Genomic DNA, 72,089 nt, shown 5'->3' on the forward strand with positions numbered 1-72,089 from the left:
TCATCTCCAGCAGCGCTTGGCAGTGGCGGGCCTTCACGCTGCTGGAGAGACGGGATCGCTTGGCGGTGGGAGCTGCTGCTTCTCCCCTGACCCCGCGCGGTGGCACCATGTAGTGGGCGACTGGTGCTGCTGTGCCCGAGGATGGACCTGCTGCTTCCTCGCTCGGGCTTTCCACCAGGCTGACCCAGTGGGCCGTAAAGGACAGATAGCGCTCTGTCCCAAACCGGCTGCTCCAGGAATCCATGGTTATGTGGATCCGCGCACTGACAGCGTGATCCAGCGCACGGCCCACATTCTCCATGGCAGAGCGGTGCAGTGCTGGGATCGCCCTGCGGGAAAAATAGTGGCGGCTGGGGACTTGCCACTCCGGGATCCCAACCTGCAGCAGCGCTCTGATGTCACTCCCCTCCTGCACAAAGGAATATGGCAGGAGCTGGGAGCACATGGCCCGGGCAAGCAACCCGTTCAGCAACCGGATGCGCCTGTGGGCGGGAGGCAGCACCTTGGTCACACCGGGGAATGCTTCGCTGAGCAGGGTCTGGCGGCGTTTGCCTGCACGGGAGGATGAGGAGGCCACTGTGGAGGGAGCTGATGAGGCCACTGAGGACTGGCTGCCTGGGGGGGGGGGGGAGTGAGTTGCTGCTGTGCTCCTGCTGCTGCTGAATGGGCAGGAGGGGCTGTTGCTGGATGGGCAGGAGGGGCTGTTGCTGGATGGGCAGGAGGGTCGGCTGCTGCTGCTGCTGAAATCTGTGCAGTGGCTGTCTGGCTCTGACCACTGCCTGCACCACTTTGCATAAGCTTCTCCAACTCCATTAAAGTCCTCAAAATGTCTGCTCTGTAAGTGGGTCTGCAGGCACGAGGTACTCAATTTGTGGATATCGCGACCTCTGCTGAGACTGAGATTGCAACTGTTGCAAATTGCACGGGTCGGGTCCACTGGGCACTTGGTGAAGTACCGCCAGACTGGGGACTTCAACCTGCTCTTTGCGCTTGAGGGCTGGGGTTTTTGGGTGCCCTTGGAGGATTGTGCCTTTTTGGTTGTAGTTAGAGGTTTGCTGCGAGTGGTGGTAGCGACTGAAGCAGTAGGCTGTGGCTCCTGCCTTCCACGCCCTGTGCTGGCCGCCTTGCTGCTGCCGCGCCTCTGCACCAGAGACGCCTCCTCCTCCGATGATGAGCTGCCTTCAACCAACTGTGCTGGTGATACTGGTGGCACATAGGAAGGATCTATCAAGTCATCATCATCAACCCCAAACAAATCCTGTGAGCTCAACTCAACCGACTCCTCTACCCCAACATCCCCTGCATCACGCCCCTCCTCCTCAGCACCAACAACAAACTTCTGCACCTGTAACTCCTCCTCCTCCTTGCATGGCCCCATCATCTCCAACTCATACTTCTCCAAAACATCCCTGTACATGGTCACAGTCTCAGGGGAGAAGAGCGTGCTCATTGAGGGCAGGCTGGTCCATGGGGTCACCGTGAACATGGCCTCAAGCGCTGGTGGAGGCCTGCTGCGGACAGGAGTGCTGGTGGCACTAGTCTCGCTGCTGCTGGAGGCCTGGCTGGAAAAGGTGGCTTCCTGCCCCGCCATCATTTCCACCACAGCCTGCACCTGACTCTCCCCAATGGGCCGTGGGCGACGACCTGTCTCAAAGATGGGCGCAACACGCTGCTGTTGCGCCTCTGCTCCCTCCTCCCTGTGGTCAGAGGCTGGCGGCGCACCAGTCCCAGACCTGCTGCTGCTGGCAGTGGCTCCGGCAATGGCGCTTCCTCTCCTGGTGGTGCCTCGCCCTCTACCTCTGCCAGTCATAGTGCACTATACAAATACAGTAAAAAAAAAAAAATAAGTAGAAGAGGGCGGGAAAGGGTGTAAACTTTAATAAAGTCTGTGTTGGTGGTGACTTGGTGGTGACTAGTAGTACAGTAGTAGACACTAGTAGTATGCACGCACGCAGGTAACTAAGAAACACCTAGCGTACTACGCTACAAGTATGTCGTGCGGCAGACAATCAGTGACAATTACAAACGGTCACACGCGGTCAGACGCAATCAATCAATAGGCTCGGGCAGGTGAGGTGACAGACAGTCACAGGTCACTCACAACGGATGCTGGTGTGGTGGCCTGTATGTGTTGTAACTCTTATTTATTACACACACTATGGATGATAATAAAATCACACAGTAAAATTGAAAAAAAAATTAGTGAACGGGTACTAGACTAGTAGACTAGTAGTATAGTAGTAGACAGTAGACACTAGTAGTATGCACGCAGGTAACTAAGAAACACCTAGCGTAATAGGTTACAAGTAAGTCGTGCGGCAGACAATCGGTGACAATTAAAAACGGTCACACGCGGTCAGACGCAATCAATCAATAGGCTCGGGCAGGTGAGGTGACAGACAGTCACAGGTCAGGTCACTCACAATGGATGCTGGTGGTGACCTGTCACTCACAGTCAGTAACTAACTAACACAGTACTGAAACTAATAAAGTAACAGACTACAGCATTAATAATTAACTAAACTAGTACTACTAGTACACAACTAACTAGAATCCCTAACCTACCTAAGCTAGTAGTAGGCTAAGGCTACCTAGGCTAGCAGGCCTAGCCTGCTCACAGACTAACACTAGCCTAGCACAGTATACACTATACACTAGCTGACTAAAAACAATCAAAATACTAGCTAACTATATAAGACAACAATAAATGTGTTTAGGAGGTGTTTAGGAAGCAAAACGCTAGGTTTAGCAGTGAAAAGCACTTGCTCAGACACAGCACAGCACTGGAGAATCTCTCAGTACCAGCAGCAGTCACACAAGTGCGTGGCTCCGCAACATGGCCGCCGCCTTATATAGAGGAGGGGAGGGCCAGGCTCCCCTCCTCTGATTGGTTGCTAGGGTTGCCAGCTCCTTGGCAGGAGGACTTCTGATTGGCACAATCACGTCATCCCCAAATCCCGAAGCCGAAACCGAACCCACAGCTCCATCCGGCCGAATTCCAGCACGCGCATTCGGCATGCTTCATATTCGGGTTCGGCTCGGAATCGCAGCATTCGGGTTCGGGTTCGCATGCGGCAAACCTAAAAAACACCCGAATTTTTCGGGGAAACTTCGCATTCGGGGTCCTGCTGAGCAACCCTGATCATCACGTCCAAACTCCCAATTACTCAATACTGATATAATTGAATCCCCAAAATATATATTCTTGCTACTAAAACCAAGCTCCAAACATATTCTTAACTTGCATCGCAAAACATCAAACCCTACCTACTCACCACTGGCATTATGAAAGGCCTAAGCCGTCTTGAATCCTGGGAGGTGTATAATAGACTGGAACACCATTGATAAAAATGAAGGTGTAAGAAGCTTCTTTAGCATATATCAGGAAAGAAAATAATGTTGGATCAGTATTGGATCAGCATATTTGGTTGAAGCCCTTGGAACAGGAAGGTTTTTAAAATCTTCATCTTATTCCTAGCAGTATAGTGGACAGACATACATTGATGGTTACTGATGCAAAGGTCTAACAACCCTTAATCTTCTTTAAAAACATTATAAAGGATTACTTTCCACATAATGCATTAATTATGTATTTAAAGAACATTTACAGAATATATACCACTTATAGGTTGAGACGTTACCATAAATAACCCTGATTGGTTTGACTTATCTGACACATTGGTTAAAGAGAACCCGAGGTGGATTTGAAGAATATTATCTGCATACAGAGGCTGGATCTGTCTATACAGCCCAGCCTCTGTTGCTATCCCAAACCCCCCTAAGGTCCCCCTGCACTCTGCAATCCCTGATAAATCACAGCCACGCTGCTGACAAACAGCTTGTCAGACCTGGCTGTGTTTATCTCTATAGTGTCAGTCTGCTGCTCTCCCCGCCTCCTGCAGAACTCCGGTCCCCGCCTGCATCCCTTCCCTCCCTGCTGATTGAAGGGAAGGGACGGGGGCAGGGACCGGAGCTATGCAGGAGGCGGGGGAGCAGCTGAGACTGACACTACAGATGTAAACACAGCCTCACAGCATGGCTTTGATTTATGAGGGATTGCAGAGTGCAGGGGGACCTTAGGGGGGTTTGGGGTAGCAACAGAGGCTGGGCTGTATAGGCAGATCCAGCCTCTGTATGCAGATAACATTCTTTAAACACACCTCGGGTTCTCTTTAATATTATGGTTGTGTTTTGCTTCTCAGTATCACAAGACACCTTGAAACTGTGAATTCATCCAGTTTTTGCTGCCTGCGCGGAGGGACAAATTGAAATATATAAACCCTGCTGACTGAGCAGGAACAAACCTCCCTAACCAGGAATAGCTAGATCTTAACTACTTGAGGACCACAGGAGTCTGGAAATACATAAAGGGGTAAAGAGGCAGCCAGAAGTAGATAAAAATAGGTTAAAAACACATCAAATAGAGATGGCTTAGTTCAATAATGACAAGTTCATACAAATGCGAATTTTAATAAGCACAGACGGCGCGTTTAGTGGGTCTACACAACCTTCGCCCACTTATACCCAAAGCTTTATCAAACCCAGGTACAGAAGGCCTCAGAGGTGCTTCTGGTCACCTCTTTACTCCTTTGTGCTTTTCATCCTGCTTGTTGGAGGGGTGTACATTGGTACCTAATGGCTTTGCCACTGATAGGGCTTTTGTTATTTTTCCAAGAGTGCAACCCCTTCCAGTTCAAGATGAATACCAGAGAAGAGTCTGGTTTTATAGATCTCCACCTGCCTTCAGTTGCTGGTTGCCCCTTTTGCAACCTTACTTTGTGAGTACGCTAAATTTATTCTGATATTCACTAATTTTCCATGATACACTGCACTATTGGGGCTCTCGTTTTCTCTGTGCTCTAGTTGTTTAGGGTATTTGGTCACCCCCATTTGCAGTTTTGGATTACATGCCTTCTTCTTGAAATTGGCTCCTTCAGCAGAGCATTGCAAAAATATAACTGACTAGTCATTTAGGCCAGCCGGAGGTGCATGCCCACATCGCCCCCATGCGTGACAATAGCCACGGATCGGGGCCTGCGCACTCGGGGCCTGACACAGACACAGCCCATGGATGCAGATTTCTAAGTTTTTATTAGGTAGGATTCTTACACTAGTCCTACAGTATTTAGTTCTCTTTTCAAGATAAACCATTGTCAACTTTCTATATACCTCAAAGTCAGCCAGCTTTTTACACCCATAACAAGTGTGTCCACTTAATTTATGGAGCGTGGTTTAGTTGGACCCCTCGCAGGTCTGGGCCCCACTGTGAGTTCTTCCCCTAGTAGTTACATCTCTAGTCAATGAAAGTCGGATGACAAACCATATCATAGGTGCTAACAGTCAGTCAGTATGACTGTTGTTACATAACCCACGTTTAGTCATGGCATACTACATTGGGGCTTCCTTTTCTGTATCTTTTGTATAGTGTTACCTATCGTGTACCCCCAACAGAGTACCTGCAAAAAAAGCACAGGGAAATTTGGGCACGGAGTGAAGCTGAATAGCAGCGTTCCCTGAACGTACTGTTCCCCTGCCTAATTTTTTATTTTTTTTTATCTATTTCCCCTACTGCTCAAATAGAGCAAAGTACTCTTCTTTTTCAGGTTATGTACAAATCTGAAATCTACTGTTGCACCATTGTATCGTAAATCCTTCCAGACAAAATGCTCAAAAACATCAATACAACCATGAGTAATAAAGATATCCATTTTATTTCTTAGTTTAAGTTAATTAATATTTACAGTGACATTTAAACAGTAATTCTGTCCTAAGTTTCATGCCACAGTTGTCACGTAAAGGACACCTAAAGTGAAAGGCTGTCCTGCTGATCCTCTACCTAATGCTTTTAGCCATAGACCCTGAACAAGCATGCAGCAGATCAGATGTTTCTGACCGAAGTTTGACTGCATTTGCTACATGCTTGTTTCAGGTGAGTTATTTAGACACTACTGATACTCAAAAGATCAACAGGATGCCAGATAACTGGTATTATTTAAAAGGAAATAAATGTGGCAGCCTCTATCACTTTCACTTCAGGTGTCCTGCTAGGTACACAACATACAATTTTTTGTTAGATTTTCTGTTGGAAAAAAATCTATCTGGCAGGTAAATCTAACATGTTTGAAAAAGTCTATCTGGCAGGTAAATCTAACAGAAAATATAACAAAAAAATTGTATGGTTTGTATAAATTAATCTGTGCATCAAATAGGATGCCTCTACATGCTGAGACTAGCCAACCCTAATTGCTGAAGCTTCTTGTTCTGATGAGTTCACAACAACCCTTCCTTTACTAGAAATTGTGTAATCACCCTGGCTTTATTACAAATGTCCACAATGAATTATTGCAATTGTCAGTAAATGTATCATGTCACATCAGAGCATGTGGCATGATGCCCTTGTGGTCAATTTCTGGAGATCATGGTGTCCCCACTTAAGTTCTATATGTAATACACCTCTGGCTCATTGTCTTGGAGAAGGGAAGAGTTGCCCTGAAGCTGGTCTATAGTGACATTACGGAGGATCTCCCACCCTCGGCTGGACCGCCTCTTCATATTGGCGTCTTGCGTTTCCTCTCCGCCCTTGGTGCTGCTGCTGGTGGAATTCTTCCGTGGAGGTTGTGTATTTTGTGCTGTAGAACTCAAAGTTGGCAGCACCACCAAATTCTGCTCTTCCTGCTCCTCATCCTTCACACTGTAAAAAAAAATACAACTTAAATTACAACTTAAAGTGTTCCTGTAGGGCAAAAAAAAGTTCTGCAAAGGGGTACTTGCCTCCTCCAGATACATTCCAGGTGGTCAGAGCTGAATGTATTGTGCTTTTCTCAACCGGAGTAAAAATCTCCTTTATTGTCACTTCTTTGGTGATAATTCTCTGCTTAATCACCAGTGACACACTCACTGTGCGTAAAACAAGTTCCTGTTCAAGCACAGGTTTTTATCATGCAGTTCAGCAAACACTATTTTAAATTAATTTGGCCTAAAAAAAAATTTGTTAGAAAAAAAGGTTTTAGGGCTCTTTCACATCAGAGCTTGCGTTGGAGAACGCTCAAAGCATACGTTTTGTTGTATGCCTTTTACTGCGTTTTGATATGCGTTGCACTGCAGTGAGTGTGCGTTTTTAATCCGTTTTCAATGCGTTACTGCACATAGAAAAACGCAGGTAATTTTTTTTTCTTTTAGTTGTCAACTTTCTACATTGTTCCTCTGTTGCATTCTGGGACTGATTGCCTGCGTTAACGGATTAAAAACGCACATAGTGTGCGTTTTACATTGACTAACATTGTAACGCATAAAGCTAGCGTTGGCCAAAAAACTGCGCCTGGGTGCAGTGGAACGCAACGCACAAAAAGGCTGCGTTATATGTGAAAGCTAAAATGAAAGTCTATGGACTTTCATTTCACCTTGGGTAACGCAAACTTTATCCTTTGCGTTGAAACGCAGAAAATCTGCCCTAATGTGAAAGAGCCCTTAGCTTTTGCAAGATCCATGGAATCTGAATGCGGTGAATTTTCCGCCTGTCAGCTGCTCGCATGCTAGCACTTAGCATGGGTGGTGGAAAGGTGCAACTCTTCAAGATGAGACTTTGCCACTGGGTAATGGCACCGCGTGTCAATTACGACATGAGCTGTGTAACCAAATGCTGCTATGTATTGCAGCCCTAAGGTACTTGTGACCGGTAGCTTAAGGGCTGAACTGCCCAACCAACGAGCAGTTCAGCCTCCCTGTGGAGAAGAAGCCTGAAAAGGAAACTACCTGTCACAACAATCCAGCGATTCTCATGGATTGATAACTGTGACAATCCAGCCCCGCGATCCCGTCTAATCTGCTCCTGTTAGCGTACGCAGGATGTACGGTGAGCAGACGGACAACAAAGACCGGTTGCTGGATTGTCAGGGGAAGAAGATTAATGTGACAGAGTGTGCCAATCCCGTCTAATCTGCTCCATAAGCAGGAAGTACGGTGCATACGCAGGAAGTTCGGTGAGTAGACTGACAATAGAGATTGGTCAGCTGCTGACAATATGTAATATCACATTATCGTTCAGTCTTGTGCCTGTTCTGGTCATCTGATTGTTGCTACAAAGAATCTGCCCTCTGAAGAGTCAGAGTCATACTACCGCATTGTTTTATTATTTGCTTCTAGATTGTCGTTTTGCTAGTTAGGTTGTAAATAACCGTTTTCTTCCTTTTAGGGATAGCTAGCGGGAGTCGCTTTCCTCCCTACAGAACGCGAGACAGTGGTGGCAGTGAATTTACCCGATTTCCAGTGCAAAATCAATATTTTTATTTTACCGATTGTACATGTATGACACCTCTGACCAATCTTAACCGTTTACAACGCACACAGTGAATTTGCCTCCAGAAGTCTCTAGTGCATGAGACCTGCATGGCAACAGTGGCCTAGTAATACAGGATTGGTGAGTGATTGTGACAATCACTCACCAATCTCATATTACTAGGCCACTGTTGCCATGCAGGTGTCATGCACTAGAGACTTCTGGAGGCAAATTCACTGTGTGCGTAGTAAACGGTTAATATTTTTCATCTACTTTTTGGTACTTTTCAATTGCACAGTACGAAAAAAGCATTTTAAATAGAAGAAAAATTATCTTGTAGGAGAAAATTTAGGAGAACGGGTGAATTGAATAAGGGCCCTGGGTTTTAAATTGACCCATTCATAATCCTATCTATGGTTTAATGAATAATACATTGAATACAAGAATATGGGTTTACCAAAAATACCAGCGGTTTCCAAGTCCATATTCCACTCCACAGATGCCGAGACGGGGAAGGAAGTACAGAGGAATTTTACTCTCCAGCATCACTGTTGTTGCGGCAAGCTGTATGTAAAGGAAGATAAGTGTATGGCTAGTAAAACATTGAGTGGTGATAAGATTTAAAAGACCAACTTCTGTTCTCTTTTCGGAGTCTTCAGTAAATTACCAGAAACCTTTTTCGAAAAGACCTTATAGTTTTCGAGAAAATCAATGTTAAAGTTGGCAGAAATTTCCACAAAAATTTCAGCGAAAATCCGCCTACCGCACTTGTATTAACGAATTCTGCATTCCGATGCGGAAATGCAATTTCCGATAGGAAATTGCATTTCCGCGGAATCCGAACTAGCATCCCTACTCCCTAGCCTATTATGGTTAGAGGAGGGGGGACAGCGGAGAGCAGATGACAAAGTGGATTCAGACAGGCAGTGTGAGTGGAAGAACAATGCATTCAGAAATCACTCGGCCGTTGGATGTCGGAAAACATCCAGCTTGCTGGATCTTTAAATGAAATTGTGAGGCTCCCATACATGTGCTAGATTCTCACATAAGGTGGTCTTTATAAGTTACCTTGGTTAATCTAGCATGTGTATGAATTTCCTGTAGAGACTCTCTATCAAGGGTGAGGGCGTTTTTACTTTTAATTCTTTTATGGTAGGTCAGTAAAGGGTCATAAATGGCCTATTTTACCGAATCAGCTGGGAAGGAACAGATATCTGAGGAACCCCCTTATGCTGGGCATACACCGTAAGTTTATGCGCCGGTATCGAGCCAGTGGCTCGATGCCGGCGCATCACCGCTCGTCCACGTGTGCGCCTGGATCGATTCCCGCTTGTCCCCGAGGGCATGCCTTATCAGCCGCTCGATTCCCCGCTATTGTCCGCCCGCGTGGATCGAGCGGGGAATCTATCCGGCGGGTCATCGGACCTGTCGGATATTATCAATCGAGCCATCAGCGGCTCGATTGATAAGGAAACAAACTGTCCGTGTATGCCCAGCAAGAGGTGAAATAAATTGGATCAGTTTGGGCTAGTGGCGTGCCATTGTCAATATACTGCTGAGGGTACACCTTGCACAGGAACATACACATCCTGCAAGGCAGGTAATTGCACTTGGTGCACAGAGACTCACATAGTTGTATCCCCTATCTCTGGTTTAATCCTGGTGGATATACTGTAACCTCCGTAGCGGTATTGACGATTATACACGTCCATACAAAACATGCTGTGAACAGTATTGACATGCATACACGTTAATACTCTCCTGCGCTGTATACTAAAAAACTTGCTTGAAACATTTTGGCAAGTTACAGGGAGAAAAAGGTTATGAAAATTAATAGGATGACTTTTTGCACAGAAATCCTGGGGAAATTGAATGCCAGGGAGGTTATGGTATGGGAATTGAACAATATGGTACTAATCGTTTTTGATCACTTGCCATGGGCACTTATACTGTGGTGTATTTTCTGGTGGTGGACTAAGTATTTTATTGATATGCATACTTCTGTGATGTTTATGGTTTTTTACAGGTGTTCATGTAATTCCTTGACAGTGCCTTGTCCAAAAGCGTTGGAATAAAAACACATAATTAATTCAAAAGAGAGTGCTTGCTAACATCTATACAGTACATTCTTCTTCAGAAAGTGAAACTACTCTGCACTAGAAATCCTCCATATTGCTATGAAATGTTTTATGTTATGTGAACTGACCTGTGCCCTCCATAACTCATCTCGCTCCTGAGCCACCCTCCAGTAGGTGTCGCCCATCATGGCAATTAGCAGGTTCATCATCAAGAGGTTGGAGATTAAGGTGAATGGAAAGTAGACGATACCGTACATGACCGGCAAGTCGACGGCATAATTGGCTGGCGAGTTGATGACATTGACGAACAGCTGATATGTGCTGTAGAGCGACATGGGAAAACTGAAGAACACTCCCATGTGTGAAGAATCCTCTGTCTGGAATACGACCCAGAGTGCTAGAATCAAAGTGGAGATAGGACAGAAAAATGTTTTACCTGGATATAGCACAGAAAAATTGTATGTCCCCGCTCATGGCTTAAAGGACACTCGAGGTGAAAGTAAACTAATGAAATAAATGATTGTATCTATCTTCCTTCTCCTAAAAATGACTTTTAAGATATTCCCAATTTTATTTTATGTTTAAATCTACTTTTTAAGTTTAACTATTTTATTATTTTTGCTCAATGACAGATTCATTGAAGTATGCCAGAGCTAAAATCTATGAACTGTTGACCCTTTTTATCTCTTTCCTGCTCTCAGGAGCCATTTTCTGCTGGGAAAGTGTTTTATAGTTGGAGTTTCTTATCAGTGAGGGTCACACTGTAGTCACTTCCTGTCAGTCAGGATTGAGTCAGCCACTTACATACCTGATGTTTAACTCTTTCAGGCAGAAAAAGGAAAAAGTAACACAGCATAGTTATGTGTGTGCTGGGCACTGTACATACCCATGTCTTTCTCCTTATGTCACATGTCACCTCGGGTATCCTTTAAGTTAGGTAAAAACTAGTGCTGCTTGGATACCCCTTTTCAAAATCCGGATCCGATTCAGATCTGGATACCCAGATATCCAATCCGGGTCAGATATCCGTTTTCAAAATTTTCCAATCCGAATCGGATATCCGACCTCAGTATCCGGCGGATTCAGATATCCGGATAGAAAACACTAATTGATGATGTGGGGACTTAAAATCCCCCCCCCCCCCTCCCAAAAAAAAATGGCTGTCAATAAACATCAGGCCTAGGTTCCAGGTAGCGGTCGTGCAGCCCACATTGTGTCCAAAGTCCAACCGCACAACTGGGACATGACAGTTTCCAAGACACCTCCAAAAAATTACGCAGCAATTGGGTTTTGTGTTAAATATAGGTGGTATCAGTGGCCTGTGGCACCCTGGCAGTGGGAGCTGCACAGACAGCAGGAGCAGGGCAATGCAGCAGCAGTGTAATGTGTGCCAGGAGCATGCCGGACGTGGAACGTGGCACTTGGCATGTGGCACTTGGCACATGGCACTTGTCACGTGGCACTTGGCACGTGGCATGTGCCAGGTGCCAATTGCCAGGTGCCAAGTGCCATGTGACACGTGCCAAGTGCCACCTGACACGTGCCGAGTGACAGTCAGACAGCAGAGGAGAAGACACTAGTGCACACTAACTGTCACACTGGCACTGCTCACAGCACCGCAGTTCTGTAGATAGCTAAGTAGTACTACTACTCTAACAACTACTAGCACTGACTGCAGTACTACAGTACTAACTACACAATAACACAGTAATCCTCCTATTCCCTAATCCCTAACCTAACCTAAACTATAGCTAGCTAAGGCTAATAGCTGGCCAGCAGGCAGCAGCTGGCCTGGTCTGTGCACAGCACACACACAGACAAATAGCAGCTCTGCAGCACAGCACACACTCTGACTGACACACAATGAAATCAAGCTAACTAACATTACAAAAATAGTGTAGTGATAGTGAAGGGGTTAATCACTGAACAGCTTTGGGTTTATCACTGTGTACAGCACTTGCTAGGCCAGCAGCCCTGCAGCATGTCTCTCAGTGACTGAGCAGTCACACAGGACAAGATTTCTCATCATGGCACCCCAGGGGGGCTGGCCAGGGTTCCCTTCTGTGATTGGGTGCCAGGGCTTAGGCTGGGAGGCCTCTTATTGGCTCAATGAGGTGAGGTGGGGCTGGCCAAGGTTCCCTTCTGTAATTAGTTGCTAGGGCTTCTGCTGGGAGCCCTATGATTGGCTCAATTATGTCATCTCCTTAGTTACAGTATTCGGATCCGGATATCCGCAATATCCGCGGATATCCGAGTTGTGCACCCAAATATCCGCAGATAGCCATCCGGGTTTGGGCTCAGGTATCTGGAATCCAAATCCAGTCGGATAGCTGAAAAAAGTTTGGATATCCGGGTTACCCGGATATCCAGAATCCTGATGAGCAGCACTGGTAAAAACACTCAAAATATCTATATTTTGTCAGTAATATTTCCAACATGCATAAGGGATTGTGGCATCAGATTAGGCAAAGAAGTCCAAGAGGCTTCTAGGGGACCAAAGCTTGGAGTTGTTATGTTAGGGGTGTGCAAGTAAGTTATCCACCCTTGGTGGAAGGATGATACACCCTCCTTTTCTTCTATCCACAGAGAGCGACATCTTAACCCTGAGTGGGGACAGGTCTAATCTCCCCACCTGCATCTTCAGTGGTTGCCTATGCGGTAACCATGGTTTGTAAGTATAATACTTACGTTTCATTTACTGTAATCTCCCCTCCTCTAATACATACTACACTATATTGGGCTCTCGGTTTTCTGCTTTCTATCTTCTACATGTGCTGCATTTTGAAGGGGGGGGGGGGGGGTTGAAGAAGAGACTCTTGCCTCTTTGGTCATTGGCTTGTCATACAAATTGCCTGGTGTCGCGATTCTGGATGTAATGCTGCAGTTTCCTGCAGAACACACCCAAGTCTCTATAGCCATGCATTGCATGGCTAAGAGGTTCGGACGCATACTTGCATCACTGCTCAGTGGAAATCAGCCCTAAATTACTTTAAGGGACAATGTAAGTGAGAGGTGTATGGAGGCTGCCATATTTATTTCCTTTCCAACAACACCAGTTGCCAGGTCTCCTGCTGCTCTTTCATGCATCAGTAGTGTCTGAATCACACACCTGAAACATGCATGTGGCACATGCAGTCACACTTAAAGAGGAACTCCAGTGAAAATAATGTAGTAAAAAAAGTGCTTCATTTTTACCATAATTATGTATAAATGATTTAGTCAGTGTTTGCTCATTGTAAAATGTTTCCTCTCCCCGATTTACATTCTGACATTTATTACATGGTGACATTTTTATTGTGGGCAGGTTATGTAGCTGAACCTAGCTGTTTTGGCTGTTACAGACAGCTGTAAACAGCTAATTCCTGTCTGTGAACATTGTTACATTGTGGCAGTTTGCCCAGAGTACCGCGGTACTCAGAGCTTCTTGTGGGAGGGGTTTCAGCACAAAATCAGTCATACAGAGCCCCCTGATGGTCTGTTTGTGAAAATCATTATATTTCTCATGTAAAAGGGGGTATCAGCTACTGATTGGGATAAAGTTCAATTCTAGGTTGGAGTTTCTCTTTAAGTCAAACACCTTATCTGCATGCTTGTTCAGGGTCTATGGCCAAAAGTATTAGAGGCAGGAAGTATTAGATCAGCAGGAAAGCCAGGCAATATGCATTGCTCCATATCCCTCTCACTTCAGTTGTTGTAATCGCGTTTATAAAACAGGAGTTTTAGCTGAAATCATCCAATTTAACACAGAATGTATCATTCGGTATATCGGATGGTGCATTTAGGTCAGTCTGTGTCTGGAGATGGACTTCATTATCAAAATCTGAAGTCCACATTTTTCTGATACCTGTGCCAAATGCAACAATGACTATCGCCATGAGCCAGAAGTAATGCAGGACAACCCCAAACATAATCTGCAATGAGAAAAACATGGTTATGTTAAAGAGAATCTGTATCATTAAAATCGCACAAAAGTAAACATACCAGTGCGTTAGGGGACATCTCCTATTACCCTCTGTCACAATTTCGCCGCTCCTCGCCGCATTAAAAGTGGTTAAAAACAGTTTAAAAAAGTTTGTTTATAAACAAACAAAATGGCCACCAAAACAGGAAGTAGGTTGATGTACAGTATGTCCACACATAGAAAATACATTCATACACAAGCAGGCTGTATACACCCTTCCTTTTGAATCTCAAGAGATCATTTGTGTGTTTCTTTCACCCTGCAGCTATCTTCCACTGAAGTGTCAGGCTGTTTCTTCCTGCAGAGTGCAGACAGCTCTGCCTGTATGTAATTCATTAGTATGTGAAAGCCCAGCCAGCTCAGAGGAGGATTTATCCAGCTTGTAAAAGATAAGAGAGAAGAGAGAAGCTGCCCTAATCTAAATAATACAAAGGCAGTGTGCAGAGAGGGGCCTGGAAGGGGGAGATGCATCACAGAACCACAACACTGAAGAACTTGGCAGCCTTCCAGACACAGGCTGACAAGTCTGACAAGAGAGAGATACGTTGATTTATTACAGAGATGGTGATAGGAGAATGTGCTGCAGTAAGCCAGAACACATTAGAATAGCTTTTGGAACTTGTAGGATGATAAAAAACAGGATGCAATTTTTGTTACGGAGTCTCTTTAAAGTGGTCCTTCAGGCAGAAATACTGTAACATATTTACAAAATTTGTTTCAGATGGCAGCTGATATATGTATCAAGTTGTCCTTGCTCCCTAGAATATCACGTCAATAAACCTCCTCCCATGATGCACTGCACTCACTAATACTGTACATTCAAATGATGCTGCCTCAATTTCCTCTGGCAGTCAGTCAGAGAAGGAGGGAAGGGGGACATGGAGTGGGAGCTGCTGGGTGGAGCTCGGCTAACTCTGGATTGTTGGGCTATTCCTAGAGGACAAGTACTTAAACAATATAAAGAGATCACAGAAGTACATAGAGATCTTATACAGATCACGCAAGCACAGCAAATTCACAGGGCCGGCGCTACCATTAAGGCAAAGGAGGCAGCTGCCCCAGGGCCCCCTAGCTTGTAGGGGCCCCCAGTGGCTACAAGAGGAAAAAAAACTTTGCAAATCGGCCTTATAGTTTTTGAGAAAATCGATTTTAAAGTTTTAAAGGAAAAAAACAAAACACATTTAAAAACCTGTCGACTTTAACGGTTAATAGCAAATCCACCTTAAATGCTAGAAACCCTAAATTTGCAGGATATGTTAAGGAGATCATTAGGAATAAGAGGAAAAAACAATTTTTCAAAAAGACCTTATAGTTTTTGAGAAAATCGATTTTAAAGTTTAGAAGGAAAAAAGTATACTTTTAAATGCGGTAAATGTCACTTTTAGTAGCAAACCTAACGGTAGTGTAATTTTACATGCATCAAACGAAAGCGCAGTAAATTTCCTGGCGGGGTTTCCAGGGGGTCTATACGCAACGGCAGCGCTTTGGCCAGGGATCGCTATACAGCCGCAATATGGCTGCATGAAGATCCCTGGCATTTTTTCCTATTTTCCCAATTTTTTTTTTATGTTTAGAGTGCGGGAATTTAAAAAAAAAATTATGTGGGGTCCCCCATCCTGAAACTTTTTAACCCCTTGTCCCCCATGCAGGCTGGGATAGCCAGAATGTGGAGCTCTGACCGATTGGGACTTCACACCATGACTATACCAGCTGCAAAAAAGGTCCCCTAATGCCGATTTTTGTTCCGGGGTATATGTTGGGGGGCCCCCCAGGTTTATTTTGCCCTGGGGCCCCATTGTTGCTTAAACCGGCCCTGCAAATTCATACAAGAGTACATACAGATCACTCAAGTGCACTGACAGATTACACATAAATGCACTTACAGGTCACACAAGCACACATATAAATCACACAACACATGCAGGCACACAGATCACATGAGCAGGGCCGGGCCGAGGCATAGGCTGGAGAGGCTCCAGCCTCAGGGCGCCGTGTAGGAGGGGGCGCAGAATTCATTCAGCTGTCATTCCTAATTGTGTTTGAAGCAGAAAAAAATAAGAAAAGGGGATACATGGCAGTGATTGCAAGCCAGATAACTAGATATTCAGCTGTTGGGGAGGTTGTGGGCCCTGTGGCGCCTCTTAGTCTAATTGCAATCAGTGTTTGATGGCTGGGGTGGCAGGGATGGAGGGGCGCACTTTGGTGTCTCAGCCTTGGGTGCTAGAGGACCTTGTCCCGCCTCTGCACATGAGCACTCATACGGGCTCATACAAATCCTGCAAGCACACACAGATCACACAAGCACTCATTCAGGCACACATAGATCACTCAGATAACACATTCAGATCACACAAGCTCTTTACATCTTGTCAGCCTGTGCTGATTCTCCCTACACTGTGAGGGAAAAAAATACACTGATACCAAATGGACTTAAAGATGATTTCTGTTTGAAATGTTTCCTGTAATTCATTGTGCTGTCTGTCTCTTTAATTAGGCCTGCTGATCACCTGAAATATAACTGCTAAACAGTTACCAGCACAACTTTCATCTTTGTGTTTACTATTTACCTGCATCAGTGTTTTACTTCAGCTAACATCACGAAGTACGCCAGAAGAAGGGGACTAGATCTAGATTTTTTTTACTCTGGTCTGCTGGGAGAGGCTCTTGGTCCCATAAGTAATTCAATAAGTAATGTCTACACACGATTCTGTCTTTTTCAGCATGGTCCAACAAAGTATGTTAAACCCCCCTTTAATGAAATCATGACCTACTTTGTACATGAAGTTTTGCACCTGAAAGAAGACATTCATAAATAACTGTCTATTGAAAGTAGTAGTTTTTTTGTGATTGTTCTGCATGTTTCTAATGTGCAACAACTAACTAGACCCTATTTTTTCTCTCTCATTATTGCAAGTCTAGGGTCAGCTTACCTCCTTTGCTGAGATAAGTCACAAATCCACCCCAAACTGTGACTGCGTGTGACTTGTATCAGCTTAGCTGGGCCAATGGGACAATGTGCCCAAAGGGGCTACAGATGCATAAGCCCACCTAATTTTTGAGGTCTATAGAAAGATCATGGAATCTGAAAGTATTTGAGAGCAGTATGGTCCTTGGGATGGACAGAGGTCGTCAGACTACTTACTCAGTTCCAAAGCAGAGCCCATTCCAACTGCTGTGCTTAAATGGGGTCATTATGGATAATAAAAGTTCACAGCATTACTGACCAAAGCCCACCTAAACCTAAGGCCTTGACTGCAAAGTTCTTATTTCATATAGATGCTGACCTTGTATATCATGACTGTGAAGGGGCCTAACATCTGGAACCCACGAGCAAAATACATAGCATAGCACCAGCCAGTCACCAGGGCCAAAGACATTGGAATTACTTCTCCATCCATGTTTGTTAGCCTCATTACGAGTGTCAGAAGCACAAAGCAACAGAAGGAAACTCTAAAATAACAAGATTAGAGAGGATACAGCATTACTAGTAATACAAATACAAGGAAGTCTACACTTAACAGTACAGTTCTAAATATCAAGTGTTTCATTTTTTTTTAATAGAGCAACAAAGAATGCTGAAACCCTTTCCCGTCATGGCCTTGATTTAATATTTTTTTTTTTTTACATTTTCTCAACTGAAAAAGTACCTAAATTATAATTAAATCACACATATTAATGTATTTCACGAATGGTCTTGAAAATCCATGCCCCTAGTATTTTCTAAAGATAGGTGCAAAGGATGCTGAGGGATTGATGTCATAACTCCACCCCCACCCCCCGATCCTGCTCCCAGCCAACAACCACTGTGAAAAAAGATGTAATTTGAACCAGGCAGGAAGAGGGCAGGGAGGACACCAGGCTGGAGGACACAATGCTGAGGGTGTACTTGCAAGGCATCAGCATGAGGAGAAAGATGGAGGTTCGTCAACAGATATAAATGTGATTCTATTCTAGACAGTATAATGTAAACTTTATATGTTCATCACCATGCATAGACTACATGTATGTATTGCCGTTCAAACTTTTTTGGGGGGACGGAGGTAGTCTTTAACCATAAAATACCTTTTTAGCATCTAGGAAGTGAAAAGTACTACAAAGTAGGTCAGAAAAGGAATGTCAAAGTTAGTTTAGATCCTTTTTATAGCTGATTTTTTTTCCTACTGGTGGCTGAAAATATATTTCATTGAAGAAGTAAATAAAAGTATCTCCTGGGAGAGAAGTTAGGAGAAAAAAATATGTTGAATTATGGCCCTTATTCAATCCACTTTTTCTCCTAGGTGATATTTTTTTTATCTTATGAATAAAATGCTTTTTAAAGAGGAACTTCATCCCAAACAAACATACTGTCATTAAGTTACATTAGTTATATTAATTAAAATAGATAATATAATCTCTTACCCACACTGTTTTAAAAGAACAGGCAAATGTTTGATTTCATGATGGCAGCCATCTTTTTGGTTGGAAGGAGGTGACAGGGAGCATGAGACGCAATTCCAACTGTCCTGTGTCCTGAGCACCTCTCCCAGTTGCTAGGCAACGTGAACAACAACATAGGAAATCCCATCATGCTCTGCACAGCATCAGGGGAAAAAAGCTGATGCTGTGAAACTGTTAAAGAAACACCAAGCCTTTTCAGTGCTGCTGAGTAGATTTTTAGTCAGGAGGTTCACTTTAAGCCACCAGCAAGCAGTAGAATACTCAGAATACATTTGACAGTACCTTTTCACCTAAATCTTGATGCTTTTTCAATTACAGAAAGATGAAAAAGTATCCCCTAGGAGAAAACTTGGGAGAAAAAGTTACCGTAATGTAACTTTCTAAAGTAACAAAAGCTTCCAAAATGTATAGAAACCTAATTTTTCAAGAAACCACGTTTACTGCAGGCTATCTGCCATGCTTGTGATACATGATTTGAGCTTGGAGAAACCAGGAAGAAAAAGCCTACTTTTCCATATGTTTTTTTTCTGAAATCTGCAGAACTCAAGCAGTCGTTGTTTGGGGCACTAATCAAATCTATTTATTTATTTTTTTCATTTATCTCACTTATGCTATATACAATTTACTATATGCAATGAGGGAGGGAAGCAGAGGTAGGACATTCTGGGTGCTTGTCCATTCAAGGAGCACTGTGTTGTGCTACTGGTGGGCCCCCAGTCCAGTGACTGCCTGGTCCAGCTATTAAAATGGCTGTAGGTCAGTCTTTGGAACTATAACAGGCAGCTGTTGCATATTAGTTATTTATATGTCAGACCTTATAGTAAAAATTGTGGAGACTTCTGAAATCTACTCACAGAATGATGTGAAATTGTCCTCCTGAAACTGTGTCTTGAAGTAATGGGACACTTCGAGGTCTTATCAGTACAGGAATCTGTGGAGTATCAACAATATTATCTTTCTATGAAAAATGTCATGGTTTCCTTTAGTGTTCAAAGTATGTTGTATCTCACACACTGGGCGTGACTGCAATTTGCAGTTCTTTCACTTCACTAGGCTGGAGGCAATCTCCTCCTGCCCGCCTCACAATGCGGCCATAACATTAAAGGGGCACTATGGCAGAAAATTGTAAAATTTAAAATATGTGCAAACATAGGCAAATAAGGTTTTGGACAGGTTTTGGACTAATCCATCTCTTCATGGAGGGATTCTCAGGGATTTATTTATTTTCAAAAGCACTTAGTAAAAGGCAGTTGCTCTGTCCTACTGCCAAAAAACTGCGTAGCGAGCAGGAAATCTGGCCATCATCATTGTTCAATTCCTTTATAGGGAATATTTTATAAAGAATAAAAGCCTTGCTGAGAATCCCCTATGAAGAAATGAACTAGTTCAAAACCTGTCGCTTCTGTGCGATTTCTACTACCTACTGTAAGTGACAGCAACATAGGAGAAAAGTCATTTATGGCTCATTTTACTCTGGAAAAAAACATACTTCTTATTTGTCTAGGTTTGCACATAATTTAAATTTTACAATTTTTTCGCCATAGTGCCCCCTTTAAGAACCAAGATTGTCGCCATTGAAATAAATATTGATTAGTGCACTTGGCTTTATTTTCCTATTCTTTAGTGGGCATCTTCACTCTTCAGCGGTCATATTCTTTAGTGGGCATCTTCACTCTTCAGCGGGCCACTTGCACTCCTAAACCAAATAAAAATGTGCAACTATGTCTAATGGGACTTTCTTGGAATCTCACAGCCTTATTTTTGTTTTAAAAGTCAAAATTAGGGATGAGAAAGAGTTTTGATTGGAATTCAGCATCCTAAATCAAAATTTCCAATGCAGAATTGTGTGTGGAATCCCGGGAAGTTCCAAATTTTGAATTTTCATTCTGAGTATTGGCCATCTAAGGCCAATTTCAAAATTACAATTCACTGAATTTCGCATATATATATATATACCGTCTTTCCCCTAAATGAAGACATCCCCGAAAATAAGACCTAGTTGCAACCCCTTTGCAATCCTCCATACCGACCAGCAGCAAAGGAGTTAAATTGATGGCATTCACACTGAGAGGTGTTAGTGTCTGCGGCAGGGGCAGGGAAAGGGGGAATATGTCTATATACTCTGGCTACATAATAGGGTTTTTTTGGGTATATACTGGGGGGTGTCTGGGTATATAGTAGGGGTTTCTGCCTATATACTGGGGGAGATGTAGCTAAATACTAAAGGGGGATCTTGCTACCACCACAAAATATAAGACCTCCCTGAAAATAAGCCCTAGCACACATTTTTAAGGAAAAATTAATAAAAGACAGTGTCTTATTTTCGGGGAAACACTGTAGTATTTTCACACTAACCATAGGATAAGCTATGGTTAGTGCAAATTTGTGAAAATATCTTCACAAATGGTCACAATTTCCACATTTTTGCATAGAATTTTTGCACAGAATTATCGTGGAGTATAAACGATAATTGACCGAACAGATCTGCTAGATTGGGTTGGTCCATGATGCTTTGTTGCTGTCTGTGGGATTCCAGGAAACATATACATATGATTGTTATCTCGTCACTTCAGGTTTGCTTTAAAACAGAAGGATATCCATCCTTTCCCCTTGTTGTCTGTTATTTGACACCTCTATGTACATTGTCTAAAGGTGTCCAATAATGTATAATTACCTCCAAGAGTAACATTGCCAGAGCCCCGATAACGGAAATCAGTTCCCCCACGAGCCGCAACTCATCCGCTGGAGTGAGATACGATTCCTGCAATTACATTTCAGTAAATCTCTGTGACAATATCTAACTGTAACATTTCAGTACAAAAGAGGAACAAAATAGGATCTGTCCAGGTACTACCAAGGAGACATTAGGTGTACGTATGTATGCATTGGCGGTGAGTTGGGCGCCAGGAGAGCCAAGGGATGGCTCCCCCTGCTGCCGCAAAACTCCCCTGCGGCGATAAATACTATTCTCCTTCTGAGTTCTCGCAACTTGGAGGGAGATGTAATTACCCTTACATGCCCCACGCAGCATTACATTGCTGCTATGGGGTGCATGGTTTCGGCACCCATAGCTGAGTGCCGTGCACCAAAACCACCTGCTTCTGACGCTAGTAGATCTATTAAAGCCTTAGGCAAGTTTCATGCTGGTATAGTCTTTAACAGAGAAAAAAGGGACCAGCACACAACACAGCCAAAACAACTGTTCATACAGATTTGCTTGGCAAAATGTATAGCTGTGCTATTGTCTGAAGCCAGAACACTTATGCTATGTAAAGAAAGCAGAGGATGGGCAAAGGCTAAAATACCAACTTGCATTCATTTTGTGACTAGATGCATGCAGAGGAGGCCCCTCCCTCCACCTTACAGCTGTTTTGTGAGTCATGCTCACTTCATCAGAGGTGCTATTTCGGGAGGTGCAGGGAGGCTGGTGACAATGCCATTCAGACTTACTAATTTCAATGCTTTCAGCATCTGATGTCACCAGGTTGTCCTACACAGCGTGCACAAAGCCTTTTCCCACACCTCAGCATCATCAAAATGCCAGTCTCTCACTAGTGCAATTCGCTGACCTATCAGCAGTGCATGGAACAGGTATAGGTGCACTAGTATAGGTAGCCAGGAATAGGTGCCCCAGTATAGGTAGCCAGGAATAGGTGCCCCAGTATAGGTAGCCAGGAATAGGTGCTCCCAGTATAGGTAGCTAGACATAGGTGCTCCAGTATAGATAGCTAGGAATAGGTGCCCCAGTATAGGTAGCCAGGAATAGGTGCACCCAGTATAGGTAGCCAGCTATAGGTGCCTCCATGGTAGGTAGCCAGGAATGGGTGCCCCAGTACAGGTAGCCAGGAATAGGTGCCGCCAGTATAGGTATCAAGGCATTGGTGCCCCCAGTAAAGGTAGCCAGCTATAGGTGGACCCAGTATAGGTAGCCAGGAATAGGTAGCCATGCAGAGGGGGATGCAGTGGCAGGAGCACCAACAGCGGCTAAGGAGGTAATCAGATACTCACATTGCCGTCATCCATCGTTGCATGTACTACTTACTTCTTCCTGTCCTGTGTTCCATTAACATCGCCCCCGGGGGGGGGGGGGGCGGAAAGATCTCTTAAATGTCTCTGAAGTGCTTCCTTGCACTTCATGTAAAGTCATACCTGAAGGTTCATCTGTTCCATGAGAGTAATGTGACGAGAGTTGCTTGAACGGTTCTGTATAGCCTTTAGGGGACGGTTGGCGCAGCACATGGACACACAGATCATGTACAAGATGTAGATGGCTGCCAGTAGCCAAAAGTATGGTCGCCCAAATGCAAGCCATTTCTCATGCAGCAACTCTTTAATGGGGGAGACAACCAGCATTTTCCGTGCCTGTGGGAAACACAAAGATTTTATAAGCAGCAATCCTACAGGAAACAACTAGTCAAATCACTCAAATCTGGCCAAAGATAAGGGTTATTATAGATCATATTTAAAGGTCCATTTTCTGCCTGCACTTCATAATTTATTTTGTGTATGGAATGAAACATGTCTCAGCAGTAGAGTTTAACTGGCATCTTGCTCATGGATCATAACTATAGCCATAAGGCTCAGGAAGGTGACATGGACATGTCATACAACATATATACGCTTGAGGTGCAGGTAAAGGCCTCATCTGGAAGTAGCAAGCATAGACTGTAAGAACAAATCTGAAACTCTCCAATGGTTCCAAGCAAAGCTCCATTTTTCGTTATTAACAACACAGGACAGACAAAATGGGTGACGCGTTTCAGACAACCATGTGTCCTTTCTCATAGCAATTGCTATGATTACCATGTGGTAATGCATGTGGAAGTAATTGTAGTGCTTTAACACAAGGCAGGCTTTACTGCAAAAATGGGCAGAATGGTGGCTAAGTGGTTGTCATTCTTGCCTTGCAGCATTTGAGCCCCAGATTTTAATTTTTATCAATACACTATCTGCATGAAGTTTACACTCTCTTCCCATTGTTCGTGTGAGTTTGTCTAGGTCAAAGGAATAACTTTTAGGATGGTCGACATTGCAGACACAGGAAAGCCTGGGTTCATGGGGTACCAAACGTATTACTTTCCTTCCTCCCTTTGATAAAGGAGCCCCCTCCAACACAGCTGTTATTGTGGACATACTTATGGGTGAGGGAGTCACCATGGCTGCATGGTGTATTGGACCCCAGGTAGAAGGCACCCCTTGCCATGAGATGAAACTACTTTAATGGGGGTGCCATAAAGGGTCTCCTGGGGGGGGGGGGGGTTTCTCCTAAATTTTTAGTTATGCCTCAGCCCTGGGCACTCTTTTCTTCTCACACCCCAAAAAGAATGCATCCAGACCTCAAGGGCCAAAGTCCTCACATATTTTTGTCACAGCTTAAATTAATTGATGGGACTGAATCAGTGAAGTTGTGGTTTATCAAGTAGAACACATTTCTCAAATTCTCAGTCCATCCTAAGTATTGGCGTAGATATGGCCCTCAAGGCCTGGAGTTCAAAACCTGAGCCTTGGTAGAGACATTCGACTATGGCTATGACAGGGACATTAGCTTGAAGGACAGTTACTGTACTCTGTAAAACAGAGCTAAACATATGTCAGAGCTTTATTGCCATTTTCAGCATAAGCACCAGCTATTTATATTTAATGCCTGATTCAGCTCTGATCAGCAAGCTTTCTTAAGCCCTTGACACACTGGGGGGATCTCTGTCACCGGGCAGGGATCAGTAAACACTCCCTTAGACAACAAAGCACTTCCGACGATGTACAGACATGTCATCAGCCTCCAGGTTAACGATGAGTTTATTGGCATGCGGGGTGGTGGAGGTAGAATGAGCAGTGTGTGACTGAGCAGATTCCGGCAGGAGGGGGAGGTGGAGAGCAATCAGGGATCGCCAAAGATCCAGGATGCTTTAGCAGACATCATGCTGTACACATGCTGGTCTGACTCCCAATTCTTGATCATCCGTTACAACAGAGTTAAAACCAGCCTGTGTACATAGCATTAGAGCCATGTACAGCTTCCAATCATGATATTAATGTAAATAAACAGAAAATATAATTCTCCTCCTTGACTACCCAGTAACTTGATGCAGGAAGAAGGTGTATACTACTCATTAGTGTTAAGCCATGTATGGTAGTACGGTATGGTTCAAGATATTTGGATATTTGGTATGGTTTACAGTCGGTCAGCAGTACAGTAAGGCCCGGTTCACACTTGCGTTCCAGGTCCGGTTTCCCGGACCCGGAACGCACCGTATACTGTACAAACGGACCCGGATGTGAATGGATACATTGTTATTCAATGTATCCATTCACACCCATCTGTCTGTCAGGATCCGGATCCGGTCTGCGGTCCGGGCTGCGTTCAGGATTTTTCCAACATGCAGCATTTTTCCGTAACGCAGGCTCCGGCTGCCGCACCTGACCCAGAACCTCACCATTTCCTCGCACCATAGGAAGTGATGAGAAACGGAAGTTTCTCATCACACTGGCAATAGGAACGGGTGCTTACGGCACCCGTCCTTTGCCACATGGGGGGTCCAGGCATGGACAGATAGGGGGGAAACGGCAGCGCTGACAGGACGACAGCCCAGGTATGTTTATTATTGTATCGTGGGCTGTTGTCCTGTACTGTGTGCGCTGTGTCCCCCCCCCCCCCCCCGACTCCCCCCATGCCTGTCTGTGCTGCCGCGCCTGTTTAAAAGTACAGTATCGGCATTCCGGAAGTGTTACTTTCCAGATGCCGAACCAATACCTTTTTGTCCACAACCTGACCGGATCCTGAGAGATCCGTAAGGCCCCAGTACGGGACCCGCAACCCCCTCCCCCCGGACCCGGACGTACGGCCCGGTTCCACACAAAACGCAAGTGTGAACCGGGCCTAGTAGTCAAGCACACTGGGCTTGGGTAACCTGCATGTATTGTTCTGAGGAGACAGGATGGGGAGCAGAACCAGGATGCTGCCCTCAGGGGCTGAGAACAAAGAAACCTCCGCAAAATCTTATTTTTTCAGTTCAGTGACACTTCTTAACATTAATTCCCTTTAACATTTCTTATCCTTGGTCTTTTTGTCATGCTTTCTTATACTGGTAATACACGGATCATTTCTGCCATGCATTTCTGCTCTCAATCATTTTTGCCGCTCAATTCAGCTCTCGATTCTTATCTTCCTCTTGTTTTTCTTATCTTTTTCCATTTACCTCTATCAGAAAACGAGCGACCAAATGTAACGCTTGGTGGTGTATTCTCCACAGTCAGCATGCAACGCATGAGCTGGCGTGGAGGAGGTACACACACTAGCACCAGGAAACAAGCTATCCCTAGTATAGTGGAGGGGAGGACTGACTCCAATAGGAGATTGTGGCGCACAGAGCCGGTGCAGATCTGACAGCCACAAACAATGCTTTCGTTATAACGTCTCAGCGCAAAGTAGCGCTGAGCGCATAAACCAGAACTGAGGAGATCAGGACAGGTAGACAGAATGAACGCTTGCTAGCTAGCGGCTACTTAGCGACAGCAAGCGTCCAAAACCAGACAGACTGGAATGAGGCAGCCAATGCGATGCGGCGATGGCGTGCCTCACAAAGACAGGACAGGATAGTCAGAAAATAGCAGGATTAAGATAGATGAACGTAACACAGATAAATATACAATAAGTATGATTTCCTAGCGTATTACAATTACAGCTATCAATGAAACTATTTGTAACGTCTGACTAACATATGTATATATCGGCAATGAACCGATATATGACATAAGCAGGAACGCTGACTAGGAATGGAGTAACACAGGGAACAGGACTCAGAAGGATTCGCTATCTCTTCGCAGAGATGAACGCAATCCACAAACGGTAACAGAACAGGATTCAGAAGGATTCGTTATCTCTTCGCAGAGATGAACGCAATCCACAAACAGTAACAGAACAGGATTCAGAAGGATTCGTTATCTCTTCGCAGAGATGAACGCAATCCACAAACAGAACCAGGAGCAGGGTAACTACCTCAGCACGGGTGGTCACGGTACGCGCAACCTACCAAAACGTGCTGGAAAGCTGACTAACTGCACACAGGATATAAACAGTTCGTGTACGTATACATCAGCGACACTGATGTATTAACGTAACACAAATACAAGGAAAATAATAAACGTGCTGGTATGCATATATATTGGCAATGAACCAATATATGATGCAAAGACCAGCAAAGTATCTTTATAACAAGAAACACGATCGGGGGCTAAAGCGACAGCAAGGCAGGCTTAAGCTGAAGCTATGAAAACCCAAGGAAACCCTGCAGGAAGCAGATCTTTATACTGAGGTCATCCAATGGGAGCAGACATGCAGATTCCCACACAGGTGAATGATAATCAGTCACAAGCTGACAGCAGGGAAAGACAGACAAAGCTATGCAACTTGCATGGAAATAGATCAGAACTGCCTGAGCTGCAGCACTAATACTTCCAGTAATAGCTGCTGCAGCAGCGATCATTACAGTACCCCCGCCTTTAAAAGCGGATTCCAGACGCTTTTCAAAACTGAAATTTCCAACAAAACAGTCTGACTGATAATTCATGATGACCGGGACAGCCCGGCAAGACCGAATTCCAGAATCAGTCCCCACAAGACTGGACCCATCAGAACCAGAACCTACAGAACCATGCCCATCAGTACTACAAGCCCCAGTGTGACACCCATCAGAACCATGATTTCCAGAAGAAAGCCCTCCGAAACTCCCTGAGCGATACCCACCGCCTTCCAGGAACCGTTCAGAAACGCCAAAGCCTTTGCAATGCCCACCGGTACTGTCTTTACCAACACAAAACCCACTGTTGAACCAGTCCAAGGCACCAGGACAAGTTTTCTCAGAGACCTCCCAGAACACCTTGAAGCTCCAAAGAGATCCCCATAGGTCAGAATGCCCTTTAGGCTCACATGGAGAACTATCAAGAACCCCTATGGAACCTAGGGCAATTCCCGAGTCAGGGCCACAAGGACAAACATCAATATCAGGGCTTTCAGGGACCAGAACCATCTCTGGGCATGCAGGCAGACTGGCAACATCAGAACATGTTCCCACTAAGGAAGCATCAGAGCACGCTAACACCTTAAACACACTTGGGCATTCTGGCACACAAAGAACATCTGGGCACACTGGCACAAGAGAAACCTCTGGGCATGTCAAGGAACTGTGAGCCTCAGGGTCAGCCAAGACAGGACCAAAACCAGGACTGGCCAAAAAAAAATCATCATGACTAGACTTCGCAACTACTGGATTTTTACACGAGAATGCAGGATCAGACTTAGATGTCGCTGATTCCAGCAAAGTCAGTAACAAATCAGATTCAGGGGCACTAACAAGACAGGACAAATCTTCTGATGTATGCACTGAACCAGATAGGGACTCCACAACTACCTCTGGACTGGACAGAGACTCATCTAATACACTGGATTGGAGCTCATGAGGCGCTGCAGAACAAGTCAGCATTGCAGCAGCCCCCACTGGACTAGGCAAAACTGAGGAATTCCCTGGACAGGTAGGGGACTCTGGAACCTCTGCCACAGCGGCCAGAGAACCAGAATCTTTCAGGATACAGGGCTGGGTTTCAGGAACACACATCAGACCGGACTGAAATTCTGAGATTTCTATTATTTTGACCAGAGAATCAGAATTATCCATGTTACAGGGCAAGACTTCTGAAACATTCAGAGGACAGGGCTGGAGTTCCTCGGCTGTTACAACACTGGAGAGGGACTCAACATTGGTTAAATCAGACTGTGTACAGGGCAAGGTATCTAACACAATTGCTGACAAGGACAATATTTCAATGGCTTCTGCTTTGCTGGGCAGAAATTCATCAAGTTTTATTAGAGCAGACTGTAATTCCAAAACAGCTGCTAGACAAGTGAATATTACTGCAACACCAACTGAGGTAAGCAGTGCTTCAGCCTCCTCTGCTAGAGGGTTTAAAGTATCCAAAGTACTGGGTGAAGCATAAGACTCTGCGACCACAGCTTCACTGGACAGGATCACTGAACAGTCCATATTGCAGGGCAAAACCATGGAAGCACCTGCTGGACAGCATAATGATTCTGTGACCTGAGTTTCATTGGAGAGATCTACTGCACAATTCATGGTACAGGGCAAATTTATTGGAAAATTTTCTGAACAAGGTAATACTTCTGCGATTTCAGGTTCACATAGCAGATGCTCTGAGCTATTCACGAAACTAGAGCGAGGTGTAGAAACAGGAAGATCAAGACACAATGTTTGCGCATCTGAATCACCATTCATTTGTAAAATTGGAAAATTCAGATGCTGGGGTTCTGAGTTTACTAGACAGGATTGCTGGGACTCGGAAACTGATGTAGTGCATCTATTGGCATCTGCTGGATCAGACAGGAGTTGAACTTTATTAACACAGGTAATTTCTGCAGAAGTGTTTGCAGAGACAGGCAAGATTTTTCTGGTGTCTGTTTCACTAAACAAAGAGTCATGAGTACTGGCTAGGCTGGACTCGGAAGTCAGCAGGACCTCTGGATTCTCTGCTGAGAAATTTGCGCAGGGCAAGGTTAAGAATGTATCAGTGGCTTCTGTTTTACTGGGAAGTAACACTGAGTTATCCATGGTACAGGGTGGAATTGCAGGAACTTCAATTTCACACAAAAAGAGCTCCGAATCACCTGCTGAATCAGCCAAAGGTGCTGAAGCAGGCGGGTCAGAACGCCAAATTTGCGAATTCGGAGTCACATAAAAATCATCCAAAATCAGTTCCCACACATCAATCAAGGGAGCCACACAGTCATACCTACACACACCAGCCTCTATTAGGTTATAGGCTGACTTAATGCATGCGTTCAATACCATTTCACTTTTTGCACTGTAAAATTGACAAAATGAACTTGAATCATTCTTCCATTCACAGACCAGGGCTTCCATCTCTCCCCTCTCGAATGGAGGATCCCATACATACTTAACAGCGAAACATTTAGGCTGATCACAGTCTGCAGATATGATTGTGGCAGGCACATGTATAGGGTTAATTAGCAGGTGATTGGCAGATTCCTTATTCTTAAGAATCTCCAATACCTGTAGCAAGTGTTGAACTGTAGTGTATGCAAACTTCCCTTGGTTCACAAATAAGTTGATTTGTTCAATACTCTGTAATATCTCATCATAATCATACTCAGATAATTCTTTTAAACAAAAATCTTTATTTTCCCTAGCCAGGGAGGAAAGTTCATTAGTAGTTTCATAAGTCCATTTAACTCCCCTGAAAGACAATTGCATTTCATTATCTGTTAATGGCAGAATCTCATTATAGGTCTCAGTCGCTAAGGATAACGATTCTGCAGATTGGACACGTTTCTTAGAACGTTTGCGTTTTGCCTTTGACCTTGCGGTTTTTGGTGATTTATTCAAAGCTGCAGGAAAATTATCAGTAACACTTTCTGCTTGCTGCTCATTCTTGCAAGCAATTGAAGGAGCAGCTGATTGGCCTGCTGCCAGGAGTTCATTAAGAGGAAAAGGCAATGGATCTATGCGCAACCAGTTATGGATCACAAACGCTAGAAATTCCAGAGGTCTATTTTTCAAATCGGAATGATTGAGAACATCAAATGCCCACTGGAATAATTCCCCTTTAAACAAAATATAACTTAGTTGGAGTGCCCAGGTTGAAACAGGAGTCGCTTGGAGATCAGGATTGGTCAGGAACCTGGCACATTCAGAGAAAAACTCATTTTCTGTTTCAGAGCTAAGTTCTTCAAATTTCTTAAAGGAACAGGAACCATAATTAACAGTGTCATACTTTCTGGGAATCCCCCCCACAATGGGGATTGGTAATGGGGTTTTCATAATGTAACGCTTGGTGGTGTATTCTCCACAGTCAGCATGCAACGCATGAGCTGGCGTGGAGGAGGTACACACACTAGCACCAGGAAACAGGCTATCCCTAGTATAGTGGAGGGGAGGACTGACTCTAATAGGAGATTGTGGCGCACAGAGCCGGTGCAGATCTGACAGCCACAAACAATGCTTTCGTTATAACGTCTCAGCGCAAAGTAGCGCTGAGCGCATAAACCAGAACTGAGGAGATCAGGACAGGTAGACAGAATGAACGCTTGCTAGCTAGCGGCTACTTAGCGACAGCAAGCGTCCAAAACCAGACAGACTGGAATGAGGCAGCCAATGCGATGCGGCGATGGCGTGCCTCACAAAGACAGGACAGGATAGTCAGAAAATAGCAGGATTAAGATAGATGAACGTAACACAGATAAATATACAATAAGCATGATTTCCTAGCGTATTACAATTACAGCTATCAATGAAACTATTTGTAACGTCTGACTAACATATGTATATATCGGCAATGAACCGATATATGACATAAGCAGGAACGCTGACTAGGAATGGAGTAACACAGGGAACAGGATTCAGAAGGATTCGCTATCTCTTCGCAGAGATGAACGCAATCCACAAACGGTAACAGAACAGGATTCAGAAGGATTCGTTATCTCTTCGCAGAGATGAACGCAATCCACAAACAGTAACAGAACAGGATTTAGAAGGATTCGTTATCTCTTCGCAGAGATGAACGCAATCCACAAACAGAACCAGGAGCAGGGTAACTACCTCAGCACGGGTGGTCACGGTACGCGCAACCTACCAAAACGTGCTGGAAAGCTGACTAACTGCACACAGGATATAAACAGTTCGTGTACGTATACATCAGCGACACTGATGTATTAACGTAACACAAATACAAGGAAAATAATAAACGTGCTGGTATGCATATATATTGGCAATGAACCAATATATGATGCAAAGACCAGCAAAGTATCTTTATAACAAGAAACACGATCGGGGGCTAAAGCGACAGCAAGGCAGGCTTAAGCTGAAGCTATGAAAACCCAAGGAAACCCTGCAGGAAGCAGATCTTTATACTGAGGTCATCCAATGGGAGCAGACATGCAGATTCCCACACAGGTGAATGATAATCAGTCACAAGCTGACAGCAGGGAAAGACAGACAAAGCTATGCAACTTGCATGGAAATAGATCAGAACTGCCTGAGCTGCAGCACTAATACTTCCAGTAATAGCTGCTGCAGCAGCGATCATTACACCAAAGAATCGAAAGCGAGATTGGACATGTCGAAAATGATCTATCGAACCATCTTATCATCTTAAAAATGAACGGTGTATTCCCAGCATTAGTGGCTCTTATGGTGGCCATACATGGTACAATTTTTCATTTTTTTTTTCGATTAGATAATTTAGTTCGATTATTCTGTTAGATCGTACATAAAGATTTTTCCATCATGTCCGACCAGATTTTTTGGGAAAAAAATGGATAATCATTCGAATTTCTTGATCGAAAAATATATATTTTCTACTTTCAGTAGATTCGGTCATTTAGATCGAAAAAACGGGAAAATCGAACATTTTTATTGTATCGTGTATGGGCACCATTACTTTCCCCATTGTGATTACCTCAGGCTTTTTAGAAGTCACCAGTAGATGAAGAACAGAGCAGGAGCATCCCCAGGAATCGATCTCAGTCATGTCATAGAGAGTGTACTTGGTTGGTCCCATCGTGTGAATGGTTCGTATTCGCTTCTTAAGGAGATGCTGAAACATCTGAAAAAGAAGAAGAAGCTAAATGGGGAGTCTGTTCTGGAAAAGGTATTTCACATGTTCATTAGAGTTACCCATGTGTAGTAGAAATTATGAATCAGAAGCTTTTGATTTATGGTTTATTAGGCTCTGATTTGCTGGTCCCAATCAGGTACCAATCACTGGTGTAACAATAGCCCCTGTGAGGCCTGCCATTGCAGGGGGGGCTTGGGGCTAAGGGGCCTGGCAGTGACAGCTCCATGTGTGCACCTTCGAGACCATGCAGAGCAGTGGTAGCTGCAACGGAGCATATAATTTACCGCTTCACTACTCCATGCAGCCTATTAGCTTCTGAGGCGCTTCTGAGCATACTTTATAGAATTAATGCTCCTCTGTTTGCAGGCGTTAGAGCATTTTAGTAGTTTTTTTTGTTGTTGTTCAAGGTTACCCACATTTTTTCAACTTCTGGTTCCAACAAAAATCTACTACTGCATGATTAGTTACATTTCTTATGATTTTTTTAGGTTCTCTTTCCTATTTTTGGGTAAGACAGTAAAGTACATTGGTAAAGGTGCTCACTGGGAGATTGCCTTCCACTGCAGCCATCTTAAATGGTGTTAGGCCATCGTTGTTCATTAGCTGGTCAAGTCGGAGTGAATTGTGCTCAATGTCCAAAGACAGGAGCAGGTCGTACATCTGACAGGAGAGAGTCTTATTGTGCTGCAGCATCAGGATGTGTAGAACGGTGTTCCCTGAAAGCACAAACCAAAATACGAGGATCAACTGGTATGAAAAAGGAACCTCATAATGCTGCAAAATGGATGCCCAAACTCCAGATAGAAAATAAATCAACACTAAGGATGCCTTCTCAGTAGAGCATGAATAAAAGAGGGAGGACTTTTGATGAATTTGTAGGTGGAAGAGATCAGTAAACAGGTGTCACCAGTATGCGTGTACAGTGGCTTGCAAAAGTATTCGGCCCCCTTGAAGTTTTCCACATTTTGTCACATTACTGCCACAAACATGCATCAATTGTATTGGAATTCCAAGTGAAAGACCAATACAAAGTGGTGTACACGTGAGAAGTGGAACGAAAATCATACATCATTCCAAAAATGTTTACAAATCAATAACTGCAAAGTGGGGTGTGCGTAATTATTCAGCCCCTGAGTCAATACTTTGTAGAACCACCTTTTGCTGCAATTACAGCTGCCAGTCTTTTAGGGTATGTCTCTACCAGCTTTGCACATCTAGAGACTGAAATCCTTGCCCATTCTTCTTTGCAAAACAGCTCCAGCTCAGTCAGATTCGATGGACAGCATTTGTGAACAGCAGTTTTCAGATCTTGCCACAGATTCTCGATTAGATTTAGATCTGAACTTTGACTGGGCCATTCTAACACATAGATATGTTTTGTTTTAAACCATTTCAGTGTTGCCCTGGCTTTATGTTTAGGGTCGTTGTCCTGCTGGAAGGTGAACCTCCGCCCCAGTCTCAAGTCTTTTGCAGTCTCCAAGAGGTTTTCTTCCAAGTTTGCCCTGTATTTGGCTCCATCCATCTTCCCATCAACTCTGACCAGCTTCCCTGTCCCTGCTGATAAGTTTCACCACCCGAGCATGATGCTGCCACCACCATATTTGACAGTGGGGATGGTGTGTTCAGAGTGATGTGCAGTGTTAGTTTTCCGTCACACATAGCGTTTTGCATTTTGGCCAAAAAGTTCCATTTTGGTCTCATCTGAGCAGAGCACCTACTTCCACAAGTTTGCTGTGTCCCCCACATGGCTTGTGGCAAACTGCAAACAGGATTTCCTATGCTTTTCTGTTCACAATGGCTTTCTTCTTGCCACCCTTCCATAAAGGCCAACTTTGTGCAGTGCATGACTAATAGTTGTCCTATGGACAGATTCCCCCACCTGAGCTGTAGATCTCTGCAGCTCCTCCAGAGTCACCATGGACCTCTTGACTGCATTTCTGATCAGCGCTCTTCTTGTTCGGCCTGTGAGTTTAGGTGGCCGGCCTTGTCTTGGTAGGTTTACAGTTGTGGCATACTCCTTCCATTTCTGAATGATCGCTTGAACAGTGCTCTGTGGGACGTTCAAGGCTTTGGAAATCTTTTTGTATCCTAAGCCTGCTTTAAATTTCTCAATAACTTTATCCCTGACCTGTCTGGTGTGTTCTTTGGACTTCATGGTGTTGTTGCTCCCAATATTCTCTTAGACAACCTCTGAGGCAGTCACAGAGCAGCTGTATTTGTACTGACATTAGATTACACACAGGTGTACTCTATTTAGTCATTAGCATTCATCAGGCAATGTCTGTGGGCAACTGACTGCACTCAGACCAAAGGGGGCTGAATAATTACGCACACCCCACTTTGCAGTTATTGATTTTTAAAAAATGTTTGGAATCATGTATGATTTTTGTTCCACTTCTCACGTGTACACCACTTTGTATTGGTCTTTCACGTGGAATTTCAATACAATTGATTCATGTTTGTGGCAGTAATATGACAAAATGTGGAAAACTTCAAAGGGGCCGAATACTTTTGCAAGCCACTGTATTTCCTAGTAGCCCAATCCAAATAGAAATGTGGAGGTGGAACCTTGGTTTTTGAAAATTGTTGCCACCCAGTTCTCAGGAACAGTGACCCTGGACCTTTCAGCGGCTGAGCTTAAAGTATACCCGAGGCAATATGTGACATGATGAGGTACACATGTGTATGTACATCACAAAACTATTACCAAGCTTTTTAACTTATTTTATTTTGCTGCCTGGAATAGTTCATTTCTAGGCATGGAAGTGACAGCTTCTGTCTTATCAGTACCTTGTTGGGAATATAGTAAACATACATCACTAATAATCAAATTACAGCCATATACATTTTACTGGCAGAATACAACATCTGAGGGTGGGAAGAGATAAAATTAATGAACTATTGACCTTTTTTCTAACTCTAGGACACTTAATATGCAGCATTCAACAACTTTGTAAATGTTTAAATATAAAATAAAACCCTGGGATACTTAAAAAAGTCATTTTTAGGAGTAGAAGGATAAATATAATTTTTTTATGTCATTAGTTTATTTTCACCTCAGGTTCACTTTAAACTGAAGATACCTGTCCACCAAGAAATCTGATCAACTCAATTTAAACTGCAGTTGACCTGCATTTAAAATAATGTTAAAATTACAGTTGAACCAAAAGTGAAGGTTTATTTACACCAACTGAGCTTTCACAAGAGTTTGTAATATTTTACATAATATTTAGGTGAGAAAATATGTGCATTTTTGTATGTATTACTAATAATCATCATCATTATCATTTAACTGGTTATCTGCTTGTCATGCATAATGATGTAAACTGAATCTGTAAATGTTGTATGTGAAGGTTTTAATTATCTAAATCAGGGTATTTACAAAGAAAAATTAGAATATTGCAACAGACACTGTGTTCCTGTTTTAGAAGACATTTTGGCCCATATCCTGTTAAATTTTTTCCTGAGTTTTCTCCAAGGAGATGTTTTCAAACCTCACCAACAAAATACCTTTTTTTTTTTTTTTTTTTTTTTTTATAACAATAATTTTTATGGTACTTTTCAAACAGACAGAAGTTATGCAGAAATTATGCAGAAAAAAATTCTGATGATGAATAACACAACCCAATACAATACAATGTAATGTAATATAATACAATACAGTACAATACAATAGGTATTGATCTGTGTTAGTGAAATATAAAGATTTAGCTGGTCTACCATCTCCTATCATATTTCAGGTTATTAAGGAGAATGGTTTGAAGAGACTAAAAGTGTCTAGGGGTGAACTCTAATGAACAATAGCCAGAGTATAGGAAATGTATGATATCAGTTGAAACTTTACTTGAGTACGTAATAATGTTGAGAAGAGATATATAACAAAGAAAACATATAAAACATATAGGTACAAAGAAGAAAAATTTGTCCTCGATATATGATAAATCTTTATGATTTACATTTACCCACATTGGCCTAGATCAAATGTTGCCTTAAAAATACCAAAACAAAAAGTGATCTTATACACATGGTTAATGGGATAAAACATAGTCTAATAACACTGGTTTAGAAGGGGGGGGGGGGAGAGAAAAGGAGAATAATGTGTGATTTATACATATATTGCAAGCTAGCTTTACTAGTTGATGAAAGATATTGAAGTTTGTTTAGGGAATAGGTGGCCATATTATTGGGGTACCATGGGATGTAACAGGTGGATTAGTTATAGGTTTGAGTTTGACTTCCATAATTAGATTAAATTCTACATTTTCAACAAAATACCTTTGAAGGCCCCAGGCAAATAAAGAAATTACTCAAAATAATTTTGAAATTACCTAATTTTTAGAATTTTTTTAATTGCTAGTTGCTGAAAGGTTATTTTAGATAAAATGACAAATTATCTCCTAGGAGAAAACTCAAAATGTTAATTGGATACAAACGTTTATTGGTATTACAAGCACCTTCTAAAGTTTAAATTAGGAACAACAACAATTCCTTGTACAATTTCTTGTACTTTGGGAATTGATTCTAAAAAGAAAATACCCCAAAATACTCTGTGCATATACACATGTGAAAAATGTCTTCCCCTCATTTGACATGATGACATTTCTGAAGTAGTATCTAAATGACTTCTAGGACATGTGAAGAAGTCCATTTAAACTAACATTTCTTTTCTGTTTCGACTTGTGTCCTACTAATAGTGATGAGCCAGAATTTAGCGATTTTTGTAATTACATCAAGAAATTTGCAAATATGACAAGAAATGTTACTCACAATTTCGTTATTTCTTGTAAAATGTAATAAGAACGATCCTGATCATGAAAAGAACGGGTATGATGGCAATTACGTTAAATTTTGGGTAATTTGCTGTGATCACAATTTTTTCATTATGATCCTATGAAATTATTACGTAATATTTTGTAAAATCGTAATTAGCACATTACGGTCATCACTACTTACTAGTGTTGTTGAATTTGGGACCACATGTTCTAAGCCTGAACAACCAGACAACAAGACGAGGTGCGCTTCACTTAACTCAATACTTCCTGAATCCAAGCAAGAAGGAGGAAGTATCAGAGCTAAATAGAATGCTCCCAATGCTGCTCAGTGCTGAAATGGTGCTGAACCTGGCTGTTTGGCTTCCGAACCATGTGGTCCCGAATTCAAGCAACAACACTACTGACTAACCCAACTTAAAGTTATTCTAACAAGCACTGTCCATTCTTGGTCAGTCGGCTAAGATGTAAATACCATCAGTCCTGAATCATGCTAGATTCATCCCTTCCTGGAGGTCAATCACTGTGATTGATAGCTTTATTGACCAGTTGTGAGGCCCAGAAAGGATAAGGTGGAGCCAAGGGCAACATGCCTGACAAAATCAGTATTTGCATCTCAGAACATCCTAAGATTGAGGATTGAAAGCATGGTGAAGACGTGTTGTTATGGGCCAGGGCCACACGTTTATCTTCAAATTTGGATTTTTAAAAGTCATTTTAAAGAAGGCAACCTGCAGCATTCACACTCACCGCAGCAGTCCTGAGCTTTCAGGTTTGCTCCATTAGCTACAAGCAGTTTGATGATATCAGCATTTCCCACACAAGCAGCAAAACTCAAAATATGTTCTCCTGTAGAGTAAAAGAAATGCTCAGTGCTGTTAATATTGTTTATTTGAACTTGTCATTCTTGGAATTGCACATGTGTAGCAAACATCATACACAACACAAGGGATTAGTTTGATCAAGGGATAGATCTGTGAGCCCCTGATTTGATGTGATCATCATTCCCTGCTTTTACACAAAAACAAATGTGACACATGACCAGCAAATCAGAACCTTAAAGGGAACCTTAACTGAAGGGGGGGGGGGGGGGGGGTAAAGAGTTTCACTTACCTGGGGCTATTACCAGCCCCCTGCAGCAGTCCTGTGCCCTCGGCGCCGCTCTGGAATCCTCCGGTCCCCCGCTGTCACTTAGTTTCGTTTTTGATGACTCACCAGTCGGCCGGCCACCATGCGTATTATTGGACGCATTCCCTACTGCAATTAGTGCTGTTGCGGACCACAACACGTACAAAAATATGCGTTGCCGCATTCCGCACGCATAGATATGTGACAGCGCGTATCTTTGTACGAATTGCAGTAGGGAATGCGTCTAATAATTTGCATGGTGGCCGGCCGATTGGTGAGTCATCAAAAACGAAACTAAGTGACAGCGGGGGAACAGAGGATTCCAGAGCGGCTCCGAGGGCACAGGACTGCTGCAGGGGGCTGGTAATAGCCCCAGGTAAGTGAAACTCTTTACCCCCAGTTCAGTTAAGGTTCCCTTTAAAAATCCATCACATGGTCTCTCATCAAATGCATTTCTATAAAAAGTTACCTACACACACAACCCTAGGCTCTGTATTTATTTATGTGAATGGTACAACATAAGAACTATGGAAAAATATTTGCCTCCCTACTAATTTGCTGTATTTTTGTTCATTCTTAATGCCCCTTTTACACTTGCATTGCAAATGTGTGTTGCGTTACCCTGTTTTATTGCAGGGCAACGCAACCTCAATGCAAGTCAATGGGGCCTTTTACACCTACTGCATTGCGTTGCGCTGGAAATGACTGTTCTTCCACCGCAATCACAGCAACCACTGCGCTTAATGCATGGTGCATGGGGTAATGGAATTCAATAGGCAAAGCAGTGGGTGAGAACAATTGACCACAGTGTTTCATGTCGCACATGCAACTGACAGGAGTCCAGGAGTCCTTTTCTATCAGGAAATAAGTCACAGAGCGGGAGTCGGCGATTAGAGATGGCCTGAATGGTTCGTCGGCGAACCTCAAACACATAGCGAGTTCGATTCGCCCCCCTATACCACATCATTGGGCTAAACTTTGACCCTCTACATCACAGTCAGCAGACACATGGCAACCAATCAGCAGCCTCCTGGACCCCCCCCCCCCCCCTTTTATAAAAGGCAGCAGCGTTGGCCATGTTCTCACTCTGTCTGCTGCCTGCTTAGTGAGAGAAGGGAGAGACATTGCTACAGAGATAGGGAAAGCGTTAGTTAGGTCTTGTTAGCTTGCTCCTTGCTGATATTTGTTGCTGAAAAGCACCACAAAAATGCTCTTTTGAGTGCTAATGTTCTTGTGATGTGTTTTTTGTGTGTGTGTGTGTGTGCGCCACTGACACTGCATATACAGCCCTGTCTGTTGCAGCTGACCCTTGCTATACTGTGCCAGACCAAGCACAGTCAGTGCATACCTTTCACTGCATTTGTGTGACTGCACGCTGTTTTATATACCAGTCAGTGCACATTGTATTATACCAGTCACTGGCACTGCATACCTTTTCACTGCATCTGTGTGACTGCACTCTGTATTATACCAGTCACTGCCTACCTTTCACTGCATCTCTGTACCTGCACACTGTTGTATATACCAGTCAGTGCATACATTTCACTGCATCTGTGTGACTGCACACTGGTTTATATACCAGTCAGTGCATACCTTTCACTGCATCTGTGTGACTGCACATTGTATTATACCAGTCAGTGCATACCTTTCAATGCATCTCTGTGACTGCACATTGTATTATACCAGTCAGTGCATACCTTTCATTGCATCTCTGTGACTGCACATTGTATTATACCAGTCACTGCATACCTTTCACTGCATCTGTGTGACTGCACACTGTATTATACCAGCAGTCACTGCATACCTTCCACTGCATCTGTGTGACTGCACACTGTTTTATATACCAGTCAGTGCATACCTTTCACTGCATCTGTGTTCCCCTTCGTGATTGATTGAAGGGGCTTGTGTATTACAATGAAGCAATGACTTATATGAATGTGTTGGGGGGCACACCCAAAATAATAAGTTTGTTGCTTCATTGTGGACAGACCAAAGTCAATCAGCTGGACAGTAACTGTTGTTCTTTCATTGTGCTACCACAGCCCTACCGTATGGGCTTGAAAACCTCCATCGCCTGCACTCTTACCATCGTGCGCACAAGTCCAGCTTGGCCATCACTACGCAAACACCTGTTTGCAGTGCGTTACACAGTGAGTTTGGTGTGTCAGTGTGAAGCAGCACACTACTTACACTACCTGCTGATCCACGTCTACACATGCAAGATGTTTTCAAGCACTTTAAGCCTCCAATTTAGGAATGCAATGTGATTCCTGCCCTTTAGGGATTATAACCCTGCTCTGCGTCAAATCCGTAATTTTCCCCGGGACTTTTGCCATGTATCCCACTCCGCCATGCCCTCCGCCAGGTCTTGGACCCCTTGAAACATTTTTTCTAGCACTTTTGTGGGCAGAAACAGTGCTTGTAGTATTTCAAGTTCGCCTGGCTATTGAAGTCTATTGCAGTTCGCCGAGTTCGTCGGTTCGCAAACTTTTGCCAAAATCTGAGGCTCGAGCCATCTCTGCCACAGAGTCATATGTTTGACACATTGTGCATTGCGGTGGAATATGGCAGGAGCATGGCATCGCACCGCAACACAAAAATCAGTTGTAAAACTTAGTCGTTTATAAACTTCAAATAAATGTATTTTATCACACGCAGCAATGCTTGTAAACATAACGCAATGTTTTTGAAATCTCATTTGATTAACTGAAAGAAAGACATTTGTTGAAACACCCATATCGCCTATGAGTAAAAGTAACTGTTCCCAATCATAATTCTTGGTTGTGCCACCTTTATTAACAACAGTTGCAATCAAAAGCTTGAAAAAACAGAACATTAGTCTTTGCCATTCCTGTTTAGAAATTTTAAAGCCTTCTTATCTATACACAGTATATATATATATATTTTTTAATCCAAGCACATTAGAAGGTCATTCAACCTTGAAAGGCCCATTCAAGGTCCAGCCACAATATTTTAATGGATTTCAAGGCAGTACTTTCACTAAAACCCTTAATTTGTGTGTGTTTTGGTCAATTAAATTTGAATTAATAACCCACTACAAAACCTATTTGCACTGGAGCTTCAGCACTTTCTTGTATAGAGCTAAATTCAAGCTTTCTTCTTTTATGGTAAGTCACCTAGGACCTAAAGCAACAAAGTGTCCCACACCATCACATTGCCCAAACTACTGGTGTAGTCATTAAATATACAATAGATCTGGATTGCCAAATTATCAAATTATTGAAGAGTTAAGACATCTTGCATGCTAGCTTTGTGGCAGAGACAGAAATACAAACTCGTGCCAGGAACACTGGCCATGACTATTATTTATTGTTATATGTTTGCTATTATTTCATACCAAAGTAAAAAAGACCGTTTGGCTTGTTGGTGAAGAAGCTGCCAGTGGCTCTTGGTGAAGATACATCAGCTCCTCTCTGAATCAGCATCTTCACCAGATTCATGTTCTGGTTGATGGTGGCAAAGTGCAGCGCTGTCTGCCCTGTGTGGAGATAAGGAAAGATCAGGTCCAACAAGTGCTAAAGACTAAAGGAACATGAAGCAAAGTGTTGGTGAAAATTAGTCTGCAGCTATCAACCTTTACAGTTAATTTACAGTGGATGTGAAAGAAGATAGCATTGGTTGACTTCTGGAAAGATGTAGCAATATGTGACTGTGATACGTGATTTCATCATGTTGAATACGGGGGTAAGTATAAGTTCTGAATGGTTGTTTGGAAAATGGTTTTAAAATGTACAGTTAGTTTTGTTTCATGTCTTGGAAATGGGCTGCTTTTTTCAACAATTTTAGTATTTGGCCTAATCCTAACCACATGTCCATGTTGTGGTGGTGGCTGGATGGTATAATGGTTAAGGGCTTTGCCTCTGGCACAGGAGACCTGGGTTGAATCTCGGCTCTGCCTGTACAGTAAGCCAGCACCTATTCAGTAGGAGACCTTAGGCAAGTCTCCTAATACTGCTACTGCCTATAGAGCGCACCCTAGTGGCTGAAGCTCTGGCGCTTTGAGTCTGCCAGGAGAAAAGCGTAATATAAATGTTATTTGTCTTGTCTTGTCATGTTATGATGCCAAATAAAAAAATACAGTGGCCCTTACTTAACTTGCTTTTACTCCTAAACTTTCTCCTTGGTGTCATTTACACACCTTATTAATCAAATGTCTTTTAAGCTATCAACAAGAAAGAAAATACTCAGAATAATTTTGATAGTTCTACCTACTTTTTGGTTCTTCTGGAATTGCAGGGTGCTAAAAAATTTTTTTGAAACAGAAGATAAAAAATTGTCTCCTAGGAGAAAAAGGCTCCTATTCAATTGACTTTTTCTCCTGTGTTTTCTCCATGGTGATATTTTCACACCTTATCAATAAAATGCTTTTTTAAAATGCTGGCAAGCAAGAAAATACTCAAAATTGTTTTTAATTTTCAATTTGCAAAGTGCTGAACAGCTATTTTAAATAGAAGTTGAAAAATGTATCTAGGAGAAAACAAGAGAGAAAGTTAATTGCGTATGGGCCAAAGTGACTTAAATAAGGGCCAGTGTATGTAGGCAGAGATAACCCAGACTTGGGCACCTAGGATGATACTAGGTGATTTAAGGCTGTGTTATTTAAAGATGATGAAAACACGATGACATGGCTATGTGAAAAGGACAAGAACTGGTACAGGCAAGGCATACACACTAGTAGCAAGTTGAGCAACCAAAAAAGAGTGAGTAAAAATAATAATAATAATACCTTTTTTTGTATAGCGCTTTTCTCCTGTCGGACTCAAAGCGCTTGCGAGGCAGCCACTAGGGCGCACTCAGTAGGCAGTGGCAGTGTTAGGGAGTCTTGCCCAAAGAACTCCTTACTGAATTACTGGCTTACTGAACAGGCAGAGCCGAGATTCGAACCCAAGTCTCCTGTGTCAGAGGCAGAGCCCTTAACCAGTACACCATCCAGCCACTATAGGCATTATGTTACTTACATACTTAAATACTTGAAATATTATACCAGATTGGGCTGCCATTTTAGCTGTGTTATATTTTTGTTTATTTATTTTTTTTGTTATGTGCTGCTCTTTACTACACTGGCACTAAAGTCCCAGGCCTGAATTCAGCTAGTATGAGACTGATGGGTATTAAGACTCAGATTGTGCAACCTACCTTGGTAAAGCTCAGATGTCATAGGAAGGTTGAGAAGGTAGGGAGCCTCTGTTAATAAGATCTCTGCTGCTTGCAAGTTGTCGTGCATAGCTGCCACATGAAGGGCAGTTTCTCCTAGTGCCCCTGATGGAGACATAGTGTAGTGCAGTGTGAGTATATAGGAAAACGATTGTCAAGAAAAATGGTACAGGCTTAATGACTATAAACAAATTAGCTTTTCTTATTGTCCCTCTGATGCTATTGCTAGATGTTTATATCCAACTTAGATCCTTGTGGAGAATTGTAAGACATTGGTGGCACCTGGGATTTAACACTCTTCGACAATCCCAGGACAACAAAAAATGGGGAGCATTGATCAGCAGATCCACTCAATCTGCTTTTCTCTGATATTGGAGTTTATGTTGTACTGTGCAACCAGTTGTGGCAACATTTAATAAGAAGTCCCAAAGCATTATAGATGGTCAGTGAGTTGCATAGATAGATAGATAGATAGATAGATAGATAGATAGATAGATAGATAGATAGATAGATAGATAGATAGATAGATAGATAGATAGATAGATTTAACGAGGAAGGTTTGGTTTGGCCAATTTTTGCTAAAGTGTTTTTAAATACTTATGTGTTTGCAAAGAACAATGTTATCTTTGTGGAATTAGGGTATATCTATATATCATTGGTCAACCTGAATGTGAGCTGAAGACAAATAGACTAACGTTTGTTAAACAGCAGTAAAGTTGATGCAAAACTGAAAATGCTGGATTAAAGCGGACAGCAAAAGCATAATCACCTTTACAGAAAAAAAAAACAATTCTTGTTACGGCTTATAGAGCTCCTTCAGAGATGCTGCAGTGCAGTTACTTACTGGGAGCACAGAAAGGGTTAAACTCCTATGTTTACATATTAGTTCACGGCTCGTCAGACTCAGCAGAGAGCTGGGAACTCTAAGCTTACACTAGCTCTGTACTTGCTAAAATGAGAGAAATAGACAGGCTGTTCTGTATAAACACACACAGGGTGTACACAGGGTGGATTTCTATGTGTTCTCCTTTTCTCCTGTGCAAGAGTTCAGATCTGCTTTAAGCTCATTTCAGGTTAACCTTAATGGAACACATCTAGCGTATGTACAAGAGCTCTCTGGAAATGCCTAAAGAATCCGACATGTCAAATTTTTAATGCCTGAAGCCCAAGTGACCTTGAGTGCATTGTTCTATTCATCCTGCCCACCAGACAGATTAGGTGCAACGCCCTAGGCTAGTGATGTGTCTGTACTGCACTCAGCTCCTACCTGTCATTCAAGGGACTGAATCCTGATCACTGCAGTTGGAAGTCCTTGCGCATATGTATGTGGCTTTAATGTTAAATCCTATTTATAGAGTGCAGCCATGATTCTCAGTTTGCAAAGCATGCTGGGATTTGTAATAAGTACGATATGACTGTAAAGATTTCTCAGAGTGTGGAGGAAATATGGGAGTTATTACATAGCTGATGGATTCTTTGGTCACAGCCCAGTGTCATTATGAAGCAGTATTCAGAAATGTTTCATACCTCTCTGGAATGGATCACATTTTTCTGATGCTAAAATATCTCTTAGAAGTTCCACATTATTTTCTTTGGCAGCCTTTAAAATAGGCAGTTCCTGGATCCTGCAATCCCAAAGCAAAAGATGTTTAGATAATTTTACGTCTGCTCTAATACATTGCACAGGTTGTTTTTCCTAAAACTATCATTTCTTTCTAAATGGGTTTTTCAAAAATAACAAAGCAGATCCCTTACTTAAAGCGGACCCAAACCAAACCTTTTTTTAATTCAAAATATTTAGTTGCAGCACTTTGACACTTACAAATATAAATAAACACTCCTTCATGCCTATGAGCATTTCAGTTCATGCTTTTCACCCTTCTCTTTTCATAGCTAGGGTTATACATGTGGCAGCCATTAGCAATTCCTCCATTGCCAGACACCATCTACTCCACCAGTTTGCCGGATTTTTTGCCGGCAATATGAAAGGAAGGGAGGGGTTTCTCCAATAAATGTAAAATATTTTATATTTGTCATCATGCAGCTGAAAAAAGGCTGCTATTTATTATTATAATTTAGAAAATAGATTTTATTTCTGAAATCTTGTATTTTTAATTTGGGTACACTTTAACTTAAAGAGGACGTGTATATATACACCCAATGTAGTTGTGGCACTTGCACTACCAGTTTATTACTAAATTAAGGTTTATGTGGCATCATTTTAACTGTGACGAGTTATAGAATACATTTGAGTGTGTTTTAAAGCTTGGACCCACATCACATAAAAAATAAGTAGGGAGAAACTCAATCCAACATAGAAAGTTATTTTTAAAATTATGATCAAACTTGGGAAAGTTTAAGCAAAACTACAAGAGACATATGTGGTAACATTTTAACCCTGATAAGTAGTAGAATAGATTTTAGGGTGTTTTACGGTTAAGGCCTATGTCTTGTGTATTCTTTTTAGCGACAATCTACTTCAAAAGCAATATTTTTTTTGTATATTCTGTACCAAAATAAAAGACTTGTAAAATTAAAACAAAGTGACAGAATATAAATATTGTTACCTTAGGAACTTAGCTTTTTAAATATGTATGCAATTAGGGTATAGTATTACTATTAGTTTTGAAAAATAAGGTATTGTAATCATCGATAGTGTACAATGAGATAGTGTACAATGAGAAAGCAAAACACACAAAACAGAAAAAAGACCCTTTTATTTCCAAATATATTATTGTCACCATACATTGTACTAGGACCAGCATCTAAACATTGTAATAATAAGCAGGATGGATAAGCAAATATAATTTGTAGGTTTAACTTATACTGTATATACTTAAATACAAGTCGACCTCGTGTATAAGTCAACTCCAATTTTCAACAATATTAAGATGGAATTTTTTAGTGACTCAAGTAGAAGTCTACCCCGCAAAGTTAATGGCTGCACTTGGGGCTGCATACAGTATTGCAGCCATTAACCCCTCCTGTCCCTTAAGTGCAGCCAGTACATCCCCCAGGCCCCCAAGTATTGCAATTATTCACTCCCTTTTATGCAACCCAGTATCCCCATGCCTCTTTCCTTGATAATGGTTGTGGACTTTCAGACCTGTGTGTTCTTTGCATTTCCTTTATCAAGAAAGTGTCACTTACCACTGGGTACATTGCTGCAAATAGGAATGTCACTATTAGTACACACATTACTCAGTGTGCTCAGTGTTGCCTGTGACTCATGAATAAGTCGACCACTATATTTTTATGAAGTGAGTTAGACTTATACTCGAGTATATACAGTAGTTAGCATTATTTATTGTAAAGCTATAATGGATGTAAATGGACAAATAGTGTTTTTTCATTTTTTTCCCTTTAAAATGCATAGAAAATAAGGTAATTACTAAATAAAACTATCACTCACTAAAAGCCTAATTTGTCCTGAAAAAAATATATAGATCATTTATGTTTGATAAGTAGTAATAAAGTGGGAGCAGTGCTTATATGGGAAAATTGCTTGGTGGCTGAAGTGGTTTTAAGGTGGGATGTGGTAGAACTGTGTCTAATCCTAGGACAGGTCAGACTGAGGGCTCTTGCACACTACATGCGATTCAAATTTTTTATAATATCCAATTTTTTTTATTCCGATTAAAAAAACGCCGCAGCATGCAGTAATTTTTTTTAATTGGAAGCAAAAATCAGATCATATAAAAAATCAGAATCGCATGTAGGACTTGATTCACTAAACCCTGATAACTCATATCATGGCTGTTTTGGTGCGCATTTTCGCATTTGCATGTGATCATGAATTATCGCATGCAAACACGAATTATCGCGTGCAATTGCGAGTTTTTGCATGAAAATTTACAATTGCGTGTGAAAATTTGCGATTGCGCGCAAACGCAAAAATGCGCGCAAAAACTGTTGTGATATGAGTTATCATGGTTTAGTGAATCAAGCCCGTAGTGTGCAAGAGGCCTGAACCATGCTTATCAAGTGATCTGCAGTGATTTTATTGCCTGATTTATGTTGCAGATCCTTTTTAGAGCAAAATACAAGTGTTAAAATTTCAACCCTGACATTTCTTTACATTTTTATACTTCCATACATGCTTACCCTATTTTCCCAACTTACAGTAATTTAATGTACCCAAGGTTTTCCCCAACTCTATTTTTCTACCACCCTTTTTTTTTTAAAAACATTAAAGATATTACCAATATTAACTTCTTCCTCCCCTCTACCTACTACCAATCGTCCCATTCCCGTTTCTCTAAAGGTACTCATACAGCTAGCGATTTTGGTGGCTGAACAACAAGTAGATAGCTCTCTCTCTGAATGAATCTGATCGGAGAGAGATCTGTTGGCTGCCATAAACCGCAGGTCGATTCCCGATCGATTTCAGCATGAAATCTTTCTGCAATTGCCCTTGTGGCGTTGCCTCACTATCTTGTTTCCCCCCTGGCCGCTGTCTCCCCTTAATGTACATGTATCACCACCACCCAGGTGCCCCTGCACAATTCTTTTTAGCTTATAACAAACAGTGTATGTACTCTGTACTCCAGTTCTGTTTGAACTCTGGATTTATTACGTCTCCCATCACCCAGAGTCTGTGGTATGTGATGTTTTAGCAAACAAGTGGTCTTATCTATTTGTCATAAATTAACTAGTATCCCTGTGAGACCCTCCTGAAGTTGTAATGAAGGCATCTTTTAACATGTATTTAAGTTTTCAAAAGAATGTTTCTCCTCTGTGTGTCCAGTGTTTGTAAGCTATGTGTTTTAACATCTTGTTCATAATATACAGGAACAAAGTCAACAAAGTGAAGAAGGCTTATTAGCTGAAAGCTTACTTTTTATTTACCTCTAAGTTAGCCAATAAATGGCATCATCCTGATTCAAAACGTCTTAAAGAGGCACTGAAGCGAAAAAAAAAAATATGATATAGTGAATTGGTTGTGTACTATGAATAATTACTAGAAGATTAGCAGCAAAGAAAATATTCTCATACTTTTATTTTCAGGTATTGTAACGATTGTGGAATTCTCTCCGTGATCAGCGCACAAGACGTGTGCGCTGACACTACGGAAATCCTCCACAAACGTATAATTTGCAGAAACCCAGCAGAAGGTGCAATGCAATGCCCCTGTAGAGGGAAATTCCTGTCGACAGGGGGAGCTGTGGAGTGCAGAGGAACAGCTCCTCTGCTCTACCACACACGCCAGACAGGAATTGCACGAAGGGACGGAACGCAATCACAAGAGAAGCGATTGAGAATGAGCACAGAGACAGATTGTATGTGTGTGCACCAAATCAGTCGCCAACCCGTGACGGTGCACACACCACAGCAGATACGAAGTAGGAACGCGATCGCGAGAGGTGCGATCGCCAGACGTGACACAAGGCTACAGCAAGGCAGAGCACGAGAGTAGCAAAGGCACAGCAAATCATACAATGAGAAGACAAGGAAAATAACAAACGCTAACTGAACGCGAACACCGCACTCATTCGCAACAGTGCACGCGTTCGTGCGCGGTCTCCATGTGATAAGCACAATAGAGACAAGCATGCCTAACTAACCACCGACAGACAAACATGAAACAGAGGACGCGAGCGCTTGCTTAACGGTTACCTCACCGAGCCTCCAGCAAGCGTTCGTAGCAGACAAGACAGACACACGAAAACATGAATAAGCGAACTATAGGATCCACAGCACTAGTCAAAGTGGCTAGCGCGATCCAGGAAGACAGAACAGAAGGATCCACAGCACTAGCGCAGGATGCTAGTGCGATCCAGGTACAGAGTAGCAGAACAGAAGGATCCACAGCACTAGCGCAGGATGCTAGTGCAATCCAGATACAGAGTAGCAGAACAGAAGGATCCACAGCACTGATCAGATCAGAAGGGGCTACCAGTAACAACCGCTGTTCCGGTTAGCACCCAGACACACAGAACGATTTCCTGTCGACCACCGCTGGGACAGGACAATCACAACAGACAAACAAAACAGATAAGCAATCCTAACTGCACTAAGGAAACATGCCCAGTGCAGTTTCCAGGTATTACTCTAGGCTAATCTTCAACAAAGAGCAAGGCTGACACTCTCGGCGAGTGCCACACAGGATCTAACTCTTATGACCAGCAACTACTGTGGGAAACATAACTCTTTATAAAGCAAGCCCACAGGGGATGGGGCTAGGCAATCTGCATGACAAACATATGCAAATTCCTCAGCAGCAAGCTGCACAACTGACAAAAGGTCTCTCTTCCAGAGACCTGCAGAATGCAGACCTGAACAGTGATCAAAAGGCGCTAAGCAGATCATCACAGGTATATAGTGTTTTTTCTAACATTGCATCATTCTATAATATGTGCACATTACACAACACTCAGCATTCAAAATGAGTCTTTCAGAGCAGTCTGTGAAGTATTGACCTCTCCTCTAGCAGAGGAAAAGTAAATAGTCCAGGAACAGTTGAGATAATAAAAGTCAGATAACAGCCCGCTCCACGACTAACTTAGTCGGAGAGCTTAATGGCTTGTTTGCATAGAGATAACAACTGGAGTTTCTCAACTCTTCCTGTACTGGAAACAATTACACTGATGTATCTGATCTTAATGTTTTATTTCTTAGCTGTGCTACACATACAAATCATAATATCATCATTTTTTTTCGCTTCAGTGTCTCTTTAAATTTGGAACCCCCAAAGGTATCCACGTATAACAGAACATCCATCACACCACATTTTTACCTCTTCTGCTGTAAAAGATCCATATTATCCTCATTGTCTATCCATTCTGAGCATCCCATATTGAGGCAGAGTTCTGTCATGCTCTTCTTCCTCATGTTGATGTTGTACCTACAATAGGTTGAAAAACAGTAGTAATCTTCTTCATAAAGATATGACTTTCTAACTTTTTTCCTCACCTTATGCTACAGAAGACCTTTTTTAACTTATCAAATGCAAAAAAAAAGCAAAAAACAAAAAACAAAAAGAAACTAGAAGGAAAAGTGATATTAAACAGAATCAACTGTTTATCTTTTGTTGGATATGTACTGACTACTGAAGCCACTATTTTACTACTGTGTAATGGGAGGGAAGAGAAGTACCTTAACCACTTTACCCCCAGCGGTACGAATTTCTCCGCCCCTATTTCCCCCCCTAAAAAAACCAGGGACGGAGAAATCCGTACCTTCCGCGCTACCGCCGCTGTCCGCACTCCCGCCATTCGTGCACGCGCTCCCACTGCTCGTGCATGCCGCCGCCCGCTTGCCCGGAGATCAATGAATGGGAAAATCCATTCCCGTTTGTTGATCTAAGCCCCCGCAATGATCCGCTGCTTCTATTACAAACAGTGTGATCATTGTGATTCTCCCAGCCTCCTACTGCTTCCTGTAAGCGTCCTTCCGGACGCTTACAGGTCGCATGTAAACAGACTTACTGTGGCCATCTTGTGTCCAAATAGTAAACTACACCCTGAAGCATTTTACACATACAAATACATTGTTTTACACAATAAATTAACTCATTACCTCCCACACTCCAATTATTATTTTTTTGTAATTAAAAAAAAATAAAATAATAAAAAAAAAAAAAATTAAAAAAAAACATAAATAGTTACCTTAGGGACTGAACTTTTTAAATATTTATATCAAGAGGGTATAACACTGTTACTTTATAAACTACGGGCTTGTAATTAGGGATGGTCGCAAAACTGAAAAAATGCACCTTTAATTCCAAATAAAATATTGGCGCCAATCATTGTGATAGGGACATAATTTAAACGGTTTTATAACCGGGACAAATGGGCAAATACATTTCATGGGTTTTAATTACAGTAGCATGCTTTATTTAAAAACTATAATGGCCGAAAACTGAAAAATAATATTTTTTTCCCACATTTTTTCCTACTTTCCCATTAAAACACATTTAGAATAAAATAATTCTTGGCATAATGTCCCACCTAAAGAAAGCCTAATTGGTGCTGAAAAAAACAAGATATAGTTCATTTCATTGCGATAAGTATTAATAGAGTTATAGACGAATGAATGGATGGAGCGCTGAAAGGTGAAAATTTCTCTGGTGTTCAAGGGGTAAAACCCCTCAGTGGTGAAGTGGTTAAATCATTCAAATAGAAGTCAAGAAGTATTTATTATTATTATTATTATTATTATTATTATTATTTTATTTTAGTATTTAAAGGAATGCAGTAGGGTAGGTAATACCTCTAGTAGAAACAGTAGAGTGTTGTGTTTAGAGTTGGGCCGAACGGTTCGCCTGCGAACGGTTCCATGCGAACTTCAATGGTTCGCGTTTGCGTCCCGCAGGCGAACCTTTGCGGAAGTTCGGTTCGCCCCATAATGCACATGGAGGGTCAACTTTGACCCTCTACATCACAGTCAGCAGGCCCAGTGTAGCCAATTAGGCTACACTAGCCCCTGGAGCCCCACCCCCCCTTATATAAGGCAGGCAGCGGCGGCCATTACGGTCACTCGTGTGCTGCCTGCGTTAGTGAGAGTAGGGCGAGCTGCTGCAGACTGTCTCTCAGGGAAAGATTAGTTAGGCTTAACTTGTTCCTGTCTGGCTGCATACCTGTTCTGTGAGCCCACCACTGCATACCTGTGCTGTGAACCCACCACTGCATACCTGTGCTGTGAACCCACCACTGCATACCTGTGCTGTGAACCCACCACTGCATACCTGTGCTGTGAACCCACCACTGCATACCTGTTCAGTTAACCCACCACTGCATACCTGTGCTGTGAACCCACCACTGCATACCTGTTCAGTGAACCTGCCACTGCATACCTGTTCTGTTCAGTGGACCCGCCACTGTATACCTGTTCATTGAACCCACCACTGCATACCTGTGCTGTGAACCCACCACTGCATACCTGTTCTGTGAACCCACCACTGCATACCTGTGCTGTGAACCCACCACTGCATACCTGTTCAGTGAACCTGCCACTGCATACCTGTTCTGTTCAGTGGACCCGCCACTGTATACCTGTTCATTGAACCCACCACTGCATACCTGTGCTGTGAACCCACCACTGCATACCTGTTCTGTGAACCCACCACTGCATACCTGTTCAGTGAACCCGCCACTGCATACCTGTTCTGTTCAGTGGACCCGCCACTGTATACCTGTTCAGTGAACCCACCACTGCATACCTGTTCTGTTCAGTGAACCTGCCACTGCATACCTGTTCTGTGAACCCGCCACTGTATACCTGTTCTGTTTAGTGAACCCGCCACTGTATACCTGTTCAGTGAACCCGCCACTGCATACCTGTTGTGTTCAGTGAACCTGCCACTGCATACCTGTTCTGTGAACCCGCCACTGTATACCTGTTCTGTTTAGTGAACCCGCCACTGCATACCTGTTCTGTTCAGTGGACCCGCCACTGCATACCTGTTCTGTTCAGTGGACCCGCCACTGTATACCTGTTCAGTGAACCCGCCACTGCATACCTGTTCTGTTCAGTGGACCCGCCACTGTATACCTGTTCATTGAACCCACCACTGCATACCTGTGCTGTGAACCCACCACTGCATACCTGTTCTGTGAACCCACCACTGCATACCTGTTCAGTGAACCCGCCACTGCATACCTGTTCTGTTCAGTGGACCCGCCACTGTATACCTGTTCAGTGAACCCACCACTGCATACCTGTGCTGTGAACCCACCACTGCATACCTGTTCTGTGAACCCACCACTGCATACCTGTTCAGTGAACCCACCACTGCATACCTGTTGTGTTCAGTGAACCCGCCACTGCATACCTCTTCTGTTCAGTGGACCCGCCACTGTATACCTGTTTAGTGACCCCGCCACTGCATACCTGTTGTGTTCAGTGAACCTGCCACTGCATACCTGTTCTGTGAACCCGCCACTGTATACCTGTTCTGTTTAGTGAACCCGCCACTGTATACCTGTTCTGTGAACCCGCCACTGCATACCTGTGCTGTGAACCCACCACTGCATACCTGTTCTGTGAACCCACCACTGCATACCTGTGCTGTGAACCCACCACTGCATACCTGTTCAGTGAACCTGCCACTGCATACCTGTTCTGTTCAGTGGACCCGCCACTGTATACCTGTTCATTGAACCCACCACTGCATACCTGTGCTGTGAACCCACCACTGCATACCTGTTCTGTGAACCCACCACTGCATACCTGTTCAGTGAACCCGCCACTGTATACCTGTTCTGTTCAGTGGACCCGCCACTGTATACCTGTTCAGTGAACCCACCACTGCATACCTGTGCTGTGAACCCACCACTGCATACCTGTTCTGTGAACCCACCACTGCATACCTGTTCAGTGAACCCACCACTGCATACCTGTTGTGTTCAGTGAACCCGCCACTGCATACCTCTTCTGTTCAGTGGACCCGCCACTGTATACCTGTTTAGTGACCCCGCCACTGCATACCTGTTGTGTTCAGTGAACCGGCCACTGCATACCTGTTCTGTGAACCCGCCACTGTATACCTGTTCTGTTTAGTGAACCCGCCACTGTATACCTGTTCAGTGAACCCGCCACTGCATACCTGTTGTGTTCAGTGAACCTGCCACTGCATACCTGTTCTGTGAACCCGCCACTGTATACCTGTTCTGTTTAGTGAACCCGCCACTGCATACCTGTTCTGTTCAGTGGACCCGCCACTGCATACCTGTTCTGTTCAGTGGACCCGCCACTGTATACCTGTTCAGTGAACCCGCCACTGCATACCTGTTCTGTTCAGTGGACCCGCCACTGTATACCTGTTCAGTGAACCCGCCACTGCATACCTGTTGTGTTCAGTGAACCTGCCACTGCATACCTGTTCTGTGAACCCGCTATTGTATACCGGTTCTGTTTAGTGAACCCGCCACTGTATACCTGTTCTGTTTAGTGAACCCGCCACTGCATACCTGTTCTGTTCAGTGGACCCGCCACTGTATACCTGTTCAGTGAACCCGCCACTGCATACCTGTTGTGTTCAGTGAACCTGCCACTGCATACCTGTTCTGTGAACCCGCCACTGTATACCTGTTCTGTTTAGTGAACCCGCCACTGCATACCTGTTCTGTTCAGTGGACCCGCCACTGTATACCTGTTCAGTAAACCCACCACTGCATACCTGTTGTGTTCAGTGAACCTGCCACTGCATACCTGTTGTGTTCAGTGAACCTGCCACTGCATACCTGTTCTGAGAACCCGCCACTGTATACCTGTTCTGTTCAGTGAACCCACCGCATCAGTGCGCATACCTGTGCAGTTAAGTGAACCCACCTACCTACGTGAGTGCACGCAGTGTGATATACCACTCCGTGCATACCCGATATGGACAAAACAGGTAGAGGAAGAGGTAGTGCCAGAGCCAGAGGAAGGCCACCCGGCAGGTCTGCGCGAGGTCGTGTAAATGTAATTTCGTGTGGACCTGGCCCACAGTACAGTGCTCGGAAGAAGGCACGTCCCATCACCTCCCAAGATTGTCAGGACGTGGTTGAGTATTTAGCGACACAGAACACCTCATCTTGCTCAGCCACCAGCGCTACTACTAGCACCACTTCCGCTGCATTTGACACTTCGCAAGAATTATTTAGTGGTGAAATCACTGATGCACAGCCATTGTTGTTACAGCCAGATGAATTTTCACCAGCTCATATGTCTGAGTTACGCGGCAACACTATGGATGTAACGTGTCAGGAGGATGAAGGACCTACTGATGGTGCAAGTTTGGATTTGTCTGAGGCAAGCGAAGCTGGGCAGGATGACTATGATGATGACGGTAAAAGGGATCCTCTGTATGTTCCCAATAGAGGAGATGAAGAGGTAGACAGTTCAGAGGGGGAGTCAGAGAGTAGTAGGAGGAGAGAAGTTGCTGAAAGAAGCTGGGGCAGCTCTTCGTCAGAAACAGCTGGTGGCAGAGTCCGGCACCATGTATCGCCACCTATGTACAGCCAGCCAACTTGCCCTTCAGCATCAGCTGCTGAGGTCCCCATAGTGCCCACATCCCAGGGTGGCTCAGCGGTGTGGAAATTTTTTAATGTGTGTGCCTCAGATCGGACCAAAGCCATCTGTTCGCTCTGCCAACAAAAATTGAGCCGTGGAAAGGCCAACACTCACGTAGGGACAAGTGCCTTACAAAGGCACCTGGAGAAAAGGCACAAACAGCAATGGGATGGCCACCTGAGCAAAAGCAGCAGCAGCACACAAAAGCAAAGCCACCCTCCTTCTCCTCTTCCTCCTCCATCAGGTGCATTATCTGCTTCTGCCGCTTTCTCCCTTCCACCTTCACAGGCACCCTCCTCCACTCCGCCTCTGCCCTTGAGCGGTTCCTGCTCCTCTGCCCACAGCAGCAGTCAGGTGTCCGTGAAGGAAATGTTTGAGCGGAAGAAGCCAATTTCGGCCAGTCACCCCCTTGCCCGGCGTCTGACAGCTGGCGTGGCGGAACTGTTAGCTCGGCAGCTGTTACCATACCGGCTGGTGGACTCTGAGGCCTTCCGTAAATTTGTGGCCATCGGAACACCGCAGTGGAAGATGCCAGGCCGCACTTATTTTTCGAGAAAGGCCATACCCCAACTGCACCGTGAAGTTGAGAGGCAAGTGGTGTCATCTCTTGCGAAGAGCGTTGGGTCAAGGGTACACCTGACCACGGATGCCTGGTCTGCCAAGCATGGGCAGGGCCGCTACATTACCTACACAGCCCATTGGGTGAACCTGGTGGTGAACGATGGCAAGCAGGGCGCAGCGGACCAAATTGTGACACCTCCACGGCTTGCAGGCAGGCCTCCTGCCACCTCCTCTCCTCCTGCTACATGCTCTTCGCTGTCCTCCTCCTCCTTGGCTGAGTGGCAGTTCTCCTCTGCAGCTACACAGCCCCAGCTCCGCAGGGCCTATGCTGCATGCCAGGTAAGACGGTGTCACGCCATCTTAGACATGTCTTGTCTCAAAGCGGAGAGTCACACTAGAGCAGCTCTCCTGGCTGCTCTTAAGAAACAGGTGGATGAGTGGCTGACCCCGCACCACCTGGAGATAGGCAACGTGGTGTGCGACAACGGCAGCAATCTGCTTGCCGCTTTGCATATGGGGAAGCTGACACACATACCCTGCATGGCACATGTCATGAATCTAGTGGTTCAAAGATTTGTGGCAAAGTACCCTGGCTTAGCGAATGTCCTGAAGCAGGCCAGGAAGTTCTGTGGGCATTTGAGGCGGTCTTACACAGCCATGGCACGCTTTGCGGAAATTCAGCGCAAAAACAACATGCCGGTGAGACGCCTCATTTGCGATAGCCCGACTCGCTGGAACTCGACCCTGCTCATGTTCTCCCGCCTGCTAGAACAGAAGAAAGCCGTGACCCACTACCTCTACAACTACAGTAGAATGAAACAGTCTGGGAAGATGGGGATGTTCTGGCCCGACAACTGGACACTGATGAAAAATGCATGCAGGCTCATGCGGCCGTTTGAGGAGGTGACCAACCTGGTGAGCCGCATTGAGGGCACCATCAGCGACTTAATTCCCTACGCTTACTTCTTGGAGCGTGCTGTGCGTAGAGTGGCGGATGAAGCTGTGAATGAGCGTGACCAGGAACCGTTACGGCAGGAACAGGCATGGGACCAATTTTCATCAGACCCAGCTGTTTCCTCAACACCTGCGGCAGCACAGAGGGGGGAGGAGGAGGAAGAAGAGAAGTCGTGTGCAGAAGACGAGTCAGACTCAGAGGATGATGAGCAAGGTGTTTCTTTGGGGGAGGAGGAGGAGGGGACAGCGGCAGGAGAACAACCTCAGCAGGCATCGCAAGGGGCTTGTGCTGCTCAACCTTCCCGTGGTATTGTTCGCGGCTGGGGGGAGGAGGTTGACTTACCTGACGTCACTGAGGAAGAGCAAGAGGAGATGGAGGGTACTGGATCCGACTTTGTGCAGATGTCGTCTTTTATGCTGTCCTGCCTGTTCAGGGACCCCCGTATAAAAAACCTCAAGGGGAATGACCTGTACTGGGTGGCCACACTACTAGACCCTCGGTACAGGCACAAAGTGGCGGACCTGTTACCAACTCACCGGAAGGTGGAAAGGATGCAGCACATGCAGAACCAGCTGTCAACTATGCTTTACAATGCCTTTAAGGGTGATGTGACGGCACAACACCAGCAAGGTACCACTGCCACTAATCCTCCTCCCGTGTCCACGCAGTCAAAGACAGGACGCTCCAGCGATCTCATGGTGATGTCGGACATGCGGACGTTCTTTAGTCCAACGCCTCGCCGTAGCCCTTCCGGATCCACCCTCTACCAACGCCTGGAACGGCAGGTAGCAGACTACCTGGCCTTAAGTGTGGATGTAGACACTGCTGTGAACAGCGATGAGGAACCCTTGAACTACTGGGTGCGCAGGCTTGACCTGTGGCCAGAGCTGTCCCAATTTGCCATCCAACTTCTCTCCTGCCCTGCCGCAAGCGTCCTGTCAGAAAGGACCTTCAGCGCAGCTGGAGGCATTGTCACAGAGAAGAGAAGTCGCCTAAGTCACAAAAGTGTTAAGTACCTCACCTTTATCAAAATGAATGAGGCATGGATCCCAGAGGGCTGCTGCCCGCCCCAAGACTAAGTCAGTCCCCGCACACACAGCATCTCTGCCTGCACGCCGTGTGACTGGCTGCCTGGCCTGCCCCAAGAAGACTAAGTCGCTCCCAGTCCCTCCACACAGCATGTCTGCCTGCAGGCCGCTTGACTACCTTCTCCGCCACCACCAACAGGGTCCGGGACTCCAGGCGGATTGCTGAATTTTTTAGGCCGCTGCTAGCAGCGGCCGCTGTAATAATTTTTCTGGTGCGTGTACATGACTGCCTAATTTTTCTGGCTGCACTGCGGGCAGCTGCAACAACAAAAAGAAAAGGCATGTACATGCGCCCATTCCCCTTCGTGATCATTACCTTGCCGTGGTGAAGGGGCTTGCGTATCACAATGAAGCAATGACCGGCGCCTAGATGAGTGTCTCGGGGGGCACACCCACGATAATAAGGTCGTTGCCTCATTGTGGTCAGACCAAATTTGATCAGCTGGACAGTCACTGTTCTGTCATTCAGCTACATCAGCCAGGCGACCATATGGGCTGTAAAGCCACCAAAACCTGCACTCTCGCCATGGTGCGCACCAGTCCAGCACGGCTGTCACTACACAAACAGCTGTTTGCGGTGCGTTACACAGTGAGTTTGGTGTGTCAGTGTGAAGCAGTACCTTAATTACACTACCTGATTGATGTATACACATGCAAGATGTTTGAAAGCACTTTAGGCCTGTCATTTAGCATTCAATGTGATTTCTGCCCTTAAAACGCTGCTTTGCGTCAAATCCAGATTTTTCCCCGGGACTTTTGGCATGTATCCCACTCCGCCATGCCCCCCTCCAGGTGTTAGACCCCTTGAAACATCTTTTCCATCACTTTTGTGGCCAGCATAATTATTTTTTTTTTCAAAGTTTGCATCCCCATAGAAGTCTATTGCGGTTCGCGAACTTTAACGCGAACCGAACCTTCCGCGGAAGTTCGCGAACCAGGTTCGCGAACCTAAAATCGGAGGTTCGGCCCAACTCTAGTTGTGTTGGCCTTCAGTAAAAGCAAGGAGTTTTGAATCAGGATGATATCATTTATTGGCTAATTTAAAGATGAATAAACAGTAAGCTATTGGCTTATGAACAGCCTTCGTTGGACTTGGTTAGGAACAAGTCCAACAAAGGCTTTTTATAAGCCGAAAGCTCACTGTTTACTCATCTCTAAGTTAGCCAATAAATGGTATCATCCTGAATAAAAACTCCATGCTAGAACCTCTAGAAGACTTATTTTTCCCATTCTTATTATTCTCCTTACTTGAACACTATTTCTGCGACAACTAGCAAATGTCTTCTGAAGGAATGAACAAGCAAACATTACATTTTGCCCAGAGGACAATTTTTAGTGAAAATACATTTATCTCGGGACGGAAAAGAAATAGAAGAGACTGTGTGTAAGCTCTGCTGCCAACATTGCATTTTGGTTGTTCCATAATCAATGCACTCCCTTGACTCACCACCAATCAATCGGACAGAAATAGATCAGGAATCAAATTGATCAGATCTGCTTGATATCGATGGGAAACAATGATAAGTTTATGGACACCTTAACTGAATCAGAAGATACTGTAACAGGGGAAAAAAAACGGCTAATCTGCATTGAAAGTAGAAAAAAAAAATCACTAGCATTTTGCCAACGTGATCGCTACAGTCAGATGACTGCCATATAGTATTCACTACATTAGCGCATTTCAAAATGCTAGATTGCCAGCGATTTAAAGTGCTGCGGAAATTGCTAAGAAAGCTCCCCAGTGTGAACAGTTTGGGCAATGCTGTGATTTCAGTAGCAAAAATGCTGTTTAAATCACTTCTTCAAAGTATATCATATACAAGGGCAAACATTTGAAAATTATTTAGAAGAACTGTAGTTCATTCTTCACGTTCTGGTGCTCTCTTTTAAGCCTTCCAGTAAACATAATGTACGTAATGTACAGACAAAAGTGCATGAGGCAGGTATTGTCCAATCCAGCCACATCTAGTGAATCAGGTGACCTCAGAAAATATAACCTGCATGAACGTGGTATAACCAGTTATAGTGACAGTAAACATTGCATAAACTGTGAGACAAATAAGGGTAAGTGGTCGTAAAATTAGTATATGTCAGTTTCTTAAATTCCAGGTTAACCACTCTGCGAACGTCAAATGCCAATGGGCGGCCGCACAATGGCTCCCCAGGACCGCCTAACGACGATTGTCGGCAGGTCCTGGAGGCAGGGATCAGCATGTGTGCAATGCACAGAGCAGGGATCCTTTATCAGCCTGCCAGCCGCGATCGAAACTGGCAGGCTGTTAGGAAAAAAACTGTTATTTTCTTTTCTACAGCGCTGCAATCTAGCGCAGCACCATACAGAGGACAGCTTTGTCACTAAGCTGTCCCCTAGAGTGGTTTACAATCTAATATCTCTCATAGGCTGATGCCTATGAGAGGCAATCATAGTGATTGGATCTCAGGTGGAGGGAGGGAAGGTGGGAGGGATAAGGTAAAAATTAAAAATAACCTGTTTAATAAAAAAATATAGATTTAAAAAAAAATCTACATCACAGCAGCAATTAGATCCCACCAACAGAAAGCTCTGGCCGCGATCTCCTGTCGTGGCCAGTCTGTGCAAGAGGAAGTGCGCTCTTTACGTATCTCTCCAGTGGCCACTACATGTATTAAACGGTAAGTAATCTTAATCTCTGGTACACTTTAAAACAGATCTGAACTAAGAACTTCCTGTCTGTTCTAAAAGATACGTAACAGCATAATAACCTTTTTTTAAAGAAAAAAACATTTATTTGTTACAGCTGATACAATTCCTGCAATAAATCTGCAGTGTGTCTACTTCCTGCTTTCACGGAAGCAGACATATTGTTAACATTCTGTGCTTTCAAATTCGCTTATCTGCTGTGGCAGTCAGGTAACACAAGAAAGAGATCAAATTACAACTTGAGATTAGTCACAGATAAGGATAAGGGGGATATAGACAGGCTAAACTCCCTAAATACGTACAGGGTGCATTTCTCTATGTTTTCCTTTTGTCCTATGCAAGAGTTCAGGTCCACTTTCAATAACCTCATAACATTGTTAAAACAGATGACATTTGTATAGCATGCTGAAGGGTTCATGAGTTTCTTTTAGCAAAATGATTAGCTTTCACTCACCGTTGTCATCTGTAGGAGTAACCTGGTGGAGCTGAACAGGTTTATGGAATGATGTATGATGGTCCATCTGAGGGCTTCGGATAGAGAACATAGGGAGTTTCCATCTCAGCACCTACCAGGAAACCAGATGGATAACAGGAATTGAGTCTCCTTCACTTGTTTAGTGGTTTGTATAAGAGTTTTATCTCAATTGGTGGGTCTGTACCATGCCAAGCAGGTCACGCTGCTCCGTAGATGGTAGTAGATAGTGAGCTTCTGCTGGGCGGACCTGTTGTCCAGGGACAGACAAGGAATGCAGTAGGACCAGACAAGGCAGCAGAGTCCTGTACAGTAGATCACATACTGTATGCATTGTATGCACAGCCTACAAATGCAACTGCATGATAACTAGGCTGCTGTGACCTGAAAGAGAATGTGTACATTGTGTCTTTTATAGAAGGCTTGAGCACGCTCATGTTTCACATCTCTCTTAAAAAGGAGCTGTCTGCAATACTATCTCAGAAAAAAACAACAACACATATATAAGTAGATAAATATTTGCTCTACTTACATAACATATGTATTGCACTGCCCACATTTTGATTTTAGTGATTTTTATGTAAAAAAAAAATTGAAACTCTTTCTTCATTTTAACTGTGTCTATTTTAAAGCCAATCCTGATGTCATTTCATCCCTCACTCTTCTCTGCCTGATTATGTATGCATTGCCCGTCCCCGTCCCAGTCTTCAGGCACTCCCACCCAGCTCTGCAATAGAAAGTGCATTGTCTCAGCATGAGAAATGTTGGCCAATCAGAGAGGAACAGAGGTGAGGGAGGGGAAAACTGGAGGGAGAGAGGTTTCAGCCAATCAGGCTGCATTAGTTAAAGAATGACTGTTAGGCATAAAATACACAATAAGTTCTTTACTACAGGCTGGTAGAAAGGATGCTAAGCAGGCAATTTAAAAGTTTAAAATCATTCTTACTTTTTTTTCATGTAGATTTCTCTCCCCATGCCCCCAGGCTCTAAGATGGTACGAAGACGCAAAAGAGAAATGACAGGCATGCTGAATCAGCCTGGTTGGCTGATGCCTCTGTCACTCACTTCTCTCCTATTTGATTGTCCCCCCGTATAAAAAAACTCAAGGGAAATGAGCTGTACTGGGTGGCCACGCTACTAGACCCTCGGTATAGGCACAAAGTGGCGGACATGTTACCAAGTCATCTAAAGGCAGAAAGGATGCAGCACATGCAGAACAAGCTGGCAAGTATGCTTTACAATGCGTATAAGGGTGATGTCACAGCACAAGGCAGTAAAGGTACCACTGCCAGCAATCCGTCTCCCATGTCCATGCAGGCAAGGATAGGACGCTCCAGCGATCTCATGGTGATGTCGGACATGCGGACATTCTTTAGTCAAACGCCTCGCCTTAGCCCTTCCGGATCCACCCTCCACCAACGCCTGGACCAGCAGGTAGCTGACTACCTGGCCTTAAGTGTGGATGTTGACACTGTGAGCAGCGATGAACCCTTGGACTACTGGGTGCGCAGGCTTGACCTGTGGCCAGAGCTGTCCTAATGTGCTATCCAACTTCTGTCTTGCCCTGCCTCAAGCGTCCTGTCAGAAAGGACCTTCAGCGCAGCTGGAGGCATTGTCACTGAGAAGAGAAGTCGCCTAAGTCACAAAAGTGTTCAGTACCTCACCTTTATCAAAATGAATGAGGCATGGATCCCGGAGGGCTACTGCCCGCCCAAAGACTAAGTCAGTTCCCACACACAGCATCTCTGCCTGCAGGCCGCTTGCCTTCTCCGCCACCACGAACAGGGTCCAGGACTCCAGGTGGATTCCTGAATTTTTAAGGCCGCTGCTAGCAGCGGCCGCTATACTAATTTTTCTGGTGCGTGTACATGCCTGCCTAATTTTTCTGGCTGCAGTGCAGCTGCAACGACAAAACAAAAGGCATGTACATGTGCCCATTCCCCTTCGTGATAATTACCTTGCCACGGTGAAGGGGCTTGCATATCACAATGAAGCAATGACCGCCGGCTATTTGAGTGTCTCCGGGGGTGGCACACCAAAGATAATAGGGTCGTTGCTTCATTGTGGCCAGACCAAATTTGATCAGCTGGACAGTCACTGTTGTTCTATCATTGAGCTACCACAGCCTGGCGACCATATGGGCTTGAAAACCGCCACGGCCTGCACTCTGGCCATGGTGTGCACCGGTCCAGCGCGGCCGTCACTACGCAAACAGCTGTTTGCGGTGCGTTACACAGTGAGTTTGGTGTGTCAGTGTGATGCAGTACTCTAATTACACTCCCTGATTGATGTATACACATGCAAGATGTTTTAAAGCACTTTAGGCCTGCAATTTAGCATTCAATGTGATTTCTGCCCCTAAAACGCTCTCCGTCAAATCCAGATTTTGCCCTGGGACTTTTGGCATGTATCCCACTTCACCATGCCCCCCTCCAGGTGTTAGACCCCTTGAAACATCTTTTCCATCACTTTTGTGGCCAGCATAAATGTTTCTAGTTTTCAAAGTTCGCCTCCCCATTGAAGTCTATTGCGGTTCGCGGAAGTTCGTGCGAACCGAACCTTCCGCAGAAGTTCATGAACCCGGTTTGCGAAATGAAAATCTGAGGTTCGGGCCATCTCTATTTATGATCGTCTTTGGTTACATGTGCTTTTTATAATGCCCCAATAACTTAAATTATGTAAATGTTAATTATTATTACCGTAAGTATGAATCTATTTGACTGTGATTATTATGAATCTATTTAACTGTGATTATGTAGTGATGAGCGTAATGACCCAATTACGATTACACAAAATTTCGTGAAATTGTACGTAATTCGCAAAATTACGATTATGGCCGTAATCGAAATATCGCAAATTTCACGAAATTACACGAAATTTCGTGTTTATGGGGAATTTCATAATTACAATCTTTTTTGTAATTACGATCATTTGCATAATACAAACAAATCAGAATTTCGTGTTTAACCCACAAATTCGACCTTTCTCAAAATTGTGTTCCAGTCCAGAGGCTCCTGATACATTTAAAACAACAGCAATTGCAGGTACCTTTGCATTATCAAATATTGCAAGGCCCAAAACCAAGTGTCTCAGCATGACTGCTAAGTGCACCTGTCTTAGAAGTGGCTGCAGGTAAAGCCTCCTGATGCATTTAAAGTGACAGCATGTGCAGGGCTTTGCATTATCAGATATTGCAAAGCCCAAAACCAACTGTCTCAACATGACAGCTAAATGCACCATGGCAAAGAGCACCTGTCTTAGAAGTAGCTGCAGATAGAGTCTCCTGATACATTTAAAGCGACAGCATGTCAGGGGCCTTTGCATTATCAGTAATTGCAATCAGTAATTGCAATCAATGAGTGACTTTCCTGCGTTTAGTCATTACCTAAATGTGCATAATTACTATTAGAAACAAAATTACGTTCATTTTCGTAACTAAAATAAATTTGTTTCTATAGAAAACATGAAATTACTAAATTTCGCGTTAAACACAAATTTGCGACGAAACACGAAATTACGAAACCGAAATTTTGTTTACGGAATTCCGAATTACAGTTTGTATGGCAATTACGAAATTAATAATTTGTGTCGTAGCGGTAAAATTCACGTCTGTAATTAAGGAAACATGAAATTTTGAACATTTGAACACTATTATGTAGTTATGCTTGGGTCATGAGCCAATTATCTCTGGTTACAGCTACCACTCTATTGTACTGCCTGATGAAGCGAGATCAAACCTGTGAAACGCGTTGCATTTTTGGAGTACTGTGAATAAATTTTTGTTTTGTATAATCCAACGATTTTTTTGGTCTACTTGGTGGGCATAGCCGGCCTTTGACCTGAGCGACCAGAGCGGTCGCTCAGGGCGCCGGCTTCCAAGGGGGCGCCTACAGCTGGTTGTCTATACTGAGGGAACCTACGCCTGATTTCCTATACTGGGGGCACCTATAGCTGGCTACCTTTACTGAGGGCACCAACACCTGGCTACCTATACTGGAGGCACCTACGCCTGGCTACTTATGGGGGGGGGATGGAGACCTTCAACTGACTTCCTACACTGGTGGCAGCTATGCTTGGCAACCTATATTGAGGGCACCTACACATGAGATCCTATACTGGGGGCACCTATATCTGGCTACCTACCCACACTGAGTCTGAGGGTGTTTTTTTTTGGGGGGGGCGCACTGTGGCTATAATGTGTAGTCCAAATTGTCGATACTGTGCTTCATTCTAAATGGGGGGAGGGGGGCTAACTGTCCCACTGATTGTTTTCATTAATATTCCTGAAAGGTTCTAGCCTTCATTTTTAAGTATATTCATGATAATGCACTCTCTCCTTCCATTCGTGGTTATTAATAGTATTTTTTCTATTATACATATGTGACGTGTCACAGAGATCTGAGCATTTGGCGTGATGTAGCACAACGTCAAAAAGGTTGGGAACCACTGTCCTAGGAGATATCTCAGGAGAAAAGGTGAATTGCATATGGGCCTGTGTGTGCGTGCACACGTGGGAAGGGGATGAAGGGGGGGGGGGGGGGCACAAAAATCAGGTTTCCCTCAGGGCGCTGTGAAACCTAAGGCCAGCCCTGTTGGTGGGGGCAAGCCCACCACTACCTCCTCTTTTTAAGCTGTTACATAGTTACATACTGTAGTTACATAGTTGTTTGGGTTGAAAAAAGACATACATTCATCGAGTTCAACCAGAGAAAAAAGTACAACACCAACACCAGCCAACTCCCTCACATACCCCTGTTGATCCAGAGGAAGGCGAAAAACCCTTACAAGGCATTGTCCAATTAGCCCCAAAAGGGAAAAAAAAGACTAATGATAGCAATCAGATAAAATCCCTGGATCAACATCATTAGACATTACCTAGTCTACCATGACATTACCTAGTAGCCATGGATGTCTTTCAACGCAAGGAAAGCATCTAAGCCCTATTTAAATGCAGGTATAGAGTTTGCCATAACGACTTCCTGTGGCAATGCATTCCACATCTTAATCACTCTTACTGTAAAGAACCCTTTCCTAAATAAATGGCTAAAACGTTTTTCTTCCATGCGCAGATCATGTCTTCTAGTCCTTTGAGAAGGCCTATGGACAAAATGCTCATTCGCCAAGCTATTATATTGCCCTCTGATGTATTTATACATGTTAATTAGATCTTCTCTAAGGCATCTTTTCTCTAGACTAAATAAACCCAGTTTATCTAACCTTTGTTGGTAAGTGAGACCTTTCATCCCACGTATCAATTTTGTTGCTCATCTCTGCACCTGCTCTAAGACTGCAATATCTTTCCTGTAATGTGGTGCCCAGAACTGAATTCCATATTCCAGATGTGGCCTTACTAGAGAGTTAAACAGGGGCAATATTTTGCTAGCATCTCGAGTTTTTATTTCCCTTTTAATGCATCCCAAAATGTTGTTAGCTTTAGCTGCAGCGGCTTGGCATTGAGTACGATTATTTAACTTGTTGTCGATGAGTACTCCTAAGTCCTTCTCCAAGTTTGATGTCCCCAACTGTATCCCATTTATTTTGTATGGTGCTAGACCATTGTTACGACCAAAATGCATGACTTTACATTTTTCAACATTGAATTTCATCTGCCATTTATGCGCCCATATAGCCATCCTATCCAGATCCTGTTGTAATATGTCCCCATCTTCCTGAGAGTTGATGATTCTGCACAATTTTGCATCATCTGCAAAAATAGCAACATTGCTCACTACTTCATCTACTAGGTCATTAATAAATAAATTGAAGAGCACTGGACCCAGTACGGACCCCTGTGGGACCCCACTGCTAACAGTCTCCCATTTTGAGTATGATCCATTGACCACAACTTTTTGTTTTCTGTCCATTAGCCAGTTCCCTATCCATGCACACAGACTCTTCCCAAGTCCTTGCATCCTCAACTTTTGCACCAGACTTTTGTGGGGAACAGTGTCGAAAGGCCTTTGCAAAGTCCAAGTATATCACATCTACAGCATTCCCAATATCCACATTAGCGTTTACTACCTCATAAAAGCTGAGCATGTTAGTCAAACAGGACCTGTCTTTAGTAAACCCATGTTCATGCTGAGAAATAAGATTATTTACTACTCTGAAGTCATGTATAGTATCTCTTAGTAACCCCTCAAATAGTTTGCATACAACTGATGTTAAGCTTACAGGTCTATAATTTCCTGAATCTGATTTTTTGCCCTTCTTAAATAATGGGAAAACGTGGGCTGTATGCCAATCAACTGGGACTCTGCCAGTTGAAAGAGAGTCACAAAAGATAAGATAAAGGGGTTTATCTATAACTGAACTTAATTCCTTTAGGAACCGAGGATGCATGCCAGCCGGGCCAGGTGCCTTGTCTATTTTTAATTTATTTAGTCTTGCCTGCACTTCTTCCTGCGTTAAGTATTTAGTTTTACAGTTGGAAGATTGAGACTCTTCTGCCTCTGTAATTTGCAACAGTGATGTTTCCCTTGTGAAGACAGAAGCAAAGAAAGCATTTAATAACTCTGCCTTACCTTGGTCATCCACCATTGAGTTCCCACCCTCATCCTTTAGGAGTCCAATACAGTCAACCTTTCTTTTTTTTAGAGTTGATGTACTTGTAAAACTTTTTTGGTTTAGATTTAATATCCCTAGCGATTTGATTTTCAGCTTCAGTCTTTGCCAGCCTAATTTATTTTTACAATTTTTATTGCACTCCTTATAATTGATTAATGCAGCCTCAGTCCCCCTCCTGTTTTAGGACCTTATAGGCATTCTTTTTCCTCTTCATTTTATCTCTAATCTTTCTATTCATCCATAGAGGCCTTTTTTTATTCTTAGACTTTTGTTTCCATATGGGATATACATACTACAATATTGATTGAGATTGATTGAGTTTTTAATAACTTTTACACTACTTTGGTGCAGTGGTGGGCGAAGGTGAAAAAAAGTTTCGTACATTTCACGAAAAATTTTGCAGCGAAAAATTTTACATTAAACTTTGGTAATATTTTATGCAATTATTATTATTATTATTTATATAGCGCCGACATATTACGCAGCGCTGTACAGTGTATATATATATATATATATATATATATATATATATATATATATATATATATATCGTCACTAACTGTCCCTCAAAGGAGCTCACAGTCTAATCCCTACCATTGCCATATGTCTATATTATTTAGTGTAAGTACTGTAGTCTAGGGCCAATTTTAGGGGGAGCTAATTAACTTATCTGTATGTTTTTGGAATGTGGGAGGAAACCGGAGTGCCCAGAGGAAACCCACGCAGACACGGAGAGAACATACAAACTCTTTTCAGATAGTGCCCTGGCTGGGATTCGAACCAGGGACCCAGCACTGCAAGGCGAGAGAGCTAACCACTACGCCACCGTGCTGCCCAATTACGGGTATAACGTAATGACGGCTATGGTACTTCGCATTGAAACGTAATTGCGAAGCGTAATTTTGTGATACTCGTGTATTAATTTTCGCATTAAACTTGTCAATGCGCATGTGCATTACACATCAATGCATACAACCACGCATAAAAACGTGCGCATTGGACATCACAAATGCGGACATTTGTAAGCATACATGAATCATAATACGCATCAAAAGATACTAAATTAATCTCGAGTTAGAGAGCATACTAAGAAGTAAAAAATAATATATCAGACACCAGATTCCTATTCAAAATTCCTGACTAGAACCAATCAACACAAACAGACTCCCTAAACTCCCGAAGCCAATTATTGGATTAATAGAACTGAATTTCTCCTTGATATACCTGGATATGTGGAAGTTATGCATTAGCTAGGTTATACTTTTTCTCTTTCTTTTTCCTTTAAAATTCTTCCTTAGTTAGGTAACTAACCAGTTAATATTTCATCAAGAACAAAATTCCTGGATGGAATCTAACCAGTTTGTTCTAGTAATAGTCTATAATGTTCCATACACAAGAGAGTATAGATATCACAGTCAGTGCTATCAGACTCATTATTTTCCATTGTGTACTAATTGGTAAACATCTGATAAGCCTTGGATAAAGTTATGCAAATGACCTAATACATGAGATGTGTAAGATCACTATTTCTCTCTGTACAAAATTATCACCATTAAGCCTAATGTTCCTTCAGTGTAATACATTGTAACTGAATTTACAATCGCCAATGCCAAGTTTGTTAATGCTATAAACTGTATTGTTAAAAATTCTTCAATAAAAACATAAAGTAAAAAAAAAAAAAAAGATACTAAATGACCTATTTCGTAAATGACCTATTTCATAATGAACTGAAAGTTCGCAAAATTACGAAGTTGCGCAAAATTTTGCATTAGCATTACGATTCACATGTAATTTACTACGCATTCACCTGTAAATTTTAAATTAACATTACAAATGAAAATGGTGAATTTCGATGCGAAACACCACTGCTTTGTGCATCTAGCACAGTATATGTTCGCTGTCATTTAGGTGTGTTATTAATGAGGAGTGTCCTTATTTAATTCTTGTCCTAGTCCTAAGCATTACTTGTTACACTTGCACATTTTTCTTTTTAGAAAACGTGTTACATATTGAACCTGGACTGCCTGTTAGATGCTATATTCCTATATATTTCCAGCAAATAGATTTTGAAACTAAAGCTAACCATTTAATAACATGCTGACAAAACATTCTGCTAGAGCCTCTTAAGGGCTCCAGGACGTTTTTATAAGTCAGACAGTGCTGCTGCCGCTGTGTGCGCGTGTGCGCGCGTGCATGTGCGCGCTCCCACGGATGCATGTGCGTGTTCCCGCAGGTGCACGTGCATCCACGTGCACGTGAAAATAGGGGGGGGGGAAAACACACAAAAAATACACCTTTATTTCCAAATGATATATTGTCACCATACTTTGTACTAGGGACATAATTAAAATCTTGTGATAACCAGGACAAATAAGCAGATAAAATGTGTATGTTTTTTGTACAGTAGCAGTGTTTATATTAAAACCATAGGGGACGAAATTGGAGAAATAGTGTATTTTTTAATTTTTTCCTTGTATTTCCCTTTAAAATGCATAGAAAATAAAGTCATTACTGAAAACAAATATCAACCCCAAAAAGCCCAATTTGTGGTGAAAGAAACAAGATATAGATCATTTCATTGTGATTAGTAGTGATTAAGCTATTGGCAAATTAAAAGGATGAGCACTGAAAGGTGAAAATCGCTCTTGTCTGTTAGGGTAAAAACCGCCTTGGGGTGAAGTGGCTAAGATTAATATTTCATATTATCATCTCAGGGGGCTTTGTTTTTACACCAGTGTCTTGGCACTAGGGCCTTAGACTATGTTATGGACATGCAGCATGTTTCCTGCAAGGGAAGGACCCTACAGTACCTTAAAAATTAATTGCAAAAAGGGCATGTGCATCAAACTCCAAGTGAATCCTTATATACCTGGCTTTGCAGATAAGGCCTAATTAGCTTATTCATGAGACACTGCTCAAGCAAATCTGCATTCGCTTTCACATGCCAGGATATGCAGGGTTTTGCCAACTAACTCTTAGTTCGTGCAGCAATTAGCACTTATCCAGGATCGCCACGTGGAGGCTCCCCCCAGGATCCCAGGAAAAGGGGGGCCAACAGGGCACTCCAAGCACACTCACTGCTCAGAGACTCTGCAGCCGTCCCCCTGGGGGGGAGGTTAAGAAGTGCAGGGCGCCCCCCCAAGCGCTGCCACCGCCAGGGAGGGACGCCCGCACCCACTTCCCAAAGGATAGGACCTACCTTATTTCGTATTGCGTCCAAGTGCATTATTATGCCAGGCCAAAAGTGCACGACTTGGGAGCACTACGACAGGGTGGGAGTGAAGCATAGGTCACCCCAAGCCCGGTAAAGCTCAAGGGTGACTCTACAGCTCCACACCCCAATGGGGAAACAGGCTGCAGACAGCCCATGTGAAGAGAGTCGTCCACAACCTGCCTTTAGAAGAAAGGAACTGAAAACGTATTGCAAAAAGGGTGTGTGCATCAAACACCAAGTGAACCCTTCTATACCTGGCTTTGCAGATAAGGCCTAATTAGCTTATTCATGAGACACTGCTCAAGCAAATCTGCATTCGCTTTCGCATGCCAGGATATGCAGGGTTTAGCCAACTAACTCACAGCAAAATTTTTGCCTTGCGGGGGATTAGACAGGTCTAATCTCCTCATCTGCCTATACAGTGGTTGCCTATGTGGTAACCCACGCTTGTGAGTATACTCTTCTCACTGATTATCCTTACTTTATTTTTGCATAACATACTACACTATATTGGGCTCTCGGTTTCTAAATGTACTGAGGTATGCAACATATAACAATTCAGACCAGACACTAGATGGGTGCACGTGAGAAACACAATGCACCTCCTATCCAAGGGTTGAGTGCTCTAGTGTTGCACATCAACTCAAAAGAGATTTGTTTAGTTGCAAACGAATACCAGACCCACCAATTGGCCTGCTGCGTTGCAGCCCAACAGGGAATATCTGGTCCAATGTGCAGTTGCTATTTAGACATAGCTAAACCTAACATGTTTCACTAAAAAAATAGAGCTTCATCAGAGGAATAAAGTGCATCGTGCTATACAACTAATAAACCGCCGCCATTGAAACCAATAAAGCTGTGAGATATAGATGTAGCCAGAGCCAGCTGTTTAACACCAGACCACTGTCAGCCCTTGCATAGGAGGTGCATTGTATTTCTCACACCCACCCCTCTAAAGTTTGGTCTGAATTGTTACATGTTGACTACCTTTATATGAGTATTATTCTAGAATTGATTATTTTCTAGTTCAGCAGGATTTTATATTGTCAGTGACAGATGCAAAAATAGGACAAATTACCTTCTCTGACCAC

At 43.4% G+C, this 72,089-nt stretch overlaps 1 protein-coding gene across 1 annotated transcript; it reads right to left on the minus strand.

Annotated features, from left to right (window-relative positions):
- Positions 1 to 5,777: 5,777 nt before the first annotated feature.
- LOC137536236 (transient receptor potential cation channel subfamily V member 6-like) lies at positions 5,778 to 50,276 on the minus strand. Its single transcript, XM_068258359.1, has 15 exons — positions 50,204 to 50,276; positions 44,995 to 45,092; positions 43,450 to 43,572; positions 41,651 to 41,791; positions 37,915 to 38,013; positions 32,939 to 33,111; positions 32,237 to 32,383; positions 22,901 to 23,113; positions 21,426 to 21,512; positions 19,606 to 19,682; positions 17,599 to 17,764; positions 14,198 to 14,264; positions 10,482 to 10,750; positions 8,733 to 8,839; positions 5,778 to 6,691 (listed from the first exon to the last, which is right to left on the minus strand). The coding sequence occupies exons 1-15, from the start codon at positions 50,260 to 50,262 to the stop codon at positions 6,439 to 6,441; spliced, it is 2,079 nt and encodes a 692-aa protein (XP_068114460.1). The 5' UTR covers positions 50,263 to 50,276; the 3' UTR covers positions 5,778 to 6,438.
- Positions 50,277 to 72,089: the final 21,813 nt, after the last annotated feature.

Source organism: Hyperolius riggenbachi, chromosome 10 (genome assembly GCF_040937935.1).
Source record: "Hyperolius riggenbachi isolate aHypRig1 chromosome 10, aHypRig1.pri, whole genome shotgun sequence".
NCBI classification, from domain to species: Eukaryota; Metazoa; Chordata; class Amphibia; order Anura; family Hyperoliidae; genus Hyperolius; species Hyperolius riggenbachi.

Bases quoted from the DNA above. Each gene is read 5' to 3' on its own strand.
- LOC137536236 (XM_068258359.1), bottom strand. From the start codon at position 50,262: ATGGGATGCTCAGAATGGATAGACAATGAGGATAATATGGATCTTTTA. The intron at 43,573-44,994 runs GTATGAAACATT...TGTCTCCATCAG, and splicing joins ATGTGATCCATTCCAGAGAG to GGGCACTAGGAGAAACTGCC. The intron at 33,112-37,914 runs GTGAGTGTGAAT...TTGTGCTTTCAG, and splicing joins GAAAGCTCAGGACTGCTGCG to GGAACACCGTTCTACACATC.